General features: G+C 52.5%; 1 protein-coding gene across 1 annotated transcript; it reads left to right on the forward strand.

Moving 5' to 3' along the window:
- Positions 1–24,347: 24,347 nt before the first annotated feature.
- Positions 24,348–56,457, forward strand: WSCD1 (WSC domain containing 1). The gene is made up of 9 exons (XM_041000593.1): positions 24,348–24,481; positions 33,114–33,826; positions 38,649–38,763; positions 39,171–39,355; positions 40,699–40,820; positions 51,098–51,242; positions 51,873–52,037; positions 54,496–54,696; positions 55,585–56,457. Exons 2-9 carry the CDS (start codon positions 33,397–33,399, stop codon positions 55,935–55,937), a joined length of 1,716 nt encoding a protein of 571 aa, XP_040856527.1. The 5' UTR covers positions 24,348–24,481; positions 33,114–33,396; the 3' UTR covers positions 55,938–56,457.
- The last annotated feature ends 14,003 nt before the right edge of the window (positions 56,458–70,460 follow it).

Raw genomic sequence — 70,460 nt, forward strand, 5'->3', positions numbered from 1 at the left:
CCTCTCCTCTGACTTCTGCCTGCAGCCTGCACAACCCCACAGTCTGATGGGGCAAAGCATCTGACAGCAAATGGAGGCTGCCACCATTGGATCCAGCCCAGCGGCTCCTCAACTCCCTGCCTCATCAATCTCCAGGATGTCTCCCTTCGGGAATGGCACTGGAGCTTTGAAATTCCCTGACCACAGATTTCTTGTTCTTCCTGTCACAATCAGCCTCAAATGACAAAATAATCCCAAGTGAAATACCCCTATTCTCATTTCACTTTATCTTTTAGTGGTGTAAGAAGGCAATTCAGCAAATCCATCAGAAATGTGGGGTGTTCAACAGGAATATTAAGCAGTGCTGACAACCAGGAAAGAGGAACATCAATACCGAAGATGGAGGAGGAAGCTTGCAACTTTAGAGGGGCCACAGAGGAAGCCTCCATCAGACAGGCAGTGGCACCAAAGGAGGAAGTGAGGAAATGGTCAAGCGAATGCCAGGACTTGAAGGGGAACTGGCTGGGGGCCAGTGTGGCCAGAAGGGAGAGAACAAGGGGGAAAGCAGATAAAGCTAGATACATCAGGTAGAATGGACCCAACGAGTGCCGTCAGTCCCTGCAGGGCTGCACCTTTCACTGTCTCTGGTGGGAGCTGGTGGAGGGCTTGGAGCAGGAGAGGGACACAAGCCTCCTTGAGGGAGCTGTGTCCAGCGCCTCTGATTCCAAGGCTGCTGTCCGATGGGGAGGTTAGGAATGAGGCCACAGAGTCAGCTGACCTGGGATCTCAGCTCTCCACTACTTAGTAACTGTGGCTTTATGGAAACTCGGCTCTCTGCTGCTTAGCAACTGAGGCCTGTAAGCAAACAATTCTGTGACTCTGAATTTCAGTTTCCCCATCTTTAAAGTGGGGATAGTCTTAGTTCATGTTTTAAAGATTTATTTTTACTTCTTTGAGAGGCAGAGTGACAGAGACAGGGAAAGTCAGGGAGACTGGTGGCAGGGGTGGGACGGAGGGAGAGATCTTTCATCTTCTGGTCCCTCAGTGACAACAATAACTGGCACTGGGCTGAAGCTAGGCTCCAGGAGCTCCATCTGGGTCTCCCATGTGGGTGCATGGACCTACTTTCACAGGTGCATTAAGAGGAAGCTGGTTCGGAAGTTGGAAGAACAAGGACTCAATCTGGCGTTCTTTTGTGATGCTGGCTTAACGTGCTGTGCTACTGGGCCATCTCAATCCTAGTCCACTTGGTGCTGTTATAACAGAATATCTGAGACTGAATAATTTATAAAGAACAGACATTTTTTTTCCTCTGGTAGTTCTGGTCTTGTGTAGGCTTTCTTCATGTGTTTTCACATGGCAGAAACAGTGAACCCACGGCTGCTCCCAGATCTTTCCCCAGCAGCATCGATCCCTCTGCAAAGGTGAAGCCCTCATGACCTGCGCAGCTCCCACAGGCCCTTCCTCCTCACCCCATGGCATTGGGGATTAAGTTTCCAGTGCATGAATCTGGAAGGGGAGAGGGGAGGCTCATTCAGACCATGGGTGTAAGAGCCAGCTTTAGTCCCATAATAATAATAGCAATGATTATCAGAGTAGCATTGCATAGGTTGTCTGAATATACAGAAATATATAAGCAATATATGCTTAGTGCTGAGCTTAGCATATACTGATCCCTGATCAATACCAACAAAATTCAGGGCTAATAATGGATGTTCTTTAGGCAGATTCTCCAGGGGCCTGTGAGAAAGGAGGCCCAGCAGTGGTCCAGGTGAAGGTGGGAGATTGGCATGAACAGCTATTCTGGAGTGGGAAAAATGTAGGATGCACTACTGGGTGGCTGGCAAGGGTGGCATCTCAGGATGCAGCCCCATGCTCAACCCAGACCAGTTTTTGCATTCCCAACAGCTGTTCGTTTTCACAAGGACAACATCTCCCGGCATGGAAACTTCCCCACCATGGGTTTCGGGAGGCCTGACCTTTTAGTAGTATTTACAGTATCAACCAGCTAATGTTAGACACACAGGCCATGGGATAATAGGGGACGAAGCAGCCTCACGAGGGCTGCTCTGGCAAGGGTGCTCCCCAAGGTAGTGTCACTCATGAACAAAGCAGATGTTCACCCAATATCTGCCTGGGGCCCAGGGAGACCCCAAAGGTATGCATATAAATAACCTGACCTTTAGTTTTTTAAAAATATATATTTGGTTATACTCATCTACTTGAAAGACAGAGAGAGCAAGAGAGAGAGAGAAGAGGAGAAAGAGAAATAAGAAAAAGAAGAAAATTCTCTCATTCACTCCCCAAATATCCACAGTAGTTAGGGCTGGGCCAGGTCAACATTAGGAGCTGGAGGTAAATCCAGATCTTCCATGTGAATGGAAGAGGTCAAAACACTTGGACCATCAGTTGCTGCCCCCCAGGATGTGTTATCAGGAAGAAGGATTGGAAAACAGAGGAACTGGGACTCAAACCAGGACTGATACAGGATGGAAGCATACTAGGTAGTCACTTAATCTGCTATCCCAAGTGCATACCCGTAGGCTATCCTTCTGAAGCCCACAGAGAGAAAGGGCCCCTGAGAGGTGGTGACCCTCAGGTTTCTGGTGCAGACCCCCTTTCTGGCAGACATCTACTCTTCAGGTGACTGCCTCCTGCCTTCAGGATCTCTCTCTTTCCCCAGGGCACCCCAACCTTGGCCTCCACAGCCTCTTCTCTAGGGGGCCTCCTAAAGCTTACCAGGGATTGTCAGGGCGACTGAGAGCCTGGGGTGGCATCAGAGGGGTTCCCAGGCCAGACCCAGGTAGAGGGAGTGTCAGAACTCCAACATGAGCATCAGGAACCGGCTCCTGCTCTCACTGAGAAGGGGTGGCCCCTGGAAGAGCTACCTTGGCAACACCTGCCCACCTGTCCCCTGGGCACTGACTCCAAATTGGATGCCCCAGTCCAGTCCTGCCAGCTGGCTGTAAGCAGCACCCTGCTGTGTGGCGGCTGCTGTCTCTGAAGCTAGCCAGGGCCTCCTGTCTGAGCCTCCCTCTCTTCTCCCCTCCCTGACAGCCCAAGGACTCATTCACCTTATAGCAAAACAAATGCCCTTTGCACAAGCCCTGAATTGGCATGTCTGTCCTCTGGGCACAGTTGGTCCAAGGAGGAACCTCCAAAACTCAACATTGCCCTTGAAAGCAACAAGCTGGAGTTGGACAAACCGAGTCACCACTTTTGGCCTCTGACATTTCCTTCCCTTCCTGCAGCCTCCTCTGAAGGAGGTGGCTTTTAGCCTGAATTCTGACCAACCAGAAGGACTCCAAACGGAAAACGAAGGAAAGCTAGCACAGGACCGTTGGCTTCCCTCTTGGAGGCATGCAGAGTTTTGAGGCAGGTGTGAAGAAGCTGCCTTGAGCTGATTGGGGAGGGCATGAGGCCACCTAGCTGGTGAGGTCAGTTGGCCAGCAGAGTCACCTGACTGATGAGGTCACCTGGCTGACAGGGTAGACCAGCTGCTGGTATGGTTATCATTGTAATCCACAGCTTGAATGAACTTCCAGAGTCAGTTCTGCATTTGGAACTTGCAAGAGAAGCCTCAAGCAAATGGTGAGTGCGTTCATTTGGCCATTCACAGAGCATTGGGTAGGTGCCCAGCAGAACACTGAACTATCCTTTACAGTCAGGTCATGGGAGCAGGGTGCTCCAAGGCCTGCTTGCTGGGAGACTGGGGTGGCATTGAACTTCCCATTCTTTTATCTCTACTTGGGGTCCTATGGCTCGGCTGCAGAGCTAAACCTGGAAGCCTCTCACTTGCAAAGCATGCAGGTTCCTGCTCCCCATTGAGTTAGGCAGGACGGGGAACCTGGAGGAGATTCCCCAGCAGAGGACCTTGACTGCCCCAATTACATCCCCCAGGAGTAAGACAGAAGATCTGCCTTGGGAGCAGATTCTAGATTCTGTCCCATCAACTCCTGATTTGGGGAAGAATTCTTGAGACAGGGATCCTTCCTAATGTGCTCCCATTAGGACTCAGGGAATTTAGAAATGCCCAAAAGCTGGAAGAAGAGAGAACTTTCTGGTAAAGTGACAATCATCTTATGCACAAGGCAGTTGCCATGGTTACCCATGGTGAGTCTCCGGGGCGGGTTTTCAATTGGCAATAGTTGGTAGATGGTTTCTCAGGGTGAACGAAACTGACCACAATAGCTGGTAGGATACAGTCGACGCCTGGCCCAGGCGCCATACCCGCAAGGAGTGTCTGTCACTCTGGAAATAGCTTTCCTTGGCCATGGCCCTGAGGAGGCAGAGTAGTGTGAGGCCCACACCCAACAATAACCCAAGAAGACGGCTGTCATCTCTCAGCCTGGGCTTCAGCATCCTCCATGTCCTCCTCCCCAGAGAGCACGGATTGAATGCCTCCCAGTCTGCATCCTGTGCAGCCTCAGCTGCTTGCACACTGGTGTCTTCCAGTCGTAGTGGTCAGCTTCTCGTCTGCACGCAGCCAAATGGTTTGTTTCGGCTCACAGTTTTGGGCTTCAGAGTCTACGGCTGGACAGTCCCCTTGGTGCCTCCTTCTGGGACTGGCAGTTGGTCTTGCTGGTGGAGTCCTGAGGTAGCACAGGACCTCCTACAGTGTGAGACAAGGAGCACCTGCATTTGCTTCTTGTCTCTCCTTATAAACCACTGGAATGTGACCTGGGACTCAGGCCCAGCGACTCACCCCAGTCTGGTCATTTTCCAAGGCTTCTTTCTATGCCGATGAAGTCTCCACCATGTTAGCACCATGAACGGGAGACTCCTGGGAGGGTTCAAGGAGACTCACCATGTTGGAGCACACCCTAGCACCAGCAAACATGGGCTAGCTCTGCGACCACTGAAACAAGAGGCCATCCTTGCCTTCTCAGTGCTCACGGTGTGGAGCGAGAAAGACATAGGGGATTACCTGGTCCCTCATGGTTTATTGTGCAAAGCAGGGAAGTCCAAGGCACCCCGAGGCCCTGCATTAGATGTATCTGGCCCTTGAGGAGGAGCAAAGAAAAGTTCAGATGAGAGTGAGTATAGCAGGCCTGAAGCTGATGCCTGCAGAAAGGTCTAGCCATTGGGTGGATTCAGGGTACCTGGCTTGGGAAATGTACCCTCATTGGTTCAATGAAAGTGTTGTGCCTGAATTGTTAGTGCAATGTGTGTTATGTGAAATCCCTCTTTTGCTTAGGCGAGTCAGAAATTTTGAAACCGTGGTTGCCAAGCAAAGAGCACTTGTGGGACCTGCCCCACACTGAAACTGCTGAGCGTCCACTCCCAAGCCGGCCTCCTGTGCTGCAGCATTGAACACACACGGGGCTGCATTTCTGCTGCCGCAGAAAGAGCATGCTCAGTGTGTCCCGACCCCTGGGTGTCGCCAGTAGACAAACACAGGGAACTAGAGTGCCCAGGTTTCTCCTGAGACTATCTCATTTTTCTTTTGCCTTCTCAGATCTTACCGAGTGTCCTTCACTGCAGTAAACAGCCGCAAGGATCACTAATACGAAGTCGTGGAAACTGGCATTCAAAGAGGAGTTTACCCAAAAACTTCGTTAGACACATAAATAATGGAAATGGTGGAAATGGTATGTGCAGACTCTAAACAATCCTTGCACCCAAATCATCTTTAAATTCCATCATCCACAAACTTTTTGAAGTTGAGTCCCCTGAATGCTGATGAGGTAGTTTGACTTAAGAGCCAAGAGAAACTGTGTACTCAGACAATGTGAAGGTTTCTGTTCAAAAGATCACACTGATTGTGTGTTGGGTGAGTTGCCTGGGAGCAAACAGGAGGTGGGCAGGCCACCCAGGACCCTGAAGCCACAAGGATGTGACCTGAAGAACCAGGTGACCCCTGCCTCAACTTCCAGCAGTCTCTTTGTAGCCCTCCGTTTCCCTTCTCAGCCTCCTTATTGTCCAAGAATCTTACCGTTGGGCTATTGTGCCAGGTCCTGAATTCCAGACTTTTGTTCAACTCGTTTGATGGGGTCCATTGTCTGTTACTACTTATCTAGAGCCCCCCAAAAAATGGTCCAACCAAGTCACACTCTTTTGTCTATTTCTGAGCAGTGATCTCTATGCCATAGCCCAACGGGTTTCAGTGGGGAGCGACTTTGCCCTTGCATTGGTTGAATCCCCAGGGATAACCAGGGATGGTTGTAGTAGGGATAGTTTGTTACTGGCATCCAGTATGTAGGGACCAGAGATGCTGCTACAACAGCGTAGGGTAGTGGCCTCCCTACAACAGAGTGATCAGGCCCAATAGGCCAGTGCTGCTGATACTGAGAAAGCCTGTGTTAGATCAGCATCACCCCACAGAGTGGAGATGGAAATGTTGTACATTCTGTGTAAATGTAACCACTAAACCACAGGTGGCCATTGAGCCCTTGAAATGTGGCCAGTTGAGACTGAGGATCTAAAGTTTCAAGTTTATTTCCTTTTAATTAATTTACTTTTAATCTCAAGTAGCTGCATGTGGCTGGGCTAATGGCTATTGTGTTGTGAACTGCAGATCTGCCTTCCCAGCAGGCCACGAAGATTCAAAGATTCATCTTCAGTTCCCAGGGCCCGGGTGCTGAGTACACACACTCTCTTGGTTCCGGTGTTTTTCCCAGCACAGCCTCTGGGAAGAGGTGCTTAAGAAGAAGGCCACAGCCAGAGAGACCCACATCCAGGTTTGGAGGTGGAGCTCTGCCCAGCACTTTGCCCAAGGTGAGTTTTTCTTGGGGTTCCAGCAGATCTGATTCAGGGCGCATCCCTGACACTCAGAGAAGGGGCAGGATTTATCTTGGACACTTGGCTTTCCAAGAGGCCCCCTCATCTGCCAGCTCTCCTCCCGATCCCCCTTGGGTCCTGCCTTCTAAGACAGCAGGTCTGCTGCTGATACTGGCCACATTTGCATTATTAGGGTGTGTATGTGTGTGTGTGTATGGGGTAGATAGCGGGGGGAGATTCTTACCCATATTCTTCTCAGGAAGGCGAGGGGAAAACTTCTCCAAGATGACTCGGTGTCCCTGCATGAGGCAGAGAAGGTGTTGACAAACCCAATCCGCAGCTTCTCCAGCTTTAAAAAAAGAGAAATAAATAAAAACTAAGGAAATCAAGTTCTGTCAAGCCAGACACAGACCTTCAATGGGAAGAGCAGATAAGGCTCGGGTACAAACCCAGGCAGTGGCATGGAACACATGCTTGCTGAAGATGAGAATGGCTCAGGGACAGGGGCCGGGTCTGTTGATGAGAGCATCCTGTGGTTTATAAAGTGCGTCTGTTACCGAAGTAGGAAACATGAGGCTCACAACAAGAACTCAGTAGAAGCGGCATGGAGGCCAAGGCCACCAGGTTCAGATGGACACACTCTGTACCCCATACCCAGAGAGGGGAGGCACAGGCACACTGGACATGCAGGAGTCAGAGAGAAGCTCCCAAGGTCACTTGAACAAGGAGGACTCCCAGATTTTCTGGGGGCCATGGTAGGCCAGGATTGGGATGTGGCACCACAGCACCCCCCAGATGCCCACAGAAGGGCTGAGTCGGAGATGCTGTCTGTTCTGCTTGGGAAGGCAGCCGTGCCTCTAATTGGCTTCAGGGATAAAGATGCAGCTCGGGGTGATTATTTACTTCACAGTGGGAAGCGTGCATTTTGATTTCCTTGATCGCAGTCCCGGCTGGTGTGCTAGGGAGAGCTGGGGCCGAAGAGGCAGGAAGCCAACAGGGAAAGGCGTTCAGCTGGGATGACTGGGGAACTGCTCAGCTTTGAACTGCTCACTCCTAATGAAAGGACAGGCCCACAGAGGAGTCAGTTGAGTAATATTTAGCAATTGGAACTCAGGCTGCTGCAAATCTGCATGCTGGAAGTTAATCCGTTTTCTGGCTATCAAGTGATGTGTGTGTGTGTGTTTTCTTAGCTGAGGATGGCTTTGCCACTATTATCCAATTGGAGTTCCCAGAGTTAAAATGCATGTCCTGGGGCAAGGATGGCAAATATGTGGCTAGCATCTGCCAGCACCTATCCCTCACCCATGGCAGACATCACTAATTGATCAAAGTACTAGTTCTCCTCCCTCATCCCTGCCCTCTCGCCCGCAGAAGCTTTTAGATTGCTTCTAGAACAGGACTCCAGGCACCCACCACCAATTGAAACAAAAAAAAAATAATCAGTTGGCCACTCTGGCATACAAGGTCAGGTTGTTGTAGTCTCTTAGCCCTGTCGTAGCACAGGTAGATCTTGCTTAAAATAAACTCATGAGAGCAAAGCCACTGCCTTTAAAACATGTACCATGCCATGGTAGACCCAAGGCAAGAGGGAGGAAGCTTACAGCCAGGGCGTGTTTTGGTCACTTCTCCCTGGCCCACTCCAGAGATGGGGAGCTCAGCACCCCATGTTGCAGCTTGCGTCTATTTGGATTAGTTCTAGCAGTACAGGTTATGCAATCCACTGTTCCCGGGTTTGCTCCTGGCTGGTCCTGTTTTAATGGAAATTTGGAGCAGGCCACCTCATCTCTCCAGTGTGAAGTGTGGGAAATCAGACCTGCTTCCGGGAGGTGTGAAATGTAACCGAATGTGTGTTAAACAACTTGCAGAATGTCTCACACACGGCTGCCTCTCGGAGCGCGTAGGCTCTCATTTATAAATGGTGCCAAAATCCTCCGTACCGAATCTTCCTTCTCTGGTTCCTCTGGGACCCCAGACTATGCCTGCTTCCTCCTCGCCATGACAACCTGGCAGATGTTTAAAGACATATTTGAAGGCAGAGTGTCATATCTTTGCCAGTTCTTTCAACAGCTACAGAACTCATCTGTGTCATCCTCACCTCTTCTGTACTTCCTCTTAACTCGTGAGTCCAGCTCTCAGCCGGCTCTTGCCACACCTGGACGGGCAGGACTCTCCCCTAGGTCATGGTTGTGTCCTAGACTCTCATCATTCGCTCATTCATTTATTCACACGTTCATACTTGAGGCAGGCTCTTCTCTGAGCCTCAGCTGGGTGCCAGGCACTTGAATAACACAGAAGACGAGTGCACACATACAGCCATACACCCAATCCCGGTTGGGAAACAGCCCTCTCATTGATTCATTCATGAGTCGCTCCATTGATTCATTGATCAACAGATACTGTATGTGTCAGTCATACTGACAGAAGTTGTGGATGTAGCAGAAAACAAGGCCGGTATGGTGTCCACCACAATTCATTCGTTCAATCACGTAACAGTTACTACTAATCTGCTGAGCTTCTAACGTGTGTGAGCCAAGCCCGAAGCTAGACACACAAGAAGGAACAAAGATGGGCCGAGCGCGATAGTCTAGTGGCTAACGTCCTTGCCTTGAACGTGATGGGATCCCATATGGGTGTCGGTTCTAATCCCAGCTGCTCCACTTCCCATCCAGCTCCCTGCTTGTGGCCTGGGAAAGCAGTCGAGGATGGCCCAAAGCCTTCCAGGGAGACCTGGAAGAAGCTCTTGGTTCCTGGCTTTGGATTGGCTTAACATCCAGCCATTACAGCCATTTGGGGAGTGAGTCAGGGGATGGAAGATCTTCCTTTGTCTCTCCTCCTCTCTGTATATCTGGTTTTCCAATAAAAAAAAATAAATCTTTAAAAATAATAATAAAAAGGAACAAAGACCTGCAGCTTTTGTGAGAGTCCACAGCAAGTTCCTGCCCTGCTCTGTTACTTAATTTCCATCCTGCTTTTTGTATATATGTAGATATTTCATGAGATTCACCACTCTTTTCATTTTAAGTCTACAGTTTAGCATTATTCATTGTGCTCACAATATTCTGACAATTTCCAAAACTTTTTCATCAACTCTAAAAGAAAATGTTCTCATCAGATAGAAACTTCCCACCCCCAGCGCCCTGTGGCTTCTAATCTACACTCCATCTTTGTGAGTTTGTCTATTCTGGGTATCTCAAGTGAGTGGGATGATACAATCTATCCTTTGGCATCTGCCTCTGTCACACAGCATGATGATTTCAAGTTGTAGCCTGTACCAGGATTTCCTCTTATGGGTGAAAATTACTCTGTCCTTGACCAGGTCCCTTGAGTTTATCCATTCACTCATTAATGAACACTTGGCTCATTGCTATGATGAACATCTGTGCTACAAGTATCACCTTAGTCCTTGTTTTCAAATCTTTGGGGTATATATGAGCCTTATGATTTTACTGCTTAGCTGCAGATGCACAGAATTATGTGAAGCACAATTCTTAGCTCATAGGGTGAATTGTTGCACACTCCCACTGTCCCCCACCCTCAGAACCCTAACCTCCGACGTGACTATAAGCGGAGATGGAGTCTTGAAGGAGGTAGTGAGACTTGAACAAGGACCTAAGGGTGTGGCCTTAGTCCAAGGTCCTTGGAAGAAGAGGAAGAAATGTGAGTTCAAGGACATGGGGCCAAGTGTGCCGAATAAGGACATCTACAAGCCAGGAAGAGAGCTCTCACCATCAGCCAACCCTCCTGGGCCTCATTCGTGGCCTTTCACCCTCCAAGGAAGGTGAGAAAATGAACTTGTGCTGTTGAAACCACCCAACTTCTGATAGTCTGTTTTGTTAGCCTGCGTAGATGAATGAAGTTCATAATATACTATCCTCTTCGGTCCAAGTACAACCCAACTTTAGAATTAATGATCAATTACTTACAGTAAATTTTCATTGTAGTTCTTTATATATTCTTGTTACTGAGCCTTATGTGGGTTATAGCTTCTTTCATTTGTAACCTGTCTTGTTGAATATGGTTTGAGGTATAGGCACCAAGGTGCATAATTATTCCTGTGGAGATAGCCAACTGAGACAAGGCCATTTATTTAAATTAAATAACACTTCCAGACTCTTGCATCATTCCATTGGTTTTTTTTTTTTTTTGAAAGATTTATTTATTCTTATTGGAAAGTCAGAGATATACAGAGAGGAGGAGAGACAGAGAGGAAGATCTCCTGTCTGATGATTCACTCTCCAGGCAGCCACAACGGCTAGAGCTGTGCCAATTCAAGGCCAGGAACCAGGAATCTCTTCCTGGTCTCCCACGCAGGTGCAGGGTTCCAAGGCTGTGGGAACTTCTTCCTTGACATCTTTCTCAGGCCACAAGCAGGGAGCTGGCTGGGAAGCAGGGCTGCCTGGGATTAGAACTGCCTATATGGGATCCTAGCACGTGCAAGGCAAAGACTTTAACCACTAGACTACCGCACTGGGCCCTCATTCTGTTGTCTTAATGTATAAGTCTGTTGTCGGTGCTGGCAGTGTAGCCCAGTAGGTTAAGCCACTACCTATACTGTGGGCCAAAGGAGTGCTGCTGGTTGGAGACCCAACCGTTCCACTTTCAATCCCTGTGATGTGTCTGTGAAAGCATCAGAAGATGGCCCAAGTGCCTGGACTGCTGCATCCACACGGGATGCCCACAAGGAGTGCTAGGCTACTCGCATGGGTCTGCTGTGACCCATTTTGGAAAGAGAACTTAGGAAAGAAAAAAAAAATCTCTCTCTCTCTGATTCTGCCTTTCAAATGAAGCTTTTTTAAAAAAGATTTATTTGTTTTTTTTTTTTATTACAAAGGCAGATATACAGAGAGGAACTGAGACAGAGAGGAAGATCTTCCATTCGATGATTCACTCCCCAAGTGAGTGCAACGGCCAGTGCTGCACCAATCCAAAGCCAGGAGCCAGGAGCCTCTTCCAGGTCTCCCACACAGGTGCAGGTCCCAAAGCTTTGGGCTGTCCTCAACCGCTTTCCCAGGCCACAAGCAGAGAGCTGGATGGGAAGTGGAGCTGCCAGGACTAGAACCGGTGCTCATATGGGATCCCAGCGCATCCAAGGCGAGGACTTTAGCTGCTAGGCCATGGCTGGGCCCAAATGAATCTTTAAAGAACAAATCTATCATATATGCCCATCTCTCTTTTTGAACACATACCACGTCTCCCACCTGGTTTGTAGCAACAATAACCGCTCATATTTTGGCCAATAGTTTCCATGTTTATTTCACAGCATGTGCAAAACCTGAGAGGGGCTGTGAGATGGAAAAACGCAAGTGGAATTCAGCAAGCCCAGTCAGTACAGGGATAGCTTTTGTGACTATGACTCTGGATTATTTATTTATTTATTGTCTTGGTAATGGATTTCTAGAACCTTGGATGAGGCTGTGTAGATTTTTTTTTTTTTTTTGTAGTTGTCTGGTTGTCTTTCGATAGTTCCGGTGTGGCCTTGGAGGTTATGTCATAATCCAAGTGTTATGTTGACTGGGGGCTTTGGATCTGTGCAGTAGAAATTGGGATCTCAAGGTGGACATTTGGTCCAGCAGTTGAGGCATCTGCATCTCCTATTGAAGGACCTGGGTTCAGTACCCAGCTCCAGCTCCTGAATTCAGCTTCCTGCTACTGCAGCCCCTGGAAGGCAGCAATAATGGCCAGGTGATGATTATTCCTGCCACCCAGGTGGGAATCCCAGATCGCGTTTCCAGCTCCTCATGATAGCTTGGGCCAGCCTTGGCTGTTGGCAAGCATTTAGGGAGTGAAGTGAAAGTACTCTGTCTTGCTTTCTCTCACTCTCAAACGCACAGCTAAATGGTGAAGTCCCCGAGTCCTGCCATAAACAGCACCCCCATTCCTCACTTGGGGTTTGAACAAGTTGAGCGAAGAATACCAACGCACAGCCACACGTTTTCCACTTCTGCCTAGAACTATGCTAAAGCACTTGATCCAGGTCTGCTTCCTGGACCAAGGCAGGTGGTTCCCCACGGGGGTCGAGCCGCCCAATGCCAATCCTTGTAGCTGCCTCTAGAGAGGAAGAACAAAGAAGGAATAGTGCTCCCCTCGTGTATAAACCGGGGAGAAGGGGCAAATACTCCCTGCTCATGCCACTTTGGGGGCTGAGAACTCAGGCATGGAGTACTGCTCCGGAATCCTTGAAGCCTGCCAGTTCTTAAGACTGTGAAAACTCTTAAGTCCAGCAATCCATATACAAGGGGTCTTGAAAAAAAAAATTTGATGGAAATGTTGCATTGTGGAAAAAACTATGCATGGCCTTCATCTATTTTTGTGTTTTAAAAAGTTATTTATTTATCCCATTTTTCCAAGAATATTTTGAAGTCCCCTTGCATGGAGTTTGCTTGGTCTGAACAATCCTGACCACACACTGCCTTTTCTCTCATGGCCATTCTCACTTAGTCCCTCCCTGCTCTGGGAGAGAGATAGCAGTGCCAAGGAAGGGTCAGTTGGTGCCTGTTATGTGCCCATCTTTGGACCCGAGGCTCTCTGCCCACCAACAGCAGGTCTTGAACACAGGTTGGAGTGGTAGGGGGACCTCCACTGTGGAACAAGTCCCCCATCGCTCACTTTGGTGTGGGAACCCAGGTAAGTGATTCGGCAGCTTTTCTGCCCCTCCAGTGTCTTCAGCTACCACTATTAGCTGGGGTTCTGCTGGGACTGCCTGGTTTACAGCATTCCCTGACCTGTGACCCTGGTGAATTTAATTCTTCTCCTTTAATAATTTCCAGGAGTGTAGATTCTGTTGAGTGAGCAGGTTCCCTCCTGCAGAAATCTACTTAGCTCCCGAAGCTGCCGTTACATATTCAGGAAGCTGGAGCTCTGGTTCGTTTGGAGGGGCAAGCAGGAGAGGGGAGCTGGGGCTGCTTTGGATGCAGACCGAGGAGCCAAGCAGAGACCTGTCTGGAGGTGGGGAGCCTGGGGAATCCGGGTTCTAGGCGAGGCTCATTCACGGGATTCCTGCAGGGAACAAAACGGCTCTAAGGCTGTTTGGTATTCCAGGATGCAACGCAGGCGCCTTCTCTGTAGCTTACTGCTTCCTTCAGGATGCAATCAGCTAGATGGCAAGCAATGGACTGGGCTCCAGAGGAGGCAAAGATAGGAAAGGAGTGGCCCAGTAGGGGAAGAGAGAGAGCAGCGGACTAGATGGGTGGGACTGAGTCGGACAAGAGTGGAAGGTCAGCTGGACTCCCTGGGTGAATAGCTGAGGCTGAAGTGGCTGTGTGGCCCTCTGTAGGGCATCGTGGCTGAGTCTGGAATGATACAACCCTCTCCAGTGGCTGAAATCCTAGGGGGACATGAAAAGGCTGAGGAAGAGAGAGAGGGTTGTCAGGATACAGGCCCAACGTGATGATCTCAAGTTCCCAGCAGTCTTCATGGAAAAGTCGCATTATGTAAAATCCAGATATGGATTTTAACAACAAAAGCACTTACACACGAGTAGACTTGTTTTAATCCCAATGTGCATGAACTGCTTGACGTTCCCTTGTTTGAAATCACAGTCATGAAGAAGTAACCACAGTGTCCAAGGCCGTTAACAGCATGGCACTCTGACAAGTGCCCTGTGAAGGACCCTCAGCTGGTCTCTGCGGCAGCTCAGGAAGTAGGGGGAACGAGGACCCCACTTTTCAGATGGGAGATCTAAGGTTCTGAGACACTATAATCACGTCGGTCAGCAGTGGGAGAGCAGAGGTAAGCACTGTGGCCTCGGCCATTGTCCACGCATTGGGCTGTCCTACCTCTCCTAAAGGGACCAGGGACAGGAAGGCCTTGTGCAGAGGAAGATGCAGCGAGGAGGGGACCACGATGACCCTGGACATGCTTGGCTACTTTGTGTGTAGGGCTTGGTGCAAAATGAGAAGGGGGTCTCTTACTCATAAATGAAGAAGAATGCCAGGTGGCAGGCCACAGCAGGGCCCCAAGCCAGGAGCAGGCCTCTCTGGCAGCTGGAGCCTGCGAGCCTGCCTGCACGGGACCCCACACAGACAGATAGGAGTTGGGGGCCTTCACCACGGCTACCTCCCACGTGGGGCTCAGGAGAAAGCCCAGAGGATGTTTAGTCCAAGGCAAGGGCAGGGTGGGCCTTGGAAAACTTAATGCTGGGGCGATACTGAGATGTTTTGAGAAACCAGTGGTCTTAAGATTGCGTTAATAACTTGTTTGCTTATCAATTTTATTTATTTGAAAGAGGAGCTCAGAGAGGTCTCTGGGAGCTGTTTCACAGCAAAGGTGGCCTAGGCAGAAGCCGAGAGGTGGAAATTCAGTCTCAATTTCCTAGGTCAGTGACGGGGGTTCCACAACTAGGGCCATCACATGCTGTCTCCCAGGGTGCACATTAGCAGGAAGCTGGAATGGGAAGTGGAGCCAGAGCTCATACTGCAGCACTTGGATGTAGGATGCAGATATCCCAACAGGTGCCTCAGCTACTCAAACACCTGCCCCATGTGGGACTCGGTAGGTGCCTCCCTGTACAAGGTCACGTAGAAGCCAAGATGGGGGACAAGTGGGTGACTGTGTCATTATTCTCTAGGGAATTTGGGACCTCTTTACCCCTTGGAGAGGATCTGACCAAGAAAGTTCAGAGGCTGCCATGGGAAAATACTCATTTAGGGGATGTCAAATCCATTAACACGGTGTAAAAAAAAATTCCCCAGCTGGAAGAAAATATTTAAATAGAAGTCATTAGCAAGCATCTTTTTGACGCTGACAGTGGTTAATAAGTCAAAATTGCTCTCCCTGCAAATGAACCCCGTGAAGGCTTGTGCCCCACCCCCTCCCACTTTCCGAAATGCTCAATTAGGGTGGAAAAAAAAAAACCCATAGCTCTCCCTGGATGGAAACTATTGAAAGGCAAGAGTGCTTTCTGGTTAGGCACCGTCCATCCACCACAATCCAGATCAGCCCTTTAGGATAATTTATGTCTCAGAGAGGAGTTCGGAAATGGGTCCGCTTGGAGCTAAAAGCATCGTAAATAAGCTGGCGTGGGCGACTGCACCAGCTGCAGCAGGGAGTGATGGCACAGTGGTCCAGCTGCCCCCACCAGAGGCCTGGGCCTGTGTCCTCCTGAGCAACAGGGCCGAAAGAGGACAGGGTGCCGCACCCTGCCAGTGCACACTCCTTGTTCCTCACAGGAGGCTGAGCCTCTGAGAGGGGCTGGGCCCAGGTACGGTCCTGTGCCTTGTTCCCAGCCGATGACTGCACTTCTCCCTGAGCACTGGGGCCAGCCACTCGCTGAGGGCCACAAGAAGGACCAGGAGATTCAGGAACACTGTGGTGAGCACAGAGCATCAGGGCCATGATGAAAATAAGCAAATACTTAAATGTGTATGTGTGTGGGGGGTGGCTGCACACAGGTACATGTGTGTGAGTGTGCATGTCAATGCTTGTGTGTGTGTGTGATCTTCAGCCTCTGAAGAATTGCAACATGGATGTGTGCGTTGTTTATGTGTACATGTATGTACTGCGTACTTGCTCATGTATGTGTGTGTGTGTATACGTGTGTCTGTGATTGAATGCAGGCTCCTAGCTCAGTTTGGGAAATCCAGGAACTGAGGCTAAAGCCACAGGTCAGGCAGATGCAACATGGCAGGTGAGTTTGGCTGGGCCGAGAAGGCTCTGGTCCCAGTGTCCACCCCTGAGGGTGTGGGGTCGTGAACAATGCTGAGAAGGGGAGTGACTTGGCTTTACACATGCTTTAGATACTGTGAATGCCCACCTGCAGGTGAAATCTATTTTTTCCTATTTGTCTCTCAAGAGAGAAATCCTTCCCTGCCTGCTGGGCAGCAAACGGGCATCATCTAGATTGTTTCCTAAATCCGTGCCATTTGGAGAAGGACAGGGCAGCCAGAGGACCCCCTCGGATCTGTCAGCGGAGACAGAAAAACCATCTGCCTGCAGTGGGAGTCGTTAATTCTTCCTGGGAGCCTGACCCCGTCATTCCTGTGTAAGTGAGCATGCTCTAAGAGGTTATCTCAAAGAGAGCCTTTGATCTGGGTAGATGGTCGGCCATGGAGATGGGATGGAGCAGGGATCCCTGGGGTGTGAGCGGGAGTGGTCTGGGGCCCTAGAGGTCAAGGGTAGACTTGGGGTGTGGCTTATGCTGCTCTCACGTGGGTTCTGCAGGGACCAGGGATCCCTGAGGTGCCAGGATCACTTGGAGCTGGCTCTGTCTCCCTGGAAATCGAGGTGACACTAGCTCAGTGACTCCTGACACTTGCTGTCACTTCTCATTTCCCTGCTGCTTGCAGCTTGCTGGGAACTGGCTGATGTACACCAAAGCCCTGTCACCTGCCAGGAGGTACTGGTCCCACAGCCTGGGGCCAGGAGTGGGGAGTGGGCGATGGGTCAAGTGCTTCCTCACCCAGGGCCCTGAAGGGGATGGGTAGCCCCAGCTATCTGTCCCAAACTCAGCCCATGTTTCTAAGGTCCAAATTTATTCCTAAGCCACGAGACCCTTCTTCCTGTGCCTACCACTGGCTGTTATGGCAATAGGTTGGCAAGTCCCTAAGTGATGTCCAGGATCCTCCCCTCTGCCTCCTGGCTCATAAGGCAGTTTCCAGCCACTGGTAAGAAACTTCCAGCAAACTCAGCATCTTGCTCCAGGACAGGTACTGGATACCTTAGGGTTTGCCAATGCAGTTCTACCTCCATCAACCCAGAGAATTCCTCACCTTGGCCTGGGTATCCAGGTAGCTTTGCTGTGCCAAGCCACACCATTCCCTTCCCAGTCTAGAATATTCTTCCCCATCCATTCGGACTCCTGCTGCTCTCAAATGGTTTCCTGGTCTTCTGAGCTGCCTGGTTGGATACAAACAGGGTTGGCAGGGCCTGAGGTAGACAGACACCCTCCACAGGGCCCCCGTCTGCTCCAGTCTTCTCCTACACCCTCACCCTCCAATTCTCCACCCCAGCAGGTCCCACAACTCCCAGATGTGGGAATAGGTCATTGCCTCCCATACAACCCAGTTCAGAAAGTTAGCCAACAAGTAGAGGGAGAAGGGAGCTTCCAGGAACATGCATGGAACATGTCCTTGCTGAACCCTATCCACTGCAGACCCTCAGTGACCTTGAAACACTCAATCTACAGATCAAACACCTGAAGCAAGAAAGTGTGGTGGGGTCATGCAGGCAGCATGTGATACACAGTCCTGCAGACCCTCAGATCTCCCTGCAGTCCCAGGAGCTCCATTTTGCAGATATAGAAGTTGACGCTGACAAGGGACAGAGTTGGCCTGGTCTGCAGAGCTTGCAGTGGGCAGCGAGTTTCTGGATCCATTGTGTATTTGTCCCCTTCCTAGCACCTGCTACCTCTAGGGAAAACCATAGAAGGCAAAAGGTGGAACTGGGAGGGACATTTGGCTTATCGAGGAGACTTGTTCCTCTCTTCTAGTTTATGTCTTTCTGAGGAGCAGCTTCTTCCTGCCTACATGCCCACCAACCCCAGGGTCTTCACACTGGGCAAATGCCAAGCAGGGCCTTGAATTTCTTTCTTCTATGACTTCTCCTCCCCCACCCCCGCTTTCTCCAGAGGCTCCCTGCTCAAGGACCTCCAAGAGAGCAGCATCCCTGCCTCCCTCCCCTGGTCCCCTGGGCTCTGACAGGGACATTGACCAAGTCCTCTCTTCCTGATGACTCAGCAAGTGCCCTTCCTATGAATTTCCATCTTCATCTAGGAGATGGGAGTTGCCTGAGTGTTGAGGATGAACTGCTGTGCAGGAGCGGAAGCAGAGGGTACACCCATGGGGTGGGATGTGGGTGTGGGTAGGTGGGTGGGGCTGGTGACTGGGGTAGTGCTCACGGGGTCGGGTCCTTTGAAGACCCATCCACCTGAGCTCCAACTCCTGCTTTTCTGCTCACTGGCCGTGCGGCCTGGGTTCAGTGGCTGAGCCGTCAGTGTTCATAATGGGACTGAAATAGGACATTTCACAAGGTCATGAGAGGCATCCAGCCTAGTCCTTTCCAGTCATAATGACATCTGCCTTCCTCAGCTGGGGGCAGGTGAGGGACGTTAGCTCTTTCAGGGACAGGAAGGATCTGAAAAGATCCACAGCTCGCACACTCACCCTTATCTGCTGCTTTGACACCTGTGCTTCTCTACCTTGGCCTTGTGTGTGCACCCAGCAAAAGCCATCGAAAGACTGGCGGGGAGGCAGAGATTCAAATTCAGGTGTGGAATCTGGGAAGGCTTCAGGGAGAAGGTGGCATTTGCACAGGGTCCTGGAAAGTGGAAATCTTGGAAACAGAGGTAGCACAGAGAGGGTATTCTCAGCAGAAGGAAGGAAACAGGCAAACTCCAGGCATAGGACATCTCAGGCCCAGTGGAGGGGGTGACAGGGAATGCAGGACAACCTCAGGGGGCGCTGGTGGAGGGCGGGCTGAGCTCCAGAGCTGCAGCTGTCTCTGCAGATCATGGGACCCTCACAGAGGGTACAGACTTTGGGTCAGGATGCAGTCGTATCCTCAGGGCAGGGCAGGCAGAACAGGGGGAGAGGCTGCTCCACACAAGGGGTGGTAGGGATGGAACAGAGGGAGTTGATGAGAGAGGAGCCCAGTGTGTGTGAGTGTGTGTGTGTGTGTGTGTGTGTGTGTGTGTGTGTGTGTGTGTGTAATGGGATGGCAGGTCACAGCCCCCAGGAGGCTGCAGAGGCAGGAGAGGGAGCTATGCTGTCGGGTAGGGGACAGAATGTGTTCAGAGCATCCCATGGGGAGGTGCAGGGCAGGCAGCAGGGACACAGGGTGGGTGGAGAGCAAAGCAGTGACCAGGCAGATGGAGAGGGGAAGAACCAGCAGAATGGGAGCCTTGTGAGGCTGAAGTGGCACGATGGTATAACGACAGATGGAGACGGAGCCCCTGCATTTAGCTGCCACTGGGGGTGAGCCATGTGGGTCAGTGTAGCCTGAGCGACAATGGTGCAGGGAACAGGGTAGCCCAGCAGGATTCACAGTGGGGCTAAAAGTTAGGGATCAGAGCAGAAAGCTCAAAGAAGGATGCTTCTGACACATGCTTGCCCCTGTTGGCACAGGTGTGCTGTCTCCTGCCAGCTGTTGGAGTGCAGAAGTCTGTGCAGGTTAGGGAGAAGGTGCAGAGCTGGAAACAGAGCCTCAGGGGAGCTCCCTGTGCCACCAGGATGCCCGGGATGAGAAGGCCATAGGTGAGGAGTAAGTGAGTCTAGCACACAAGGTTTGCCTCCATGAACCTGATGCCATGCTTTCTCCAAGACTGCTCTTTGGCCAGCCCTGGTCCTGCTAGCATCTCCCCTGTGGCAGCTCCTGGCCCTGCCTTTTCCCACAACACTGACCAACTCTGCTTTCCTCCTGGAGTGTGGCCCATATCCCTACACCCAGGGAGGCAGCATCTGTCATCCCATGATGCCTCTGCCTTCCAAACCCATGGATTTAGAGACATTTGAAGGCTGGAAATGGGACCCCCCCTTCTGGCCCTGGCCAGTGTCAGGGTCACAACAGGTAAGGGGAGAAGGAGAAACAACCACACAGACAAGAAAGGACCAAGATACCTGACACCTCAGCTCAAGGTACCTGGTGTGACATCCTCAGATGTTAGCAGGGAAATATGGTACAAGCTGTCGAGCAGCCAGTGTGAGCTTTGGCAAAAGTACCCTGTTCCCTTGGCAATTTGTCTGTAAATTCAAAGTTATTCCAAAATCAAAAGTTGATTAAACTGAATCCATCTCTTCTTTCATCATTTTTAAAGCTTAAGGTGTTCCAGAAGCTAGCTAACCAGCTCCCTTGCTTCCTTGCTTGCTTTCAAGGCAGAAAAACAGTGAGATAGACAGGCAGAAAAAAGCATTCATCAGTTGGTTCATTCCCCAGATGCCTGCTGGGCCAAGGCCTAAGCTGGAAACTTGGAACTTTATCCAGGTCTTCCACTTGTTTGGCAGGAAGCCCCTTGCCCTGGCTTGAGCATCACCACTGCCTCACAGGGTCAGGGGCCAGAGGCAGATATCAAATCCAGACCCCTCGTGGGTCTCATCCTGTGACTCAGCCACTGAGCCAAACACCTGCCCCTGCACCCACCTCTACCATGCAGGTTTGCTTAGAAGATGACCTAGGAGTTCATAAGTGCCTTGTAAGAAAATTCATCAACTGGGACAAAGACGAGGCATTTCTCCTACTAAGCACCTATGTCTATGGGCAGGTACACACCAGGAAGGCAGGAGAAAGATCCCTACCCACCAGGTGACACTTCCTGGTCATCACTGCTTGTGCCCCCAGCTCCTGCCCTTGAGTCCATGATGGGTGTCCAGGGAAGCAGGCAATGAGGAACCCCAGTCTAACAACTCTAATCTCAGTGCCAGCCATGTGAGAGCTAGGTGAATCATCGTGGCTGTCCCTTACCGAATACACACCTATGCACTAGAAATGAAACATTGTTCCCATTGCACAGATTCATCAAAAACTAATATACAGAAGAAATGACGGAACATATACGAGAGAAGCAGAGCTGGTCCCTGTGCATGGCCTCCTCGTCCCTCTGCTTTCTCTCAGCAGCTTGTAACTCGAAAGCTGGCTCGTTTCACCATGGGGACAGGCAACGAGGGACTTGGATGGGTAAGTACTGTCTGAGGCCACACAGACTGCTTAGGTCTGGCTGGAAAAGAAACACACACACACACTTCCTTAATTCCTAAACCTTTCTGGGTACTTTTCGCCCACACCTAGAAGAACAGCCATTCCCAGATGGACCCAAAATTCAGGGAGATCCCCTCCCACCTCGGACAGGTACAGCTCCACTGTCCTACTCACCGCCCCCCTCACCACTGTGTCTGCAGGCACTGCTCACTCAGCAGGGGGTGCAATTACCATCTGTGCCTCTGGCATCCTTACAGAGGCACAGTTAAGTCGCTGCGGCACTGACAGGAGAAGGCACGGAAATACACAGCCCAGCAAAGGGCTGGATGCAGCCTCAGGTCCAAGTGCACAGAGGGAACCAAAGAGTTCACAGCACTACAGAATGGGGGAGAAACCGCCATGCTCTCCTGGATGGGCCCCGGGTGACACAGTGCTCCACAGGCCACCATCAGAGGCCGCTCTGATACTGGCAAGCCCAGGTCCTCCTGCAGGATGGTACTTGGAGGAGCGGGAGAATGATGCTCAGATGCAGATACCTTGCAAGTCGGTGGTGTGCCCGCCTCCTTCTCCCACTGCGGGTTCCTAGAAAAGGGACTGTAGCGCAGCAAGCCATTGCACTCTTCCTCCAGGTCTCCCTTGTGGCCAGCAGACTCTGAGATGATCAGCTACAAACAGGGAATAACTCTGCTGCCAGAGCGAGGGTGAGATGGAGCATTGGGAACCACGTGAGTTCATTAAGCATATGTAGTGCTCAAGACTTGGCATCTGAAAAATCAATTATTTATTTAAGAAACGTGCAGTGAGCATGTGTGTGTGCCAAGCTCGAAGCCTGGCACTGTGCAGCCTGTTCCCAATAAGCCAGGATGTTCCCTGGGTCTGCAGGGGGCATTCCATTCCAGCTATGAGGGCCCTGAGGGTTGAGAAGGAGATAGCAGATGAGTCAGTCCTCAGTGTGCCGAAAGCAGTGGCGACCAGCTCTCCAGGGAACTAGGAAGTGGACAGATGGTGGAACGGTAGCTGGAGGGTCAGGGCAGGCCTCTCTGGGGAGGTGGCATCTGAAGGACAAGAAGATGTGGCCAGCCTGGGTGACCAGAAGAACATGGCAGGTGCAGCGTTGTTGGGCTTTAGCAAAGTCTGCAGGAAAAAAAAGTCTTTCATTGTGATATTGACTAAAACGTGTTATGTGCTTATACTGCAATGGATGCCATAGTATTTGTGCACCACACGCACACATTTCATTTGATTTTATGAGCACTTCACAATGGGTGGTTTTTTTTTTTTAAGTTGCAGATAGAGGTGCTGAGGCTCACACTAAGAGCTTCTTGCTCAGAGCTGGAGCCCCATGCCCCACCCCCAGCCCCGTGGCTCGTCATCGTCCTACCCTTGGCCACTTGGGCTGCTTAGGTTAACATGGTGCAGAAATGCAGTGCTGATGACCAGGCAGTCACTGAAGGCCTGCCGCTCAAGGCTGGGGACGGCTCGGTGAGTGCTCTGCGAAGGGCATCACTGCCATAGTGGCCTTGGTCACTAGTGTCAGTGATCTGAACGTGAGCACAAGGCCCCTGGCCTTGCTCCAGCCCTGGCCATTTCTGCACCACACTTGGACTTCACACATCCCTGCCTTTCACAGGATGCTCTCAACCCTTGTCTGCAGTAACCCCTGCTCCTGGTGACTCAGATGACGCCTATTTCTTTTCCAAGAGTCAGCCTAAGTGGCACCTCCTCCGGGAAGCCTCCCCTGAATTCCTTCTGGCTAATGTTGCAAAGCCCTTTAGCCTCCAAATGCACAGTGTCTCTAGGCAGCACACACAGCTGGTTGCCTTCATGGGGCCTATCAATGGGACCAGGGGTGGGGGATAGTTTTGCTTTCTCTATGGGAAGGCAGACTCCTGTCTTTGGACATTACCACTTAGGGAGTCACACGTAATGCTTACAACAAGGGGTGCACAGAAGGGCAGAGAGGTCACACCTGGCCCCTGATATCATGGAGCTGCTGCATCCTCTAACCTGGGAGCTGCCCACCTGTAGGCATCGCTGGGAGCGGCAGGAACTAGAAGTGTGGGGCATTCCTGTGGGAGCACCTGCGAAGCCCCTGGGATGACAGGCTCTCCTTTCACGGTTGCCTTGGAGGTATGCACATAGGTGATAAGCAAATGGTTACCCAACAGTCCCAGCTCTCTGGAGGGATGGGGCAGAGGGCTGTGGGGCACAGCTTGGGTCTGGAGTTGGCAGTGACTCTGTTATCAGACCCAGTTCAGTGTCTCCTTGCACCCTCTTATCTGTCACCACTGCCGGTTGCGGCGGGAGGCTGGGGGGGGGGGGCGGAAGGGTCTGAGGGTTGCAAGTGGACAGGTTTCCTCCCAATGCTGATTCGTTCCTGGCCCCTTTGCCGCCCAAGCTGCCCTGTACATCCTCCTCTGCGTCCTGGGCCTCAGCATCTCCCCCTGGTGTCGCAGGTGCGCACAGCGGTGTCTCCACGGCGAGGCCAGGTGCAGCTCCCCAAGGGCTTGCGGGGCAGGTGGGATGTGCACAGAGGGCATAGAGGGCACAGAGACCCTGCAACCTCTTTCTGTCTTCTTTAAGCCACTCTCTAGTGGCCGCCAGGTCAGCTCCTCTTCCCACAAGCTACAGGACCATGCCCAGCTTCCCTGAGGAACTGGTCTCCAGTCCCTTGGGACCCTTCCTGCTGTGAACCCAGGGCAGTGGCCCGCTTGGGGCCTCAAGGGCTTCCGTTGTGAAGGGGACACATTTTGGTGCCTGCGGGGTCACCATGAGTTATAAGCCAGACAGTTGGGTTGCTTCACTTTCTGCAAAGGATGTGAGTGCACAGGGTGGTGCTTTTCCGGCAAGCCTGGAATGTGGGTGGGGTGCCCAGCGCTGCAGAACAGTCAGCTTTTATGGCTAGGCACTGGGGAGGCCTCAGGGACCCTCCTCTCGCCCCAGGTGCCCATAGCTGAGCTGCACTAAGCTGAGCTCTCCCAGGCTCGCAGACGAACCTTTCTTTCACAGCCGCCCTGCACCTGTTGAAAGCCTCCTCCAAGCCTGGCCAAGCAGCTCTGCCCCTAGCGGGAGTCAGAGGCATGGAACTCCCTCGCATGAAGACGGGCAGAGAGCCACAGCCACCTGCTCCACTTCGGGAGTGGCTCGCTGACCCTGGGTAAGGACCAGGCCCATGGGTGCACCTGGCAGACAGGATGGGTGCTGAGACCTGGGTGATGCCCAGTGTGTGTGCGTGTGTGGGTGTGAGGGGAGATCTTCAAGGTTGGATCCAGCCTTTGTTTAAGGAGGTTGTGTATAGACCCATGTGACAGCTTGCTCAGTATCTCTCCACCTGTGTGTGTGTGTGCGTGTGTGTGTGTGTGTGTGAGAGAGAGAGAGAGAGAAAGAGAGAGAGAGCCTTGAGTAAATGCCTAGCATGTCCCTCCCTGCAAGAACGTGTCCTTCAATGGACTCTGGCGCGTGCGATGCCGATGGGGGCTATGGTGCCTAAGGCAGGCAGCAGAACAAGCTCGTGGCAGAGCCCCAAGTGAGCACGGAGGTGGTTCCCCGGGCGTTGGTTTGGACGGCTGCGATTCTGTGTCGGACAGCCGCAGGGTGCTTGTGCATCTGTGCGAAACCATGGCTGGCCGGGTCTCGCCCCGCATGGGACGGCAATCTAGTGCGTATCTGGCACTGTGTGTTTGTCCCTAATCCCTACAAACTACGCAGCCATGCATGCGCGCCTGTGTGCCGGGGCCGGGGTCCCAGTTTGTTGATGAGAGTGAAGCCAAACTGGCACGGTGTGTGAATCGATGTCAGTGAAGCGGGGTCGGGCGTGCGTTTGTGTCACGCCGGCGTCCATCTCTGTGCGCGCCCTGGGGGCACCGCGGTGGCGGCGGCGGCGTCCGGTGCGTTTCTGCGTCCGTGGGTCGAGTGTGAGCGCCCTGGCGTGTGCGTTAAGGGCTGCAAGGCTCTGGCGCCGCGGGTGCACGTGTGCACCAGGGTGGGCGCCACGACTGGCTCTCCGGCGGCGGCGGCGGTCCGTCCGGGTGTTGGTCTCTGGAGCGCACCGGCCGGTTTCGGGGGCCCCAGCTCTCCCGCCTGGCCGAGACCCCTCCCTCGAGCGGCCAGGCGTGCGCGGCGACGCCGCTAGGACCCGGAGGCGGCCGGCCGCTGCGCCCGGGCCGCGCGAGTGAGCATGTGCAGAGCCGGGCGCCCGCTCGCTCGCCCGCCCGCCCGCCTGCCCGCCTGCCGGCTCCGCGCCCGCCCGCTCGCGCTGCCGCCGCGGCTCAAGCCCGGACGCCCGCAGCCCAGCCAACCGGGGAGAGGCGCCGTGTGCCCGGCGCGTCCGTCCGTCCGCTCGCCGCAGGCGCCGGGGGGTGTGCGGGCGCCGGGCGCGTTTCAGCACCGGGCAGTGCGGGGCTGCGGGCTCGGCGCCCCGGGAAGCGGACGCGTGGCTGCTGATTCAGACGCCCCAACCCACGGCGATCTTGGGGTGAGTCCTGTCTCCCGGGGGACTCCCGCCAGGACCCCCCCGTGCGGGCTGCGAGCTGGGTTCTCCTCATCCACCCTTCGCTGCCACGGCCAGACAAGTTTGTAAAGACGCAGCGGGGAGCGCGGCGGGGCTGCACCTGCTCTGGCTTCGGGGTGGGCTCTCGGGGGGAGGGGGTGCGCCTTCCCTTCGACTGGGGCGGCTTGGCAGGGGGAAAAGGGGGGAGGTTCGCTTGGCAACAGTCGGGGTGCGGCGGGGACACGGAGGGCAGGTGCTCACGCCGTGTCCTCTCCGGGAGCCGCACTAGCCCGTTGAATTTCCGGGGCGGTGGAGGCGGCGCCGCAGCCGGGGCCCGGGGAAGGGGCAAGGGTGGGATTTGGGGCGCTCTGCCTCCCTCCGCGGCAGTCCCTGTCATTCTGCCACCGAGCCAGGCTTCCGGTGCGTGGACCGTGCTCTCCAGTCTCGCGGAGAACTTGAGCTGGGGCAGAGGCGAAAGAGAAACGTTCTGGATTTTGTCCGGAAAATTACCCAGAGTGGAGCTTTGCCTCTTTCCTGGGGCGGAGTGGTGTGTGTGTGTGTGTGTGTTGGAGGGGCGGGTAGGGAGGCAGCTGCTCGGCAGCATTCATGGCCGGGTCTCCTGCGTCGGGGCAGCCTTACCAACGCAGCACCGAGCTTTACAGGGCATCCAGCCTCGCGCGTGGTACCTGTTCAGGTCTGCCTCCGCACGGGGAGGAGAGGGGACCCTCCATTCTAGTGCTTTCTCGAGCAGGGGTTCCATCCCTTTCCCCCAAGCCCTGTTCTGGGACCCCACCACTGCAGCTGTCAGAATGGACCTCCTACCTCCTACCTCCCTGTACTTTACATTTTCAAGCCTGTAACAGCTGGAGCCGCACATGCCAGCTCATGGAGGCGCTGGGGTTGGTGGATGTTGAGAGCCCCTAGCTGGGGGTCAGGAGTGGGGTGACTTATCAAGTGCTGGAGCCCAGGTGGCAAGGCCGGATGGAGGTCAGCACTTTGCCCTGGGTGGAGTGTGGCTGCTGCCAGCTTGCCGGCTACAGGTGCTAGAGCTTTGCTTGGGATACGGGTTTTCTCTGGGTTATGCCCTGATTCTGTCCATACACTTAGCGGGCCTGCCTGAAGTCCCTTGGAAAAATGGGACCTCCTCTCCACCTGACTTCCCGTCCCCTTGAGACTGGAGAACCCTGGGGTTGTGAGCCGCCTTGGCACAAGATCCACCGTGTCCAGGGTGTGTTGGGTCAGCTCCGGTAGTATGAGTCCCTATGCGAGGGACAGGCATAGCCCAAAGGAGGACCAGGCTAACCCCAGTTGTGTCCTTGACTCACTTGCTCAGTGTTACCCAGTCCGCTCAGTTGACTTTAGACACCTGTTTACCTGCCAAACTCTGAGGAGAGTCTCAGACAGCCCTGGGGCGGAGGTCCACCACGAAGCAGAGGAAGCACCCCAGTAGATGAACACAATGGGTCACTTTAAAAACAACGCCAAAAGTGGCCTGGGCTCCAGACCAACAGACTCGATCAGGAAAACGCCAGCCCCTGTGCTTGTGCCCTGGCTCTGCAGCGCCAGCTCCTGACTTGGTGCTGGGGGCTGAGCAGGGGAGGCCGTGTGGGCTAGCACGCATACCGTGCACTTGGCATCGGAGAACTTGAGTTCCGTCTGCCTTCGTAGTGTCCTGCGTCTGCATGGGGAATGAGGTAATGCGTGACCTCACGCGTTTGAGGGTAGCCCATGCCTTCATCCGTTCATCCAGCTGCTTGTTCACACACTGTGATCATCCATGTTGTGTATGATAATTTGTTCTTATTTCTATGAATGGGGGGGGTTGGTTCTCAGGGGGCTTTCTTGTCATTGCAGTGAATTGAGTTTAGACCTCACTCTGTGTATGAACCCCTTAAAGGAATAATTTTCTAAGGATTTTATTTCATCTTTCCTCTAAAGTTGAGAAGAGTCAGAAATCAGTGCCTCCCACCCCCTGCCCCCAGACCATGATGGGCCAACCCACGGGTCCAGACATTTTGTGTTTAATGGGTTCTGGGCTTGCTTGAGCATCAGGGAGTAGCCAGGAGCACTCAGCTCCTGGGACCTGCCCTGTGCCCCCACCCAGAGGTGGGCAGAGGTGTGGGGACATTAGCAGGCACAGTATGCAACAGCATTCATTCTAGGATCAGGGAGGCTTCTGGGGGGGAGGGGCGGAGGTGGCAGGAGAGCAGAGCCTTGCTGGCTAGGAGGCTCTTGAGAGTCCTGCTGGATGGGGGCCGGGTGGGAGGGAGGCAGGCAGATAGCAATCTCTGCCACTGCAGTAGCTTGAGCTGCCCTGGGGCACTCAGCTTAGGGCTCACGGCTCTAAACAGAATATTCAGAGGTAGGGGCCGGGAGGACTAACCCAAGAAGGGTCCCTGCTGGGACCTGCAAGACAGGTGCTGAGCTTGAGTGAACATGGGGCTGGTGGAGGGGGAGGGTTGGAGGGGTTGAGTCACCGAGCTCGGCTGGAGGTTCCCCTGTGTATCTTTGATGAGGTTCCCGAAGCACAGGCTCTGGGCCGCTGGCACCTGGGGACCCCTCTCCTGCCCATCTGGAGAGCGACACTCTGATTCTGTCCCCTGAGCTTTGTGGCTCTTGCCCTGCTGGTAGCATGTGGCTCTGCGTCCCCAGGGTGTCACGGCCTTGGCTGCAGTGACCACAGGCCCTTCTGAGCATGTGTAAAGTCATCCTCCCCTCAGCTGACACTGCCTGTCCCCTCGAGCTAGGGTGGGGAAGTGAGATAGAAAAGTCACATGACTGTACCCCAGCCTAGGCTGGCTCCAGGCCTTGCCCTCATCCCACTGTCCCCTGCTTCTCATCCTCACCCCCTGACTACGACTATCGCTTGCTCTCGGCACCCCCAACCTTGCAGAGCAGCTGCCTCCTCACCCCCTCCTGACCTCAGGTGACTGCTGCCTCTCTGGGGCTTGGGTGCCATCACCGCAACAGGCACGAGCTCAGGTTTGCTGAGTCCACCTGCTTTAGGTTCCTGCCCTGCTCTGCCTGAGGCTTCCAGGAGTGTCCTGCTCTGTAGCCCCCAGATGACCCCACCTGGCAGGGCTTAGTGTGTGCCCCCATCCTGACAAGGCGGAACCTTGGGCTGGGATTACAAAGCCTAGCCAGTCTCCTCCTGAAGCACTCTGGGGTTTCAGGATAGGGGGTGCCACCAGGTCGCATATCTCCAGGGAGGGGGTAGTGGAGGGAAAGGAAAATATCATGGATCCAAAGGTGGGGAGGGACCCTGAGGCTGCCTCGCAGCCAGTGCCAGGAGGCCGGAACCATCCACACGTGGCAGAGTCTGGGAGGTTTGGCTCAGGAGGATGCCATGTGTTAGCATCGTCTCCAGGAGCTTTGGCCTGGCAGGCTTTCAAAAGGCGCTGACGGAGGCACACTCTACTCCTTTCAAGAATAAATCTTGCCTTGTGCGAAGCCAGAGCTGGTGTGGGAAGAGAGGCAGGAAGTTTGGTGGTCCAGGGTGGGCTCTCCAGGAACAGGTGTCCTGGGTCAGAATCCTGGTCCTGGATGATCTGACCTCAGCCATGAGCTTGTAACTGCTGAGCCTTGGTGACTTCAGCTCTTATTCAGCAAGAGGCTCGTGTGGTGTCAGGGAGGGGTGCAAGCAAGGGTACAGCTCTGTAGGGCCTGTTTGTTAAAGCTGCAAGGGCTTAGGAGAGGGTGGCACTGGAGAGAACAGGCCGTAGCCAATGACTGTCCTGGCAGTGATCACCTTCAAGCAGATGCGGGGCTAACCCCACTGAGCAGGGGGTTAAGAGGTTGTCTTAAGGGCAGGGGATGGGAGAGGTTTGGCCCTGATGTCACCTGTGGCACAGCTCTTGAAGGCCTTGTCCTTGCTGGTCTCTTGTGCTAGCTTACCCAGTGCAGGCCAAAGGCTGTAGGTGATAGGGGTGTCCTGTTCACTGCCCGGTCCTGTCCCAGGCCAGTGCTGACTGGAACAGATGAGGAACCTCAGGCCCTGCCCCTTGCCATGATCTATACCGACCTGCTGCAGGGCCTGTTGGCTTCAGGGTGCTGTAGCACCGCGGGCGGCTTGGTGCAGACGGGCAGCAGCTAAATGCCTGCCGGGTGCTGGCTGCTGCCGCTGTCTGCCTTACCTTGTGGCTTGGCTGCAGGCCCTTGCACGGATGCGCCAAGTCTCCTGGCCTTACCCGCAGACCTCCTCGGGGTTCAGTCACTCAGCAAACATTCATTGTCAAGGCCTTGCTAAGCTGTGTGCTGTCAGCCTCAAGCAGGGAGAGCAAATGGGGAAGAGGAAGCCTGGGGAAGGGGACAGCTTCCAGATTCCCTCCCTCTTGCCCAGCCCACCTTGGTGAGTATTCTGTGTGGGGAGGCAGTTGTCTGATTTTATAAGTTTGCAGCGATGGCTCTGCAGGAAACCTGCAGGTGGCTGTCCCCTGTGTGGACACCACAAGACCAAGGAAGTAAGTGCTTCCCTAACTCTGAGCAGAGAGGACTTTGGGGAGCCAGAAACAGAATGAGTCCTGATCGAGTAGCCCCATGAGCCCATGGTCGGCTGTTGTCAGATACCCAAAGATGGGCTACAAAATAGATTTGTTCATACCACACATACCCGGCTGTGAAAAACAAACGGGGCTCATCAGAAACTTTTGTTCTCATGGCAGGTGCCACCATTCCCCTTCTGTGTGGCTTCTTAGGCTTCCTTGCTGTGACAATCCCAGTAGTGGAACTGGAGCCCTTCTGTGAACAGAAGAGATCCTTGTGCTAAAGGGGAAGAGCCCCTGCCAGAGTCGGACGCTCTTGCTAGCTCTGCAAGGCCCAGCTGGGCGGCCCGAGTGCCATGCCTTGCCCCCTTTCACCTGTGTGTCCAGCTCTGTCCACAGAGCGACGAGGAGATGTTGCTGCCTTGAGGGAGCAGGTTTCTGAGTTCAGAGCTTGCCTGTCTGTCCTCTTGGGTATTTACAGAAATATCTTCAGAATAGAGAGCACTGGGTATCCCAGGCAGACTGGGCTTCAAACGGAGGGGGGCCTGGAGTGACAAGAGTGAATCTGGTTTGGCCCCTGCCCTCGAGCCTGTCGCAGGTCTTCTAGATGGATTGACACGGAAGTGGACAATTCTAGTTGTCTCAGGATAGAAGTTGTTGGTGCGTGGGGCTGGCACAAGGTGTGGGAGCAGTGAGAGATCTAGGCCAGTGGGTGGTGGTAGTCAGGGAAGGCTTCCTGGGGAGGTGATGTGTGAGCTGAACCTTGGAGGATATGTGGAGCTTTGCCAGGTGCAGGAGGGAGAGACTTGAGGGCATCCTGCTGACAGGTGGTTCTACTGCTGTAGGGCGGGGGTCGGGGGAGGCGAGAAGGATGTTGAGTATGAGGTGGGGGGGAAACTTGAGGAAGAGTCTGGCAGAAGATGAGGCCAGACAGGCCAGATCGTGCAAGGGAGGGACCGTGTGTGTCAGGCTAAGGTGCTTGGAGCTGATCCCTAAAGCCACAGGAGCTATTGAAAGGGGTTTTAAGTGGGGAGCGCCATGATGCGATTTGAGCATTGGAAGCTCGCCCTTGGCAGCCCGTGGAAGCCGGATCGGAGGGGCCGGAGCTGAAGGCGGAAGGGATCAGTCAGGATTCCGTGGGATTTTCTCTGTGGTTGTACAAATCAGACAAGGCTGTCTGGGGAGGGCCGGGCACATGCATGCGTACCTGCACGCACACAGTGCACACATGTGCTCACACACATGAAGACACGCATACACGGCAGGCGCATCAGCTTAGGCAATATCAGCTCAAGGCCCTTGTGAATCCACTTCCTGCCTTGGAGGCTAACTGCCATTATTTACCTGCCATCCCCAACCCCTGCCCTAGTTGATGGGATGGGCCTGGTGCCCCGTGCCCCATGTCTATGGTCCTGCCCTCCGTGGAGGCCTAGAACCTGGGGCCCCCTTTAGGCCTTCAGCCTCTGCTGTGGGGTGGGAGCCTGGAATGCTGGCCCCCAGAGCCTAAACATTGTCTTTGCTGTCACACGGGCCATCTGTCCCCGTGCACAGAGCAGCCATTGAGCAGCTGCAGGGCCCAGCAGGGGTCCTGGCCCCATTAGTTACGGGGCAGTGGCTTAGTCACGCTTCTGCGAGCCTTTCTTCTGGGACAAGGCTGCCCTTGTGCTGGGGCTGCCTCGCACAGCAGCCCGGCTCGTCGCAGCTGCAGGCACCTGTGCCAAACCCAACAGCACACTTCAGAGATGCCATGTGGGAGCTGCAGCCAGAGTCCCAGCAGCTGCTCAGAGACCCTGCCACCTTCGGCTGCACCTTTGGCTGGTGGTAGAAGAGGCAGAGACTTAACTCACTCCCTCTCCGGCAACTAGCCTCTGCAAAACGTCTTTCTAAAGCACAGCTCATGTCCCAGGACCGTCTGAGAGACTGCTGGTTATATACATGTCGAGACACCTGCTGTATGCCCCTGCCTGGACCAGGTGCACTTCCATGTGATGGTGTCTCATGTTGCGAGCACAGGCTCAGACTGGTGCAGTAGCATAGTGCATTAAGCCACTGCTTGGCATCCCATATGGGCACTGATTCAGATCCCAGCTGCTCCACTCCTGACCCAGCTCCCTGCTAGTGTACCTGGGAGAACAGTAGAAGTTGGGACACATGTTTAGGCCCCAGGAGTCACTTGGGAGACCCCGGATGAAGCTTCTGGCTTCAGCCTGATCCAGCCCAGGCTAATCACAGCCATTTGGAGGAATAAACCACCAGAAAGAAGACATCCCTTTCTATAACTCTGCTTTGCAAATACATACGTGTGGATTTTTTTTTTTTTTAGAAGAGCACAGGCTCTGTTCCCAAGTGTGGGACTCTATTTACCAGCTGTGTAACTTTGGGGGAAATTTGCCTTGCCGGCTTTGGCTGCAGTCTCCTCACCCACGAAAATGGGAATAATAATCACTAAAGCCTCCTCCTTGGATCGGTGTGGTGGGTAAATAGGCTATGTGTAAAGTGGCTAGCAGATGCCCGGCACACAGGAAGCATGGTGTGGGCCTACTGCCGACCTGCCGCCTTCCCATTGCTGCTACTGTCACCACCAGCTCTCCACTGTCACTCAAGGGGCTGGGGTACGTTTCCCAGATGAGCTGCCGGACCTGGTGGGGTGAAGTCTCTTGCTCTGTGGCACACAGCTGGGACATCTAGCTCTGCCCGGTGTTCTTGCCTGTTGATAAGATGGGGTGGCCGGGGGCCTGTGTGGGACGGTCCTACCAGGGAGTGGCGTGGTCCAGGAGACCCTCCCATTATGTCTAAGTTGGTCTCTCTTCATTTTGCAGGTTTCCAAGCCAGATGAAGTTTGATAGAACTCGAGGATGGGGCTGTTGGTGACACGAGGACAGAAGCAGCAGCTGCAGAATCCAGTGGTCCTCCGGGGATAAACCATGGTGCCCTGGAAACAGCTGCTGGCACCAGGGCCAGAACAGTGACCGCAGGACAGCACTGGCGGATTCCAGGAGCCAACATGCAAGGATGACACCCCTAGAGGCCCTGGCCTCCCTCCTGTCCACACGCTAGGAGCCATCCCTGGGCTCTAGCTGGCAGCCCTGCCACCCAGGGGGCATGGCCAAACCTTTCTTCCGACTCCAGAAGATTCTCCGTCGAACACAGTTCCTGCTCTTCTTCCTCACGGCCGCCTACTTGATGACAGGCAGCCTGCTGCTCCTGCAGCGGATCCGAGTGGCCCTCCCTCAGGGGCCCCGGGCCCCCGCACCCCTCCAGACCTTGCCTGTGGCTGCCGTGGCCCTAGGCGTGGGCCTTTTGGACAGCAGGGCCCTGCACGACCCCCGCGTCAGCCCCAACCTGCTGCTCGACATGGACATGCTGCGGAGCCCCCTGGCCCGGCCACCGCCTGGACTCCGCTGGCCGCCCAGAAACCGCAACTCGGAGCTACGTCAGCTGCGGCGCCGCTGGTTCCACCGCTTCCTGAGTGACCCCCAGAGGCCACCCATGCTGGGCCCTGAGGACCCCAGGCCAGCTGCCCGCAGCCAAGGTAGATACATGTGGGGACAGGATAGCCATTTGCACAGCAGAGGTGAAGGGGCAGGGTCCCAGGCCTGTAGCCATGGCAGCATCATCAGGGAGTTTGTTCCAAGAGGCAGTTCCTGGTCCCTCCCAGAATGACCAAGGCAGGAGCTCCAGGACTGAAGCCAGCAATGTGGGGACTGACATTGTCTCCAGGAGACACTGGTACAGGCTTCAGCCACTGGCCAGGAGGACCCAAAGGACCTCGCAGCTGTGACTGTGCAGAGGAAGTAGCCAGCACCTTGGCATTAGCCTTGCCCCTGTCAGTCAGCATCTCCCAGCTGGTCCGTCTCCACCAAGAAGCTCAGGAAATGGCCAAGGTTGTTCTCAGCCTACGGGTCCCCTAGAAACAAGCCCAGATGCCAGGATCTGTTTCGGATGCCATTCCAGGAAGCATCAGTAGGGGAGAGGGAGTGAGAGCAGAAAGGCTGGGTGATAGAGTGGTTACCACTGGGCAAGCAGAGGGCCTCAGCACCAGAGTAGAAGGCCTGAGCTAGGATGCACTCAGGAGATTGTGGGCCTGGGTGACACAAGAACAGGGCAGGGGCATGAGGGAAGGGTAGGACATGGGCAGCTCCACTGCTGGGATTCCTGGTTGAGGATTTCTTGGACTTCAGGTTGAGCCTTTTATTTATTTTTTTTTTTTACCTTATTCATGAATTTGAAAGGTATAGGAAGAATGGAAGGGAGAGGGGGATCTTATGTCCATGGATTCACTCCCCAAGTGGCCACAGCAGCCACAGCTGGGCCAGGCCAACACCAGAAGCCAGGAACTCCATCCAGGTCTCCCACATGGGTGTCAGGAACCCAAGCACTTGAACCATCATCAGCTGCCTTCCCCAGGTGCTTTGGCAGGAAGCCGGTTTGGAAGTAGAGCAGCTGGGAGTTGAACCGGCACTCCAGTGTGAGACGCCAGTGTTGCAAGTGGTGGGTTCACTCACTGTGCCACAGCACCAGGCCCTGAGTGAGTTTTTGGTCTCCATTTGGGGCAGACTGTGCAAGGCAGTAGATGTCGCCACTGTTGGGTGGTGGCTGGCCCGGTCATCACCTTGGTGGATCCCTGTCACCACTTCCCACATATTCTTGTGCCCTCTCAGACATTCCTAGCAGCCCTTCCAGCTGTATGCAGGCAGATGGGAGCACAGGGTGCTGAATGGCAGAGTGAGGCAATAGGCACATCTTGAACCTGTGTTATGGGAGGGTCCTGAGGATCAGCCAGGCCTAGGAGTGGGGTTTTATGGAAGGATGAATAGCGAGAAGGCAGCAGGGGAGAGAGGGTGGCTCAAGAAGCGAGGGAAAGGAAGATTCTTCAGCACACTTGCTGGGGAACTGCTCAGTCACACATGTGCACTCTTGTGGCAGGAATTCCTCAACCACACAGGCGTGCAGGAGACGAGGCACCAAGAAGGATGTGGCTCCATGGTCACAGGTGTAAGTCTGTTATGTCTTCAACGCCCCAGTGCAGCTAATTCAGACTAGAGTGTAAAGGACTTCTAGACCTGCAGTGTCCCAGGTTCTAAATGCAGACTTGGGGTCTTTGCCTCTTGATATTGCCCCTCCCTGGCCAAATGGGCCCTGATCCTTCAGTGACATCACCCAGTCCATTGTTGTGTCTTGATGTGCTGCCTCTGTGCCTCTGAGAAATCAGTGCACTTACGGAATCGGGCAGATGATGCTTGTCATGGCTGGGCTGTGACGTGTAGTCTCCTGAAACCCAAGTGGCCTTGTGAGTGACCAGCCAAGGGACGGGCTCAGGGTGAGCCTGCAGTGACCCCGGTTTGGAGCATGTCTATGTCCAGGAGAGCAAGTGAGTCCCCCTTCCACCTTCAGCTTCCTTCCATGACTTAAAGGGGAAGGGGACCTCAGTAGGAGTTGGAGAAATTGTGGTTGGAGAGAAGGAACACCCAGCTTCCCCTGTGGCACGAGCAACCCCACACGCTGACAGTTCGGGCACAAATAGACTCGCCTCCAGTCATCAGAGATGAGACTGCCTACTCAGGCTTTCTCTTCTAGTGACCCTCCTCCTTGGCTTTCCGGTTGCCCAGCAAGGAAGGGGTTAACCCGCAGGCCAGCAGGAGGAGTCCAGCAGCCTCCTCCAGGGCTAAAAGGCCAGGATTCTGACCCAGAATTTAAGGTGGAATGTGCTTAACACCCACAAAGTGAGTCTGAGGGGAGAGGCACTGTGTGGTCACGTGGCTGGATGGCAAGCATTCGTCTCCGGTGGGAAGTAGCCCCCGAGTTCAGCTGCCGGGGTAACAGACAAAGCGGGTGTCTCTCAGCCCTGGGCAACCCGCCATCCTCCTGAAAGGGGATCTTAGAGGCCGTGGAAGCAACCGGAGGCCCCATCCATCACAGGGCATTTCATTATCCATTGGACAACATCCATAATGGAATAAAACATCAGTTAAGTTTACTAGGGGGAAAACAGTAACTTCTCCATGGCCAGTTTTTTTTTTTTAATTGATAGTAATTTGCAAAGACATCCCAGTATCTCTGAAACCATCGGTAATAGCCTGGCCGCAAATCCACTGTGAAGTGCAAATGAACGGATGCAGGTCTTAGACAACAGACCATCCTGCCTCACCTGCAAACCAGCCCCGAGACCACCTCCTTGCTCAGACCCTGTTGCTTGCAGAGACAGCCTTGTCCCTTGGGAGGCCACCAAGTGCCCTGCAGGTGACATCCCGGAGGCTTCAGGAGTGTTGGCAGATGTCCCCAGGGGGAGTGTCTCTGAGCTGCTCTCCTGGGAGTGCGTTCCCAGCTCCTGGACCTCATGTTTTACAAATCCCCAGTCAGACGCCACTGTGCAAGTGACACTGACACACCCAGCCTGTGTTGGTGTGTGCTCTGGGCTTCTCTATGCATCTCTGGGGAGTGTTTCCTACCCTCATGGTGTTGAAGGGGAGGATAGGTAGGAGGGACAGGGCAGTGGGTGACAGACTGCCAATAGCACTACTCTGTGGGTGGTTAGGGATGCAGGTCCTCGAGCCGTCACTCCTGCCTGCCATGGTGTGCATTAGCAGGAGGCTGGAATCAAGAGCAGAGCTGGGACTGGAACCCAGACCCTCTGCTGTAGGATGCTAGTATCCACAGCCAGACACCTGCCCCGGTTTTTTTTTTGTTTGTTTGTTTTTTTGTTTTTTTTTTTTTCCTCAGTAGTAGCTGTCCCCATCTGAGAGGTCTCTTTTCTGTTGACTGTGACCAGACTTTCCTTCACCAGAGAGGCAGGGCCTACCTCTCAGGACTGCTTGGAAGACCCATCAGCCTAGGAAAGGCAGGAGTGGGGAGGCAGGGTCAGGGCCCACAGAGGTGAGGTGAGATGAGGTGAGGTGAGTTAAGGTGAGGTGAGGTGAGGTGAGGTGAGGTGAGTTAAGGTGAGGTGAGGTGGGGTGGGGTGAGGTGAGGTGAGGTGAGGTGAGGTGAGGTGAGGTGGGGTGGGGTGAGGTGAGGTGAGGTGAGATGAGGTGGGAACCATGAAAGAGGGCATCACCAGGCTCCTGGCAGTGTTGTGGAGTGTGAGAGGGGTCACACCCAGACAAGGGTGTATTAAGGAGTCTTTATTTACCAAGCTCAGCGATAACAGGGCCCACTAGAAATTAGCCAATGACAAGTCCAGTGGCAATCCAGTCTGAATTAAAACCATAAGAGGAACAAATGGTTATTACCCTGAAGTCCATCTGTTAAACTAAAAACCTATGACCTAACTTCCGCAACAGTATAAATTATTCTTAGAGACATGCAGCAAGCAATCTGGACACACAAAGCTGCAGACATTCACCTTTTTCTGGCTTCTCGGCCCACATTCCATTACTGCTGGGCCTCACCTCTCCTGGAACTCGTGAAAATACACAAATTAGAACTACAAAGCATCTTAGCATTTGCATCTTCACTGTCTGTCGCCCAAGCAGTGAACAGAGGGTAAGGACTACAGACATGGGGGCCGTGCTCAAGCTGCCTGTCCTCGGAGTCTATAAGCAGGAAGCCAGAGAGCAAGTAGGTCCTGAGAAGGCCAAGCGTTGGAGTGCCAGAGTGACAGAATCTTAGGACCAAGAGTGAGCCCCTCCCTGTCATGGGCCTTTATGGGGGCTTGTGAGAGGAGTGGTTATGCAACAATGCAGTACCACCCCCTCTTAGGTTCCTGATGATGATAGGTGAGCGTCACAGGTGGGCAGAGGAATCGCGTAGGTCGGGGGAGGTGTGACTTTCAAGTTCGTAATCCTGAACTCATTGCGAAGGACAATAACAGCAGGGCTGTCCGTGTAGACGCAGGCTGTTAACCAAGACAGGCGGCTGGAGACCAACACGGGGGAGCTGTCATCTGTAAAATGCACAGCCGATGGCCATGCGCTGCTGTCATTCTGTGCCATAGTGCATGGGCACTCAGTGCCGTGTGTGGTGGCTGGTGTCTTCCAGGGCTGCAAACGTAAAGTCTTGCTAAACAGATGATAGGTGCCCTACCCTGATTCCAACGCAAATTCCATTGGTTGCCATCATATCCATTCATTGAAACATTGCAACAGTCCCTGCATGTTAACCAGAAAATTTCCTGAAAACCTTACGGGAGATGGAAACTGCTGATCACCATGATCAAGGGATCATACTCGGCCCCTAAAACAGGTGCAAGTGTAATAATACAAAGTGGCAGAAATGATGGAAACTTCCAGATGCCTACTTGGCTCCTGTAACAAGGGGAAGTACAGGCTCAGGGTCTGTGGTTCCCCCTGAGGATAAACCCTCCATCAGGGCCCCTGTCATCTCCCTCTAACCTCAGTGCCACTTCCTCCCGGCAGGTGTCTACATTGGATGCTTCCGCGATGAGGGCCAAGAGAGAACGCTGAAGGGGGTGGTGTTCTATGACTTGCGAAAGATGACTGTGGCCCATTGCCAAGACGCGTGTGCCGAACGGTGAGTGCTGGGGTGCCCACAGTGGACTCTGATGGGAGGGAAGGCAGGAGACAGAGCCTCCACGAGGGGCTCCTTTGGCTGTTGGAGATGAGGTAGTGTACTTAGATTTCGAATGATCATATCCCAGTGTCCAGAGGGAAGGATCTGTGTGGGTGCATGGTACAGGTGCCAGACTGCTGTCAGAAGATCTGGCCTCTAGTTTGGCAGAACCCGGGACTTGCTGTGTAATTCTGATAAACTCTTTCCTTTCCCTGGGCTGCAACTGTAAGAACTGGACCAGACAAAAGCCGGGCACCAGGAACTACATCTGGGTCTCCCATGTGTGTGCAAATGCCCAAGCCCTTGGATCCAGCTGCCAATACCTGGTGCAGGCCTTCTTAACTCAGCCAGGCCCTGTGTCCCTGCAGGTCTTACCTCTATGCTGGCCTGGAGGCAGGTGCCGAATGCTACTGCGGGAACCGCCTCCCGGTGATGCGCGTCGGCCTGGACGAGTGCAACCAGGAGTGCAAAGGGGAGAAGGGCACCGCATGTGGGGCTGTGGGCCGGCTCTCCGTGTACCGCGTGGAGGATCTGCAGCCTGGTTCCCGGAAGCGTGAGTGTGCCAACCTCTTGCAGCACAGCTGATCCCAAGGGCTCTGACCTGCAGCCAGTCGCCTAAATCCCAGCAACAGAGTCCATGCCCTGCCTTCCCCGTTGTCCTCCCGCAGGATGGGGGTCGGGTCAGGTCCCATCAAAGACAATTGCTTAAGTTTGTGACCTACCTTTTCCTGTCCCTTGCCAGAAAGAGAGAGAGAGAGAGAGAGAGAGAGAGAGAGAGAGAGAGAGAAACCTGATTGGGAATCCTGTGGCTCAAACTCTATAAAGGATAAAGGAGAATTTGAATTTCACTGAAGTAACCCCTCAGTGAAAGTTTATGTAAACAAAGAAAAAAAAAGTAAAAAGCAATTTAGGGAAGAAGCAAAGAAAACTTTGTGTGACTTGAACTTCAGCTGAAACCAAGTTTTTCGTAACTTGGGCCTGCATTTGTGTGCATTTTGGAGTTCAAGTTTAGACTGCCCAGCCCCCAAAAGCTCCAATATAGAACTTGGCCCCACAGCAGATGCCTGGGAGAGGTTCCCACAGGTCAACTTTAGCTGAAAATTGAGGTTACACTTAAAGTTCTAGAACTAAGGTGGGAATCACCAACACAGAGGATGAAGAAGCTGGTTCCTTCACCTGCAAGATGGGGGCTCCCACGAGCTGCAGCTCACAGCACAATCATGCAGAGGTGACAGCTGGAGGGACCCCAGCCATGATGAAGCATAAGCCCCGGGACCCCCTGACACTGGCTACAAAAGGCCTCCTTATGAGCATATAGGGCTACACACGTTTGCCTACCCTTTCCTGTGACTGGGGGCAGCCATTGGAGAGGAAGTCAAAGCACGGAGGACACGTCCCCCACCCAGAGCAAGGGTGGGGTGGTAGATGAGCAAGCAGGGCCCTGTGCCCAGGCACAGGGACGTGTGGACACGACCAACTGGGATGCAGAGTATGGGTCAAGGCTACAGCTGCAAGGGGTGAAGGGCACTCTGAGAGGACTCTCCCAGTGACAAGCATGTTTTCCAAGTGGTGCAGCAGCCTGGAGAACCAGTGTGAGCCAGCCATGTGCAGTGTGCACAGGGCAGCGCATAGGGAGTGTGGCTGTGGCCTGGTCCCAGTGCCCCGAGCTGTGCTGCCGTTCCTAGCATTGAAATGGGATGTGTATCTGAGAGCCAGACAGTGTGTCTAAACCACACCCCAGCTGGGACAGTCTGCTCCCAGGTTTGGGATCCACACCTCTGCCATGGATGTACTCTGGTCTTGGGAGTTTCTTTCTGTGATGGGCAACAGCAGCTGTGAGCACCACAGCTTACCTGCAACCCCGTTTTCTTCCCCCATCCCTTCCACCCTGCCCAGGGCGGACGGCCACCTACAGAGGGTGCTTCCGACTGCCCAACAACATCACCGACGCCTTCCCCAGCTCGCTGGTGCAGACCAACATGACCCTGGAGACGTGCTCAGGATTCTGTTCCCAGAAAGTAAGACCTGCTATAATTTCACAAGCCTTTCCCTGGAACCAGCCCAGAAGTGGAAGGGAGGAAGTGTTGGGGTTTCCCAGACAGGGTGCAGACAGCTACTGTGGCAGCCCAGGTAGGAGCCGGGCCTTGGGGGTCAGTGGAAGGCTTCAAGCTGATGATTGAGGCTGGGTGGGGAGTTGTCAGCGGAGGCTGTGTATTTGAAAAGAGCATGCTTTCACCACCAAGCTCTTGGCACACATGTCGGATGTTAAATGAATGTGAGTTGGAAGCAGGAAGGTGCTGGCTCGGGCCTCGGGGAGAGCTGGGGGCTTCAGCTGTTTGGACTGACGATGTTGGGCCATGGCACTAACTATGGGGACCATCACTGGTACACCTGCTACTTTGCTTCAGCCTGCGCTGAGGAGCGGAGTGTGCGGCTGCCCATGGGTCAAGCCCAGAGACCACTCACTGTCTCTGTCGCGCATGCTAGCTCTGGGAATGGGGACTATTGGCCAAGCACAGACTGGACTCGCAAAAAAGCCATGCCAGGAGTGGGAGTCCCTGCAGTCTGTCCAGAGAGCATGCTGCTCTTGAGCTGGGATCCAGCTACCTGCATGTGGGAGTGGAAGGCTGTGGCTCTAGAAATGACAATGGGTGACATTGGAGCTGGGGTTCAGTAGGCTGGATGTGAGCATGACCATTGTCGGTAGAGCAGAGCAGGGCTGTATGGAGCAGGGCCTTGCTGCTGTTGCTGCTACTGGCAATGAGGAGGAGGATGAGAAAGGTCAGCAGACCCTAACCTTTGTAGATTGCTTATCCCATGCCAGATACTATTTTCAGTGCTTCACCTGTGTCAGCTCTTGTCATCCTCATAGCATAGGACAAAGGTGGTATCTACTTTGGGGGACAGGAGCCTGAGGCAGAGTCCTCAAGCAGTCTGTCCCTGGGGTCATACTGGGTAGGTACTGGAGCTAGGACTTGAACTCTTCTAGCTGCAGAACCTGCTGGTGGGGGCCAGGGTAAGGGGTGGAGAGTGGCAGGGAGTGTCAGTGAAGTTGATGTAGGACCCTACCCACCCAGGAGCTACTCTTCTGCTTCCTGTGTCCTGCAGCCCTCCCAAGACACTTCCCAGCAAAGGGTGCAGGAAACAAAGGGTTTCCGCCTCGCTTTTCCCCTTGGCCAAGCACATCCTTTGATGTGTGTTGCCTGCGTCACCAGCGTTTCCGGAGCCACTGCCAAGGATGTTGTGGGCATCAAGGCTCACAGGACACAATGCAGGGAGCTTGCCAATACACAGACACCTTGGCCCCAGGACCCCTCCTTCCCCTCTGGTCCTCGTGGGGAGCTACAGTAAGGAAAGAGGTGGCAGAGACACCCACTGAGCTGCTGGCCCCTGTTTGTGCCACCCCCTCAGGGCTCTCATGGTACCTACCATTCAGAACAGCTCTCCAGAGAGACCCATCCCCTCTCCACTGGGATCAGAGGTGCCAGACTACAGCCGGGCATTCCTTGGCTGGGCCACCTTAAAGGGCCATACTGTATGCCAGGTGCTAGGCTCAGGGCCTTGTTATGGGCTGAGTCTCCCTGCATGTCTCTGCCAGGGGTGCACTGGTGATAGAAGCGGTGCCAATCTAGAAGGGTGTGAAGCGTTCATGAGCAGGCACCGTGAGTGATTTCACAGCCTCGCTCTGACACCGCAGCCGATGTTGCATGCACTGTGGCCACTCTGTGTGCTGGGGCCAGCAGGAGATGAGAACAATCAAGAGGACAGAGTACATGCAGCCGCCTTCCCAGGTGTCTGCTCTGGGTGTTTCGATCAGTTTCATTTGTTTGTTTCAAGGAAGAGAGGCCAGGCTGTTTCATTCCCCTCAAGTGCAGCCAAGAGTTGGGCCACACTGAAACTGGGAGGCCAGAACTGCATCCAAGTCTCCCACATTTGAGTCATCTCCTGCCACCTCCCAGGGGTACACCAGTAGCTGGACACTAGATCCAAACCAAGGGAGCCAAGACTGGAACTGGACACTCCAGGATGGCCCAAGGGCATCCTGAGTGGTACCAGATGCCTGCCCCTCAGATTAGTTTGCACTGGGCAAGATGTTCATGTAGATGTTCATGAAGTCTGCACTACAGACCCACTGTGGTCACTGCCCTTTCCCTCCTGCCGTGTGGCAGCTGATGGTCCTGGAGACCCTCGTCATCGGAGCACTGGCTCCCAGCCTGTGCTGCTCACCTCACTGTGGCATGACGGTATGCGTGGGAAATGTTCTGTGTCAGGACAGAAAGTGCTGCCTCGTTTCGCCCCATGCCACAGATGTCCTGTGACTTGTTTAACCAGTCCCCTTCTGTGATGTGTGTAGGTTGCTTTCAGTCTTTTGTTCTAACAGACAATACTACCGAGCCTATCCTGAGGCTGTTTGGTTGAGTCTGTTAAAAACCAAACCAAAACGAGACACTCTGAGAAGAGCCAAGGTGGCAGGATGCCAGTTCAGCAGCCATATTCCTTTGTGTTGCATTTTTTGGAAAGAGTGGGTTTCCAGCAGTGTCCTAAGCAGATGTCCCAGGATTTTCGGGGTGCTTCTCCTGGAGCTGCCTGTCAGGGCTTTAGAGAGCTCTGTGTTGTGGCTATAAGCCAGAAGGTAAAGACTTACAATTGCAGGGCTGATGCTGTGGTGCAAACAGGTAAAACCCACTGCCTTCAACACCAGAATCCCATATGGTGCCAGCTCGAATCCTGGCCGCTCTGCTTCCAATCCTGCTCCCTGCTAATGCACCTGGAAGAGCAACAGAAGATGACCCAAGTGCTTGGGGCCACTGTATCTACATAGGAGGTCTGGAGGAGGCTCCTGGCTCCTGGCTTCAGCCTGGCTCAGTCCTGGCCTTTGCACCCATTTGTTGAGTGAACCAGTGGATGGAAGATCTTTCTTTTCCTCTGTCTCTCTGTCTCTGTCTCTTTGCCTCTCCCTGCAATTCTGCATTTCAAATAAGTGAAATAAATGTTTTTTTTTTTTTTAAAAAAAAGAGTTGAAAATTTTTAACTTCTATTCTCAGCCTGTCTTGGTATTTACTAGTGCAAACCCAGATTGCTGCATCAATCTTCATGGTGGAACCAGTGCCAAGAGAGAACCCTGCCCCTGCCCAGCTCTTGCAGGAGGAGGGTGGAGTGATGCCCAGGCTAGTGTGCATGCAAGTCAGACAGAGCAAGCTGCTGCATGCCAGGCTGCCCACCTCTCTCTGACCCTTGAGGCTGGTTTAACTGGCACCAACACCCCTCAGGTATCAGCTTGTTGAGACCCTGATCCTTTTCTGGAATGGGGTTTCCCAGCTTGCAAAGTGCCGACACTGCAGGTTGCAGGGAACCTTGTTGTATGGTCTGAAGCTGAGTATGCCTGGAACCCAGGTGTCCAGAGGCCGAGGAGTGCCAAATGCTTCCTCCCGGGAGAGACTGGGTGATGAGGCACAGGGCCGTGCCAGTGGCAGCATCATTTCAGCCTGATTTGGCTGTAAAATGCACGAAGGCGCCCAGTGGTGATGTGAAGCCACCGTGGTGTCCAGTGGCCTGTAATACGGCCATTGAAAATGTTTTCAAAGACTTTGATGATGGAGAATGCTCATAGTAGAATGCCCAATGGGGCAGAACAAAGCCTGGGGATGGCAGCTGGAGGCTTCATGGAGGCTGGCTCAAGCAATAGGACACCCCCACCCTACCCTGTACCAAACAGCTGCTGTGACACGTGGGCCTTAGGGACAGGGAAAAAGGAGACATTCTCACTCATGGTGCCCTTGCTTATACGCACCACATGAAGCGTCTGTCTCTGACTTCAGATAAAAAGCACTGTTGTGTTCCACTAGTTTGTGAAAATAGATTCGGGGAGCTCCAGGAGTGTCGTTTGCTGGGGACAGAATGTTTCAGGGGGCCATATCAGCATCTTAATGATGTGATGTCTGTGCAGCCAGAAGGCCCGGCCCCGTGTCACCCACTAAGATGATCTTGTTCTATTTCCCCACCTCTGCATCCCTGCAAACAAAAGTATTGGAGATGGCAGGAAGAATGTTCCCCTCTGCTAGCCCTCTAGATCCTGGTGCCTGCTTCGTCGAGTTACAGCATGGTCCTCAGCAAAGGGGAGCTTGCAGGCTTGCGTTGTTGCTGATTTGGTTTGGGGTCATTCATTTTGAAGTGTGATCCTTGCATGCAAGTGGCAAGACCGTTTGTGGAAAGTGGCATCCTGCCATGAGGTTGATGAGTAACATCCCCTGCTGTCTTCCAGTAGGTTCCTTGTGGGCGAGGCCTTCCACCTGTCCTCCATCCTCCGGATGCTGTGCCTGGACTAGTCTGATTTTGGTTCTGGCAGCAGCCTCTTGCAGGTCTGCTGGTATGGGAACTCGGGGAGAGGAGGAAGAGAAACGTCTCGGTTTCTCTTGGCCCTTGTTGAGTCTCTTTGGGGTGCCTGTGTTCTGCCTACAGAGTGTTCATCACCTAGCTCTCTTCCATGGACATTTCTTCTGAGGTTCTTTCCTTAGGTCATTTTGTGGCACCTCTAACCTAAACCTCTCTGAAATGAGGTCTCTGCTGCTCTGCTGGGGAGCTGCCTTAATCTATGCAGATCCCAACAGACAAGGTCAATCGTAAGGGGACCCACGGGGACCAGGGGCCACTGAATTACGTCTCAGCCAGGTGGAGAGGCAAGTTCTGTAGGAGTCTAGGTCAAATGAATGTCAGCATTGATATGTAGGGTTTTCCCTTGGCCAAAATACTGGGCAGTCCTTGCAACAGATGGTAGAATGCCACCTTGGGTTTTTTAGAGATGTCAGTAGCACACCTGTTGCACATTGGACTCTGTGTATGTGCACACGTGTTTTATTTATTTATTTTTGTCTTTGTCACAAAGGTGTGGTGCATATCTATTTTAGAAAATCTGGAAAGTTTTGGAAATGTAGACATAAAAATCTTCACTTTCCACCTTGCCACTTCAGAGAAGACAAGCGACAATGTCTCCTTTTGGTGCTTTTATGCTAGGTGTGTGCATATGGAATTCATTTTGTAAACATTGAATCTTTCCATCCTATTCATGCTCTCTTGTTTATTGTGGACATTTGCTTTTGTGCACTGTGCCATTTTATGGCTGTGAGACATTTTGTCCTGTACTGATGAGCATGGGAGCCATTTCTGGTTTCCTTGTTTTTCTTTTCTTTTTCTTTCTTTTTTTTTTTTCCTATTATAAGCATCACTGGCATAGACATCCTTGAGCTTAAACCCCTGAGCATTTTCTTAATCATTCCCTTGGACTGTCTTGTCAGATATGAATCACTGGTGCCAAGAACGTACACGTCTTACATGAGTCTCTTAGCCTTATAGCAAGTCTCCAAGCCTCATTCTCAGGTTGATAGACAAAGTTTGGACTCAGCGGCAATCTGGGTTCATGTCCCTCCCTGCTCAGCCCCCGTCTTCATTTTGTGATCCTGGACAGGTGATGTAATCCTGAGTCTGAGTTTTCATACCTGCTGAGTGGGATTGATAGAGATCAGACTGTCTCACTAGGTTTTGTGATGAGGGCTCAATGACTGAGCTGTGTCTTTGGATAACTCCTTGAGCTGCACTGTCATGTGTCTCTTGGGTAGTAGATGTTCTCTTCAGTGACTGTCATGACCGTTCTCATTTCACTTCCCTGGCTGCTTGGCAGTTTAGTGGATGTTTGAGAAATAGTAAAGAGGAGGACTAGGTCAATGTCCCCAGTTGGTGGAAATCCTGGGACCCCAGTGGTTTTGTGTTTTCACATCATTCCACCTTGGGACACCTTGTGTTGGATGGATGTTTGGCCTTCATTGGGAGAGTATGTTTAATAGGTCAACTTCCTGGGACCCAGGATTTCAGAGAGCCATCTGCCCCAGGAGACATTGCCCAGTGACCTAGAGACATTCACCATTCACATTTTCTCCCCAAACACCCTTGCCTGCCCCTCCTCTGAATCCACAGGATGGATATTCCAGTGTATGTGCTATACCTTCTGGTACCTTGGGCCAGAGACATTGAAGGAGAATGATGAGTTTGCCCTTTACATGGGTAAGCAGAGGTGGCAGGCAATGAAGGGACAAGCCTCCTGCATTTAGCCTCCTCTGCACTCAGCCCATCCATAGTACTGAGTGTCCGCTTTGTGAAAGGCCCTGGGAAGCACTGCAGTCTCCAACGGATGGAGATATCAAGACTCAGTCCAGACTGACTTAACCACACACCTGTGGATGTCAGAGCCTTAAGCGCTAAGCCCTGCCCGTTTTGCAGATAAAGGCAAGACTCAGACAGTCCGGGATAAGGCCCATACTGTGTTTGCCTCCCAGCAGCTACCTCTGCAAACCCCACCATTACCACCACTGTCCTGGGCCACAGTTCTGCTCGTCTCAGCGTTTCCCTTGGAAGCAGAAGTCTTTACCTTCGTACCTCAATTTTGCAGTTCCCTAGCTGGGCACCTGCCTTACTCTTCCTACCTTGAGTGTCCAGATCTGCCTTGGTGTGAAGGTGGGAGCCTGGCAGAGCTGGTCCCATGCTGGTAGCTTACAGATTTCATGGGAAATCCATTTTCCCACTCATGTGTCTGTTTTCCCTGGGCTTGGGGTCCAGAAGGATGGCTTCTGTTTGCCTGGCTTGGACCTCAGTTGCCTCTGTGGTGAGCCTGTCCCTGTTCATTCAGCTACAGGCTGAATCCCACTGACTCATCAGGCCTGGGCAGAGGCTGAGCCCTGTCCGCTTCCACCTGCACAGCTTCCCTCCCAACCCCCAGCCTCAGGCTGCAGGTGCAGCACCAGGATGAGGAAGTGCCTCCTCCCTGCCTTTGGCACGGCTGCCCCTTCTCTCAGCCCTTCATCTTTCTGGATGACCCCACCCCACATCTGTGTTCATGCTCTTTCTACTTCATTTTCTCTGCTCCTCTGCTTTTCTTTCCATCTTACTGAAGCTTGGAGTGCAGATGAGGGAAGCAGAGAAGTTGGCAGAGAGATAAGATTCATCAATATTTAATTTTTATGGAAATAGTGTCCTAGAAATCCCCCAGGGGCTGGAAATTGTTCTGTGTTTTCAGAATCCAGTGATGTTGCCGAAGCGGTTATGTTGTAAATAAAACCACATTACTGTCGGCAGCTCTCCCGTCGCTCGGCAAACACCCGCAAACTTGACAGTTTAATCCACTCAAGGAAGCAAAGAGGCCCGGGTCATGGGTGGGGGCAGCGTGTTCTCCAACCCCGGGATATGGGACAGGGAGGCATCAGCATCAACAGAGCTGCAGCCATAGAGGGGGAGACAGAGCCAGCGAATGCAATCCAGGTGACATTTCCTTCCCAGGACCTCAGAGCCCCACCGGGTCAGGGGCCAGAGTGGGGGCAGTCCTGGCAGTGGGGAGGACTTACTCTGAGCTATAGGGCTTTCTGCCCTTCCCTCCTCATGCCCAGGGTGCAAATGAGGTGACCCAATGACCAGCAGAAGGAACATACCCAAGACTGTCGCTTGCAGCTCTGGTGATGGCATTTGGAAAGGCCCTGTTCATTCCTTTGTCCATCCATCAAGTGTTTATATTGTGCACCTGACACCTGCTCAATAGCACAGTATTTCTGAGGATGCAACAGCACACAAAACCCAAACACATAAAAGTCCCTGCTCATGTTCTCCAGCGCAGACATAGACAATAAGGTAGCTAACTCAGTGAAATACAGAACACAAGGGTACTTCATGGAAAAGTGGAATTTAAAAATAAGTCTTAGAGCTGGTGCGATCATGCAGCCACTTAAGCCACAGCCTGCAACTCTGGCATGCCATATCAGGATATCAGTTGCAGGCCTCGCTGCTCCATTTCCGATCCAGCTCCCTGCTAATGCACCTGGGAAAGTGGCAGAGGATTGCCCGAGCACTTGGGTCCCTGAACCCATGTGGGAGACCAGGACGAAATTCCTGTCTCCTGACTTTGATCTGGCCCAACCCAAACTACTACAACCTTTTCAGGAGTGAATCAGTAAATGAAAGATCTGGCTGTCTTTCCTCCCTTGTCACTCTGACTTTCAAATAAGTAAGGCAAATTTTTTTTTTTTTAATTGTGTGTGCGCACTGATGTGACAATAAGTTTGGCCATTCATGCAGGTTTTTATGTATTTTTCATGGCCTTTTTGAAGGCTCCTCCTATGCATAGATTTCAACACTATTTCTACCCTAAAATGAACTCATGTTTTATGTCCCTATTTCCACGTCTTTTGAAGCCACCTCATGTCTGTGGCCACGATTCCCCTTCTCAGGAGGACACTCATCACTGTGGGTCAGGACACATCCTAGTGACCTCACTGTCCCTTACAACCCTCCTTGAAGACCCTTCCTTGGAGGCAGGTCATGTTTGAGGTTCTGAGCTGAGGACGTCAGCATGGGAGTTTGGGGGATGCAGTTCCATCCATCACAGCCACTGTGGACTGAAGTGTGGGGAACACAAGTAAGGCCCTGTGTCCCCTTTCACACCAGAGCTGCTGACCTCTCGGTTCTGTGGCTCCCTGAGTTGAAGAAGCTGATGTGGGGATAACTTAGTTTTGCTTTTGAATTTTTAAAACCAACAGAGATCTGACATCTTCTGGTTCATCTCCAAATGCCTGTAACAGTGGGGCTGGTGAGAAGCAAGAGCAGGAGCTTCCCTCTGGGTGACAGGGAACTTATCACTTGAGCCGTGGCTGCTGCCTCCCCAGAGTGTGCATCAGCAGGGAGCTGGAGTCAGACACAAAGCTGGGGACTTCGCTGCAGGCCCTGGGACGTAGCGTTAGCTTAACTGTCAGGCCAAGACCCGTGCCAGGAAAAAAAAAAAAGGTTTTGTGAAAGGAGATGGAGACAGAGTGGAGTGACTGCAAGCTGTACTTCCTGCTATGCCCAGGCCAGCCCTGTCCCAATGGAGGGTCAAGCCATGGACCCTGATTCCTGTTGAGAAGGGCGTGAAGGCCTGGGTACATGGACTGTGGCTGGAGCTACTCTCTGCGGTTCACTCCCTACAGGTGCAAGACCCCCAAGACAAGATGGGATGGGGAGGCCCACAGGGAGGCCGCTGTGCCTTGAGGGGAGGGTCCGGCCTGTGCGTGAAGGAATGGCAGGACTCTGAGGGTCTGTGCAATAGGCAGCAGCATTTCCCGCTGTCACCCTCTGGGTCTGCATTGGGCTCCGACAGCTGGGACAGTGCTGTCTTACATGAGTTCCTAGAGTCAGCTTTTCTAGGCCACACTTGCAAATTGGGATTGATTTTCCTTTATTTATTTATGAGGTCTTTTTTTTTTTTTACCTGTAGGCAAAAAGTAAAAAGGTTTGTGGAGCATATGCCTTAGCATGAAGCAAGTTTCTACACCTGCTGGCTCCCTCACACACATGTGGAGTCTACTTCTCATTTCCTGGTCTCCCGGAGGCTTGACATTGTGCATGTACAGGAATACAGGGAGGGGTGGAGGTGAAATGGGACTAATTACCCCCCTTGGTGCTGGCACACAGGAGATGCTCAGAAGGTATATATGTAAGAGGCACATTTCTGTTATCAAGCAAAAGTCTCTCTTTTCTTAATCATCAAATTATTTCCACTTGCCTGGAGAAGCAGACAGAGAGATAGACAGAGATCTTCATCTGCAGATTCACCTTCCAAACACCCACAGCAGCCAAGGCTGGGCCAAGCCAGCGTCAGGAGCCAGGAGCTCCCTCTGGGTCTCCTGCATTGAGTGGCCATCGTTGCTGCCTCGCGGGGTGTGCATTGGCAGGAAGCTGGATGGAAAGCGGGGCTGGGCCTCACACTGAGGCTCTCCGTCTGGGATGCGGCTGTCCCAAGTGATGTGTCAAACACTTGCTCTTAGTGGGTGTGATTTTGAATGAGCCGCAGTGGGTGTCCGAAGGGATGAGGAGGCTGAAGATGGCACCTTCCTTTACTTTACGCAGCCTCCTATCTTGTACCAGGCCCACATCATAAATGTGGGAGGTAGGTTTTGTTATATTTCTTCTGTGGTGAAATTCAGAAAGCTTAAGCATTGGAATTCATCATCGCATCCTCAGGCTGCCAGCACCCAGCTTGCTGCCACACTGGTGCAGCTGACTTGTTGCCAAGCAGCCATGAGCCCACAGAGGGCTGAGGTTGTGTCCTGCTAGGCTTTTTGTCCCCCAGGACTAGACAGAGAGGTAGTAATGGAAGGGTGACCGTCAGCCCAGCTGACCCCCATAGCCAACAGTCTCCCCTGGCCCCCGCCCATGGTGGTCCACCCAGGAAGTGGGATTTTGCATCCACTCAAGCATTTCTCTCCCTCTACCTCCCTGGCAGGAGTTCCCCTTGGCCATCCTCAGGGGCTTGGAGTGCTATTGTGCCTACCCCACCCCCCAGTTCAACCTGCGGGAGGCAGTGGACAGCTCACGGTGTGGACAGAGGCAGGCAGAGTACTGCGAGGTCTACCAGACACCTGTGCAAGGTGAGCTCTGGCTGTGAACTTAGATTTTAGGGGTATCCAGGGGCTTGAAGATGCCAGCAAACAAGGGCAGGAAGATCCCTGTCATCTTGGAGGCGGAGGGGTGGGGATAGCAGGAGAAGTGAGGCTCCACTTTGTTCAGAGACTGAAAGCCAGACATGGCCAGACCTGTCCATCCCTCAGCATCTCTCAGGGTGATGGGAAGACAGAGAGGCAGGGCCTGGTGGGAGAACAAATACAGGGAGAGGAGGAATGGACCAGGGGCTGTGGGGTCTCATGTCCCTCCGGGCCCTGGTATTCTCCTTGGGATCGTGCTGCGTCTACCCCAGCATCCTTAGGGACAGAGAAAGAGCAGGAGAGGGGAGAATGTTCCCATCACTGTCATGTACCTGCTACGGCCCCACATGTTCTGAGTGCTCAGGGCCTCTCCCCTGGGGATTCCAGCCCCAAGAGGAGATGAGATGCAGAGAGTCAGCCACCTGAGATGAGCCCAGCTTGGACTGTAGTCAGCTGTGCTCAGTCCAGCAATCCCCCGTTTGTTAAATGGGAATTAGGGAGTCCCGGCCTCAGTCTGCAGGGGGGTGGATCTGACAGTGAAGATGAGTAACGCTGTGATGCCTTCTGGATTTGCAGACACTCGATGCACAGATAGGCGATTCCTGCCCACCAAATCCAAGGTGTTCGTGGCTTTGTCAAGCTTCCCCGGGGCTGGGAACACATGGGCGCGGCACCTCATTGAGCATGCCACCGGCTTCTACACAGGGAGCTACTACTTCGACGGAGCCCTCTACAACAAAGGTGAGACCTGGGCTGACCTCCTCCTTGAACGTTGCAAAAGAACCTCTTGAAGAGCTTGTTAGAATGCTGATTCCTGGGCCGCACCTCCCTCTCTCCCTCCCTACTACCCACCCTACCTCCCCCAGGCTCAAATTGTATTATTCCCAGTTGGGGCCTGGGGAATTTGCATTTCTGACTGCCAAAGAATGCTGGTGCAGCCAGGCCTGGGCCCACACTGGGAGTGCCTATACTGATTTCTAAGGGAATGGCTGCCTACTCAAATGTCCCCTTTATCAATTTTTGTTTGTTTGTTTTTTAATTTACCTTAATTTTAGGTGTGTGTGTGGTGGGGGGGGGGGTCTTAGCAATTAGGGTGAAGCCAACTTAATTTGCTCAGGCTTGTTTGAAACTGAGATCTCTAACTACAATTAAAAAAATAGTCCCCCAAAGAGTTTTGTGATTTTTTTCATCCCCATGTGGAAATAAGAGACCTGGTTCTGTGTATATTAATGTCAATAGCTCAAGTCTAATGCTTGTGAAGAAAGAAGAGGTTTACGTGTGTCAAGCGGCATCTGAATTTGGCTGAATATATTGTCAAATACAAGGTCCACTCTCCATCTCCTAATGGGAGTTTGTTTTAGGAAAAGATGAGGGTGTTGGTGACATCCTAAAGAGGTACTCCCTGAGCCTGGCAGCAGCTCCTGGAACAGCCAGTGGCTAGCTTGGTCTGGATTGGAAGAAGCTAGCTGTGTAACTCACCCCTTACCCACCGACCCCCGACTGCCTTGGGGGTCTTGATTGAGGTAGGAAATGACTTAATGACCTGTGGTCCTGTCCCTTGTCCCGCCACCCTCTGTGCCCAGGCTGCCGTTGCCTGCTTGGCTACCTTGTGCAGGCCCCTGGGTTTTGTCCTTATAGGACTGAGAAACCCAGTGAGTATCCACAGCCAGCCCTGAAAGCTGGGGTGACATCACTGCAGTGCTGCTTTAGGGCACCCCAGTGTGTCTTGGAGCCTTATCAGATTGCTCTGATGCAGCCACAGGCCTCAAAGCGTGGATGGAGTGATGACGTGCAGGTCAAGTTCACAAGACAATCTCAATGCCAGAAGCACCATCCTGGCCCCAGGGGGGAACCTGAGCTGCAAGGCAGTCTGTTGTTGGACGAAGCAGGGATGGTACTGGTGACACCATGGCTCTCGGGCTTGTCACATTTCCCAGCCTGTGGTGGGACACTGCCCTTCATGACAGAATGCATCAAAGCTGAGGCTTTGGGGGCTGGGCCCAGGGCAAAACTGAATTTGAAACACACATTACGTTTTGATGGTTCTAAACCTGGACTTGTTTATTCAAAAAGGATTGGTGTTGTCCAGGCACAGAGAAGCCCTCATTACTCACTGTAGGTATACCCCTCCCCTTTGGTCCTCTGCAGCAGGCAAGAAGAGGGGTGAAGGGCAGGCCTGGCTTTGTGTCCAACAGCCCAAGCTCATGGGCGTTTGCAATGCTTGGCCTCAGAGCTGAGGGCCAAGCTGCAGTTAGAGCCTGGGGTCAGTTGTCTTTTTCCAGGAAACCACTGTGCTGTGTTCCCATAAGTTCTTGGGCCCCATGTGCAAGCCATCTGATACCGGATCACAAGCATAATGATGGGATTCCAGTCTCACCCTTTATCACCAGCTCCCAAGACCACCCCAGTTCATGCATGGAAGCCTTTGTGGGTCAGGTGTGACCCTTTGGCTGTGTCTGCTAGGTGTAGGCTCTGCCATCAGTCATCACTCGGGTTTGGAGTGCACCACATGGTCCAGGGAAGAGGCAGACCCGGAGAGGATGGTCCATGGGAGCCAAGGCTCCATCTACAGAACGAGACTCTGAGTTCCTCAGGACCAGGGTCAAACACAGTGGATTAGTCCTTGACCGGACTTGCTTTGTGGCCCAAGGGACAAGAGCCAGAGCCTGTTCTGGACCACTGTGTGGGTGTAGCTGCTTGCAGCTGTTGATCCCCCACCCCCACTTGCTCCCTGCTGCGAATCCCGTCCCTGTTAGGAGGAGGTGGATGGAGCCTAGGGGCCCCACAGAGCCCTGTGGAGAAAACTTATGGTGCACTCAGGGGTCTGTGACCCTGGGCAAACCCACAGCCATTCTGGGTCTCAGGCTCTTCCTGTAGCTGCACCTGCAGCTATGGTTCACAGGATATCACCCACATGAACATCTCCCAAGGGAACGTATGTCTCTCCAGCATCTGTCTGCCCAAATAGCGTGGGCTGCTGAGCCATGGAGGCCTGCGGAGGCGCTGTTTTCATTTCCCCTGTAGACACCGTCTCCAGCTCTCTGTCACTTCCTGTTCTCACTTGCCCCAGAGCAGAGTCACTCCCACCAGGGCCACTCCAATCTTGCATCCACAGTCCCCGTCTTACCCTTGGCGCCAGCCTTCCCATCAGCCTCATCACTGCTTCCTCCACACTGGCTCTCTTGTCTGTCTGGAGCAGGGTTCAAGGGTGAGAAGGACCACTGGCGGAGCCGGCGCACTATCTGCGTGAAGACGCATGAGAGCGGCAAGAGGGAGATTGAAATGTTTGACTCCGCCATCTTGCTCATCCGGAACCCATACAGGTCCCTGGTGGCCGAGTTCAACAGGAAGTGTGCTGGACACCTGGGCTACGCACCTGACCGCAACTGGAAGGGCAAAGGTAAGCAAGTGTTGGAGCTGGTCGGTGCAGGCATGGTCCTGGAACAGGACCACATGGTCCTTGTAGGGACGTGGGAGGCTGCTGTGCCTGAGCTGAGCATGGCTCTTCCCCATTCACCACTGCCTGCTCACATTCCTCCTCCAGCCCCCTGCTGTAGGGGAGTTGGGTCATCTACACCCCGTTTCCTACCCCTGCTTGTGCCCAGGGGTTCGCATAGGGCAGGGAGCAGAGCTCTGTGTGGGATGCAAGCAAGCCTGGACTGCACATTATCTCCAGGACCCAGATTCCTCCCTGGTACAGCGAGGCCATCATGTGCATGTGGTGAGGCATGCGGGAACAAGTGTGATGCTAAGCCATATGCCCAGAGTGGGACCAGAGCACAGTGGCTCATTCCCCTCCCAGGCTAACACCCACCACTCCTCATGGGGTCCCAGGAGGGCATCACCTCCAGCCCCACCTTCCAGTGGTGCCCCAGGAACGTGCAGGTGGCAGTGCTGGGGTTCATGCCCCATGTGTAACCTTGGGTGCTGTAAAAACACCAGAGACTGGGTGTTGTTTAAAATCCATTTATTTTCATTTTGTATGAGAGGGAGAGACAGCGATCTTCCATCTACTGGTTCGCTTACCAAATGCCAACAACAAGCAGCCACTTCTGAGCCAGGCTGCAGCCAGGAGCCCAACACTTAGTCTGAGTACTTAGCACTTCCAAGTACTTAAGTTATGCCCTGCTGCCTCTCAGGGTGTGCATTAGCAGGAAATTAAAAATTGAAAGTGGAACTGGCCTTGAACTCAGCTATGCCAATATAGGACACGCCTTCCTCCCAGGGGCTGGCCGTGGACAGGAAGGGCCCCCTGACCACCCCATGCTCTTTCTCTCCCCTGACCCAGAGTGGCCAGACTTCGTGAACAGCTACGCATCGTGGTGGTCCTCACACGTGCTGGACTGGCTCAAGTATGGGAAGCGGCTGCTCGTGGTACACTACGAGGAGCTGCGCCACAGCCTGGTACCCACACTACGGGAGATGGTGGCCTTCCTCAACGTGTCGGTGAGCGAGGAGCGCCTGCTCTGTGTGGAGAACAACAAGGAGGGCAGTTTCCGGCGCCGTGGCCGGCGCCCGCATGACCCCGAGCCCTTCACCCCTGAGATGAAGGACCTGATTAACGGCTACATCCGGACAGTGGACAAGGCCCTGCGTGATCACAACTGGGCGGGGCTGCCCAGGGAGTATGTGCCCAGATGATAGGCCCGACCCGCACTGCCCATCCTGCTGAGAGACACTTGCACGCTGCAGGACCTTGCAACTGCGGGTACCTGGGCCTGCAGCCTCCCTGGGACATAGGACGGCTCATGCAAGGGCAGATGGCACAGGTGTACGGTCAACAGGGGGGCCACGCACACAGGTAGAGTGGACACAAAGCCTGCAGGACACAGATGGACACACATGCCTAGCCGGATACCCATACGTTTTCAGACATTCCTAGATGCCGCTCCATGCTCATGTGCCTGTTTTGGCACACCCAAGCCACTACTCAAGGTGTGCCAGACACTCCCAGCCTTGTAAACCCAGCCAGCCAGAGACCCAGACCCTTGGAGATATCTGAGTGCTCCAGAGGGTGCTGTCTTGTGCCCTCCAAGGTTGGGGAATGTCCTGTGTGCAGCCTTGGCATTGACTTGTCCATCAGGGGCTTAAGATGGGCAGATGCTGGACTGGGTGGCATCCATGCTCTGGGCATCAGGGGTAGAGGCAACCCTGACCGTGTGTCCAGTGTCCCATAAATGTGTGTGCCTTGCAGCCAGGCACCACATACCCTGCAGCCCTGCCTCTCTCTCCTCTGTGGTTGAGCTGGTGGCACAGGAAATAGGGGGCGGGGAGACCTCTCTCTACCCCTTGAAGACCCCAGGATCACCCTCCCACCCTTTCCCCACGGCTTCCATCTCATGTGCTCCTCAGGCTGGGCTGCCTGGTCTGGCTTCCTCTTCCCACTGTCCAGGGGTTCTACCATGCCTGGAAGCAGAGATGAGGGTGAGGCCAGGCTTTGTGTGGAGCCTGACACCCAAGGATCCATAGGCCAGCAAGTAGGGTTCCAGAGAAAGCTGCAAGAGACTGCCAGTGGGCATGCCCTGACCCCAGAGGGCACACTCTGACACCCCAGTTGGCATGGCCTGACCCTAGTGGGTGTGTCCTGACCACAATGGCCATGCCCTGACCCCAATGGTCATGCATCGGAGATCCCTGGGACCTGTTGCATCTGCCCCCCCACTCTGCAGGGGGCAGGAGAAAGAGGTGTATCAGTGGCTCCTCCAGGTGACCCTGGGGTGTAGCCCCTGTTTCTGCCTCGTCCCCTTTCTCTTTCCTTCTCACTCCCATGCCACTTCCTGTTGCTTTTGTCCCTGTCTGCAAGATTCACATTGTTGCCATGTGTTCCTCCATCTCCCCAGCTGGTTATGGACACCCTGGCCCAAGGCTGCTGGGAAGGAAGAAGATGGACAAGGCCCCCTCCCCTCCTCTCCTGCAAGCCACCAGCCTCGGATCTCCAGACATGTGTCACAGTGGCTCGCTCTGCCATGGTTCTAAGGAATCGAAGGAGAGGAGGCTGGTGGCCAAGGCAGAGGGGACAGCGTGTAAGAGGCCCAGAGGTGTGCTTGACCCAGGTGATAGTTTGAGGGTAGAGCAGTGTCTCTGGGACCGGGGAGGTGAGGACAGGGAAAGGAACTGTCCTGCCAGTGGCTCCATGCTCTGCCCTCTCCCCCAGCTGTGCCCTGCTGTTGTGGGATGAGGAGAGGAGCCAATGCTCAGGCCCTTACTGGGTCAGCCTCTGCTTGACCAGTGCTCAGAAATGAGGCTTCAGGAACCAGGGGAGCCCAGCATAGGTGGCAGCCGAGGTGCAAGCCAGGAACGAGCTCATGGCAGCCAAGGTGCAGAAAGGCCTTAGGGGTCAGGTGGCACCCTTATGGGCTTCTCTGGGCCTGGGGTAATCCTGGCTGGGCCCTTTGGTCTTGTCCTGGGACAGCCATCGGGGAGGCCTCTCTCAGCACAGCCAAGCTGCACCAGAAGGAGAAAACACAGAAAGGGGTTTGGAAGACTTGAGTACAGGAAGGCCCTGTATCTGTACTCTGGTCCAGACATGGCAACCTCCAAACGAGCATAGGGCCCAGGGCAGCTGCCCCTGGGGAAGGCCTCCCAGCTGTGCAGCAGACTTGGCATCTGTATCACTCATGGCCCAAGCCCTTGCTGGGTTCCCCTTAAACCCACCCTGAAGTCAGGCTCTTCCTGCCCCCCACTACCCGGACCCTGCAGCATTCCACCAGCAGTCAGCCTGGGAAAGCTCCTGAGGGCATTTGTTTTGAGCCACATGGGGCAACAGGACCCATCCAGTAGTGTCCACGCTGCCTTGGAAGGCCAGGGCAAGTAAACCTAGCATCTTGGCAGGAAGGCAAGAGGTGTGACCATGAAGCAGCTGGAAAATAGAAGGGCCACACCCCCAAGTTGGGCCTCCAGGCTCTGGGGCCACAGAACAGTCCTCAGGGCAGGAGACCAGACACTCTGCGGATAGGCCTGCCTGGAACCCCACCCCACGGACGAGCTTCCTTCCCACCTCCCAGAGTCTGGGGGGAACAGCAGCCCCAACTTACTCCTTGTGGTGATATGAGCACATTCACTACCTCCAGGTGCCCTGAGACCACCTCCATTTCCACGTGGACTGCTCACACAGCCTTTGTAGTTCACTGTAGAGCTTACCTGGGAGCACAGGTGAGCAGGGTGATGGGTTCTGGCTCCACTGGGTTGGATGACTCCACATAGCAAGGCGCCTGGCACTGGCAGGAGCTCCTTGGATGAGCCAGGAGGTGCAATGGCCCTGAGATCGCTGCTGGTCCTCAGTAGCCTTTTTCCGGGCCTGCCTCTGTAGACAGTCTCATCAGAAACACAAAGAGGGATCCATCTGTCTTTTAGGGGATGTTTGTTTGTCTCTCTCCAAGTTAGGCCTCATCAGCAGCTTCCAGCTCCTCAGTAAGGAAGAGCCAAGGAGGAAGGCTAGCCTTTAGGCAGGGCAACAATGTGGCAAATGTGTCAGGAACCAATTAATCTGGAACAGAAACTCAGCCTGCCTGTGGCTTCCAACTCTCCCTAGCAAAGGAGTTGTGCAGACCCGTGTTGCAACATGCATTGTGCCTGCATTTCATCTCCCATTGTGGATCAATTTGGAAAAACCAAAATATATCATTTTTTAAAACTAAAACACATCTTGATAATCCCAGTGATGTGTAAATGAGAGAAAAGAATAGATGGGCTTCCAAACCCTGGGAAGAAAACTGCTTAATTACATGAGCATCTTAGTAGAAAGCCTTTCACAGCTAAAGTTAGCATTGGGGTGCATGAATATGCGATCATGCTTGCACATCAGTGTGCAGCCGCCCCTCCCTCCCCTTCAGAGCACGTGGTTCTTAGGGGAGGAAAGGATGTGCTGAAGTCCTTCCCTGTGGGAAATGGGTTTGTTTACTTCTGACCTGGCGCTTCATTGGAAGTATTCTGAACCTGATGCCTCCCACATGGACCTTTGAGGCTTAGGGAGGAGTTGGTAGGGCTGACCTCATTTTGACCACTACTCCTGAGTCCTGGGAGTAAAATGCAGTGGAAATGACAGTGTCTTCTGATGGACAGGCTGAGATGTGCTCCCACTTATGCTGCCCTGCCCCCTGGACCTGACCTTTTCCATCTCTGGCTATGGGTTCCACCAGACCAGGGGCATGCAGAGCGGTGGTTGCCTTCCCAAGATCTGGGAGCCCGATTCCTTCCTGGCAGTCCCACATTTCTGCTCAAAGGGTCACAGGGTCTAGCAGAGTTGATGCCTGCCACCTGCATGGAGGGACCCTTGACCTGACTGGAGCTGGCCAGGCTGTATCCTGAAGGCCATTGTGGTTACATTAGGTATGATCCTGAGAAGCAAGAGGATGCACCACAGGGAGTTCCAGGATGTGCTCTGGGAATGTGGGACAAAAATGCTTTTCCTGCCCTTACTGGCCACAACAGTGTGCACAGGTACTTCTGAGCCTTGGTGGTGGCCCTCGGGAGATCATGCCAGGGTTCACTCTGAACGGGAAAGAGACAAAGAGGAATGAGACCCTCAGTGGCCCTCTCCCTGGACCTTTTCTATCACATGAGCAATAGGTTCTCTTTAGGGCCCCAGTGGGTTTCTGTGATGGGATACTCCACTTCCAGAACACCGCACAGAGAACTTGGCTGGCAAGGCCCTGGACTTTGTTCTCAGCACTGCAGCTGTTGAAGATGAGGCCGGAAACCCAATAGCACAAGGTGAAAGATTGGGTGGGCACTATTCCCAGATGCTGGGACTGGAGCTGGGTGTGGAATATTCTCTGGGAAGCTGTGCTAAGTCACAGAGATAGGTTTTGCTAAGTGCATGGTAAGGAGCACTCCCTTCGCTGCAGACAGCCGTGTTCACACACCAGCCACCCACATGAATAGCCAGGGCCTGGTGCTCTAGGATTGGGCATCAGTTCACATGGTCAGCACTCCTTCTCACGGTCAAAGCTGGCATATCAAGATGGTGACTAATCCTTTCCCATGCTGGAAGGAGGGCAACACCCTAAGTTATGTGTCTGGGAGGAAGCCCTGAACAACAGAGGCCTAGTGACAAACACAGATACTTGCCCCAGTCTTAAGCAAATTTCTGAAAAGATCCATTTCATTTATTTGAAAGTCAGATTGACAGAGAGGGAGAGGCAGGGGTGCTGGGTGGTGGCGGATGGAGCAATGAACCTGGCTTCCACCTGTTAGTGCACTTTCCAAAGTGCCACAGCAGAGAGGGTTGAGCCAGTTCAAAATCAGGAGCCAGGAACTGCATTTGGGTCTCCCACATGGATGGCAGGGATCCAAACTTTTGGCCCATCTTCTGCTTTTCTGAGATGAATTATCAGGGATCTGGATTAGAAGCTGTGCAACCAGGGCTCCAAACAGTATTCTGATACAGGAGGCAGCATTACAGGCAGAGTCTTAATCAACTGACCCCAGCCACCCGTTTATACCACGAGATACTGAGCTGAATCCATACCTGACCAGAATCACCTGTGGGAAGATGCTTCAGTTTATAGAAAATGAAACTGGAAGATAAGTTTATGTCAGTGTGGGAAAAAAAAAAAGAAACCACACATGTATAGTCTTCAGAAATGTCATAGAAAATTCTCCCAGTTATGCTCCAGCCTTCAGCATCTCCATCTGGGCCCCTGCTGAGCCACCCAGGCTGGCTGGGCTCCTGCCCACCTTGGCAGTGGAAGGTGACAACTAGCTTCCTGCAGTAGTCTTCCTATGGCTACAGCTCTAGTTTCTTTACACCCAGGAAAACACACTGATCCCCACCCTCAGCCTAACGGGATCAGCGAGCCAGAGCAAGTCTGCCCAGATATCCCAGTGGGGTGGCACAGTCCGTGGTTTTACCCACGACATCTGTTCTTAGCATAATCCATCATGCCCCGTTAGGTCCAGGCTCCCCTGGCCCCATGCCGCATTAGCCTCCACCAGGTAATTAAAGGTTTGGCTTACCACGAGAGACCTTCAGCTTCACCTTTCTGCCACCCAGGAAGCCTCTGAATGACACAGACGCTAATGAGATGTTCAAATATAGAAAATTCCACGACTCCTTGCCTGCGTGGTGACATTTATTCAGCCGGAGTGATGGGGTTCCACCACTACATTACTTACAATTTCTACCTGACCTTGGGTGGCGGAGTGTAATCTTTAAGGAAACTATCCATTTAATCTCCCTCGCCTTATTAGCCTTTAATTACTATGACAAATTTCCACATGTACAAAGAATGTTAGGATTATAATTCAATTTTCCCCTCAAACAGTCCAGTAGCCAAGGGCAGAGGGGCCGTCTCTGACAGAGTCAAATTCTGCCCGGGAAAACGTCCTAAATCTGATGAAGTCTCCTGCTCCCCTCAGCACTGGGCAGGGCTTAGCTAGGCCTTAGCTCCCAGGTACTATTAGGGCCCCTGGCAGGTCATACATTCATGCATTCATGCCCTTAAGCTGTTGGGCTGTCTCTCTCTCTCTCTCTCCCTGAGATCAAGGTCAGGCAAGAGCATAGGCTAGAAAGAGGATATTTTACTCACAGGATGTCTGTAGACTCAAGAGCTTCACTGACTTGTATCATGAGCCACTGCTTCATGCAGATGTTCAGTTGCCAAAAGACAATGAATGGAAAGAAGCCAGAGTTACTCTCCTATTTTCCCATAGAAATGTCCTCCTCTGAATAGCTCTTGCTGGACCTCATCCCATCAATTATGGAACAAGGCTTTCTGAGGGCCAGCAGTGCTTAGATGTGGGAATTAATGCAACAACGAGGAGAGCAAAGATGCCCAGGCCTGAAGTCTAGGAGGTGGGGTTCTGGAAACTGACCCCACCACTCTTCATCCAATGAACCTGTCAAAGACTCTGCCAGGCACCCTGAGGGCTGTCACCAAGCCGGGCAAGGGAGCTGGGGCCTGGGCTTGACCTCGTACTCTTGTCCTCTGGATTAGGGCTCATTGGATCCTTGGGGTCCTCTGACCTGAAGAGAGGCAGTCAGACACACTTCTGGTCAGTTGGACTTGGGCCAGGGGAGCAGCAGTTGCAGATGGCGGGAATGTGCCCACGGAACGTGGATGTGGGGGTGTGGAGAGCTCTGCAGAGACCAACGAACCCTGGTGTTGTGCTGGGATGGGAAGAACCAAGAAGTCAGTCGCCTGGAGTGACAGAGGATCTGTGGATAGCAATATCAGTGCGACCAACAAACCCTCGGACAGAAATCGCCTACTTCACCTGGTGAGTTCTTCCACGTGTCCCTTCTGGTGCTGATTTACTGTGTAGTTACTTGAACAGCATAACTGATCAACTTCTACTCTTTTCACTTGTGTCGCATCATGAATGTGTTGCCAGTTTTCTATAGTCTGGTTTATTTCTTATCACTTCCTCTCGTTTTTCTATTTTTCTGTCCTACCCAAGGACACGGGGATTAAAAGTGACAACCTGGTATTATCCACTCACACTGCTCTCCATGCTCATAAAAAATGCTAAAGCAGGTGATTAATGGGTGTGTCTCTGCCCATATCTGAATGTATAGATGAAAAAATTGGAGAAATGATTATTTGTTTTTGCCAAAAAAAATGTGATCAGCCAATGTTCCAAAGACATGTATAATTTTAGTTTAAACACACACACACACACACACATATATATATATATTTGCTTGTTTGAGAAAGCAAGAGAGAGAATTTGCCATCCACTGAGTCACTCTCTATAGAGCCACAATGTCCAAAGATGGTCAAAACCTTGAACTTCATCCGGGTCTCCCATGTGTTTGACAGGAACATAAGCACTTGGGCCATCTTCCGTTGCTTTTCCCAGGCACCTTCACAAAGGGCTGAATTGGAAGAGGAGCATCAGCACTTGAACATGGGATGCCAGAGTCTCATGGGGCAGCTTAGCCTGCACTACCACAGTGCCCATCCTGGAGTTAACATTTTAATGGGTGTTGGTTGGCTGCTCTAAAATGGCCATAGCAATTCATTTTCCCACCATCAATGCATGAGAAGCTATTTCTCTGCAATTTTGTAAAATTCTCAAGTTTCTTCTCTTTTCAATTTTTATCAATCCAATGGGAGGTTTAAACCGTGGCATCCAGTTGGAGAGTGTTTTGTTAAGGGCACCATCACATGTAAGTCGGGGCATTGGATGAGATGATCTCCAAGATCCTGCTGGCTCAAGTGTCCATCTTTCTGTGACCACCTGTTCCCAGGGCTGCATCCTCTTACCTTTCATTATCCCTAGAGATGTCTCTGGAGAGGTTGCCAGAAACCAACACACCAAGGACTGGGAAGAAAGAAAGTTGAATGAGATCCAGGAGATCATTCTGCCAATCCCATTCAGCTTGTAAAACCCATCTAGGCCAAATCCCTGTGATTTGATCCAGAACAAATAACAAAGAACACTGTGTCGTATTTCTGGGATGAACATATTCATAGTAAATATTTTAAGATCAATGACTGCACAAAATGCATTTTCCTTGGTGGTTGACTTTTCAAATGGCTTTGTATTAAAAGCGCTATTTCAATAAATATTCATGGAGAGATTCATTGAGGTGTTATACCATTTCTAGCTAAACTTTCAAAGGTCCTAGAAAAAAAAGAGATGTGTGATGCCTATATCACCCTCGGAAGAAAAGTAGTGAAAAATACATGCTGTGCTTTGGTTTTGTTAGTTCTAAACCCTCCAAGGCAGGCCCTCCACATTATCTTCTCACTGCTTTCTGGCTGAGCCCAGAGTGGCCCATCCCTAGCAAGGAGGACAAAGGAAGAGGAGAGGAGAGATTAGGCTGGTCTATGTGTGGAGCTGTTTTGAATTCTCCAGAGCTGCTCCCAACAGCCAGCTTGGAGGGGTGGGGGCTGACCCAGCACCTGGGCTTCAGCCAGAGGCAGACACACACAGACCAGCTAACTGCCCAGCGGGGTCCACCCAGTCTTCCTGATGCTCAGAAGTGTGGGCAAACCCTGGAGCTTCTGCTCTGCCTTCTCCTGACTGGCTCCATATGGGGATAATCCAGGAAATGTGGAGACACACAGACCCTCAGACACAACACACACACACACACACAGGTTCGTGTACTTACATGCTGACACGTCTCACACACAAATACATGCATGCACCTGCATTTGCATGGGCTTATGCAGTTTCTATTTCACATGTAAGCACACACACAGTGTCTCACATGTGTACATACATGCACAGGCACAATTTCTGTCACACACATGTGTGCAATCACACATACATGTACACATATACATACCTTTAGGTTGGGCAGTGCAGAAGTGACCCTGCCAAAGTCAAGCTGGCACTCCCATCCAGAAATGTTTGGAATGCTGCATCACACTAACCTTGTCTGTGCCAGAGTGTCAACACCCGCCATCATGAGTGCCCCATACTGCACATCACACACATGCACGAATTGAGGACCTGCCGCCTACTCCCATCCCCCGTGCCGAAGATGTATAAAAGCCCAGTGCTGTCTACTTTGGGTGGCCATTTTCCTCACGAGGTCACCCCACCATGTGGAAGTAATCCTGGGCTGTCTCCCACCAGGGAACAGTCTGTCAGACTCACTCTTTGCCTGTACTAAAAGCCACACTCTCAGACACCTCAAAACCTAAAACATACACACACTTTCTCATACGTAGAAACACACATCTCCTCCCATACACTGTCCATCTGTCACTGTCCCTCGTACTTAAAAGCACAGGAAGTGGATGGGTCTTGTTTCTGGAGAGAACCCAACGTGTCCTCCTGTCAGGGAGTTGGACTCTTCCCTCACATGGGCTGCCAATTAGCTCTTTCATCCCCGTTTCCTTTTATTTACTGGAGCGAGTATGTCATGACCAGGGGTCAGCCAGAGACCTCAGGCCAGAGGTGGAAGACCAAAGGAGCAAGGAAGGGGGGAGAGTGTGTTGCATGTGGAGGATTTCATTTCTAGTTAAGAAGCTTGGAGCAATTTTCTCAAGTGGTTTGGAAACACATGAAAGCATTTTCCCACTCTGAATTTGAGATGTGCCTCTGGAAGCTGTAGGGACCTCTTCCGGTAACCCAAGATCTATGGTCCACTTTCCAAGGGGTGCTGAGAGTCAGTGACCATAGCATCAGTAGTCTCTGCCAGGACCTGAAGGGAGAAAATGCACTTTAGGTTGGGCAGTGCAGAAGTGACCCTGCCAAAGTCAAGACGTCCTAACCAGTTCTATTGAACTTGAACCCACCTCTGCACATACCCAGCCATCCACCCAACCAAACACTCATTCTTGGGCATAGCATTGGGTGTCACCTGCTGTGTGGCTGCCTTTAGCCAGGGCTTCTGGCCCAGGTCCCCTGCAAGGTCTGCAGCCTCTTCTTGATTGTCCACGAAGAGCCTGAGCTGCTGGTCACCAAGACTCCCTTTTCCAATTCTAGCACGGATCAGAGGGATAAAGGTCCCTCCCAAGTGAACCAAGATTGAGAGCCAAACAGAAGCTGCTCCCTAGCCCAGGCCAGGATCTCAGGAAATGGACAGTGGCTCCCACCTAACGAGACACCTGCAGTGAACACCATGCTCCCATCTTTGAAAATCTTCCTTTTAGGTTTCAGATGGAAGAGAGGCTGACCAATTAGGCAAGAATCTTCCTGGCGACAGGTTTATGAGTTTAGTTTCAAGAAAAGCCAGCATATGCCTGTTAAGCATGGGGAGAATTATCAGCGAATGCTTCTAAATGCCCAATAAAAATGAAATTATCATTGTTCATTGTTTTTTATGGATCATAATGTGTTTTTTTTTCTTTCTGAAAATCTCCAACAAACTTCACTCCTAGATGCCAGCCGCTAATTACATAGTTAGCAAACAGCAATCCAGGCGAGCCAGTTCTCGCCTGTCCTAATTCATCTTCATAAATGTAATTGGCCCAATGAAAGACTACAAAATAATTCTGCAAAGAGGAGACAGACCCAATAAAAATGGGTTTTCCTCTTGTTTTGTGAGACTACAAGCATGAGGTGGGAGTTTAAAGAATAGGTCAGATTTTTTTTCTTCCAACTTGTTACTCAACTGTTTGCGAGAGTATTCTGAAAAGCTTGTGAAAATGATGTTAATGGAACAAATACTTCTTGGTGCAGAAGACTTCAACCTCTAGCCATAGCCTCAGACTGTACTCTGCTTCATGAACTGTCCAAGGAACCCTAATGAGCTTGGATCTCAAAACTTTTTTTGCATCAAAATAAACTAATAATCTTTGGATTCCATCTTCCATACTTTCTGAAATCCCTTCTGTATTGACTTACTGGGGATTTGCTCTGATCAAATCCTTGGCTAAATACTGGGGTAAATTAAAAAAAAAATAGAAACCAACTCCCTGTTGCAAAGAACTGGACATCAGATGAGCAGAAGAAGGCAGAAGGTAAACATGGATTGATGTTCCAGAAGAATCTGAGAACAAACTAAAATGAACTCAGAGGCAAAATAGTTGCATCTTGCTGGCGGATTTAGGAAGCCTTCCTGGAAGAAGTGGCTTTGAAGTTTTACCATGAATGACTCAGGGAGGGCATGACATGAAGCCCCAGGAGGGAAATGACTTTTGGGGAGATTCCAAGGTACAGGGATGGTTTTGTTCAGATTCACTTGTGAAATGATTTTAACAACAGCAGGCAGGCAAAGGGTCGGGGAGAGAGGGTGTGCAAAGGCAGGTTGAAGGTTGTTATGAAATAGGAAAAGTATATTGTAAATACTGTAGCTCCAGGCTGGACTTCACTCTTCTGTGTACATGCAATAAATCGTAGCCAGAAGTAATCAACACAGCACACGTTGAGGCATGAAGTCTGCCCTCCTCAGCAGCTCAGAAGAGAGGTGGCAATGAGGAGTCCATAAGACTGGCTGAACCTTGTACCTGTACTTATACTTGAAGCATGCAGTGTGGGGTGCTGTTTGTTCCCATCACCCAGCATCACAGGAGCCTCTGGCTGCTTCCAAGGCAAAAGATTCTTGGACCATTTGACTGCCCAGCACTCCCTCGCTCCAGCTCAGGAGTCAACAGTTTCCTTCTAGACAATCCAGATAGGCCTGGGAAAGGTTTGGGGATGATGTTCGGGGAGGTAAATGGGCGAGGGGGATGGGAATGTAAACAGAATCCCAGAGAGCTGGGAGTCACAGGGGGACGTGGTTTGCGCTGACACCGGTGGTAGCATTTTACTGGTCTGTGTCTATCACATTCAGCATGAAGAAGATCACCGATGCCTGGGCAAGAGGCAGGAGCAGAGGCAGCAGATCATGGGATAAGGAGAGTCTATCGACCCATTTTACACACTGTAATGAGATACCTGAGGCTGGGTCACCTTTAAAAAAAAAATAGGTGTATTTTGAGTTACAATTCTGGAAGCACAAGGTCTAGGGGCCATGTCTCAACCAATATCTTCATGATAATGCTGAAAGCCACAGCTTGTGGATGTGTGATTAAATTTGTTCTTTCTGAATTCCAGTGGTCTACCCTAAAAAGATTGTGTCACATAGAGTCTGTCATCTCAGGCTGAACCTCAGAAGAAACGTGTGTAGTGGATCCCAAGTTGGCTCTGGAGCCACACCCAGCTGAACTGAAGCCTCCAGCACGTGTACCCGACTGTGCCCAGCACGTATACCCAACTGTGCCCAGCCGTTCTCATGCTCTGATGGTGAGAACAAATGCAGATCACGTGAGCCACGGGGCACAGGGCTACTTTTACAGCATTCCTGCAGCCTCTGCTGACTGACACAACCTCTTCAAGTTCAATACCTTCATCTCTCACTCCTTTTAGTCTAGCTGCTGTAGACTGACTGTTAGACAACCTCAACCATCACTGTAACCAAGGAAGATTTACTCTTCGGGGATTTTCAGTAATTCTTCCAGAAGGGTTGTCCCTTCATCTATTCATTTGCTCACCCATTCAACAAATGACTACTTGTGCTAAGCCTTAGCAACAGCACTGGTGGCAAGGAAGGGATGGCTATGAGTTGGAATGAGGCATATTCCATCTCTTTAAGTGAGAGAAAAAGACATGCACACGAATAATTACATCCCAAGGTACCTGCCATATTTCTTATTCTCAAGCAAACCAAGGGAAGATAAAATCATCATTCTTGCAAATGCCCCTGTTTATACTTAAAAGGAATTATCTGTGGGTATGGGAAAAAATAAAATCTATAGTCATTACGAGCGTGCCTTTTTCTTCACCTATCACATGAGCCAGGAAAGAAGTGGAAGGCAAGAAAGTCTTACCATATGTCAATATCAGATACATTTCCCTTTAAAGTGTTCTGTGTGCGTCCTTCTGGAAGATGGGGAATGAAATGCACTTGTAAACAGGCAGAAATGATTCGCAGCTTTGTGATTGCTTTTTCATCAGCTGCATCAATTATCTTCAGCGACGGGACTGGGTGAACTACATTTACAACTTGCTAAAAAACACTCCTTGAAACAATTCAGTCCTTGTTAAGTCTTGGTGTGCCCAGCCAAGCATGGCTGAGCTGGCAGTTGGCAGGACTTGGGCTGAGCTGAGCAGAGCCAAAGAAAGAGACTCTCTTATCTCTCTCCCTATTGTTGGGAGTCACTGGAGAACAGGAAGTGAAGACTTTGACTAGCTTGTCGATAAAGACTCCAATCAATCATCAAGGCCATTAACCGTCCTAGACCAGGGGATGCCGATAAAGGGATACGAGTGAAATGATGAATATAGAATCCTTTCAGTAGTTGCTAACCCTCTCACGGGAGCTATAAATCAAAACACCCACCTCAACGTCTCTATCTGTTGACCATGGAAACTTAACCAAACAGTGTTTTTCTTCAAGTTCCTCATTCATAGCATTATATGAACGATAATACTTAGAGATGGGTGCTGGGCACGGTGGTAAAGATGTTGTTTGGGATGCCCAAAGTCCCGGCTCTGTCCCTGAGTCCAGCTTCCTGCGAACATACACCCTCAGAGATACTGGTGATAGCTCAAGTTGTTGGATCTCTGTCACTCACCTGGGAGACCTGGATTGAGTTCCCAGCTCTTGGCCGAGATCTGGCCCAGTCCCAGCTCTTGGTGAGCATTTGGAAAGGAAACCTTCGCCTCTCCCTCACCTTCACACTTCTGATCCTTCTCCTCCTCCTCTTAGGGTTCCTATTAGATTTTATTCATTAAGAACATGTACTTTGTCTAAGCAGTGGTTCTGAGGGTCCCCTTACCCAGTCCTTATACCTCTGAGAGCATGTCTGAGCTCTCTGTCCCAGCACCAAGGCGGGATCTATTGGTCTCCCATGGTATTCCTTGCCTTTCCCCATCCAACCCTTCACTGAATAGCCTTCTCACTCTGACAACCGGCTGACTTTTATGCATGTACCTCCGCTGCAGTGTACACCATGTCCTGGCTTATCCTGTGACCCGAGAACCCCCAGTCTCAGATCAAATTAAGAGCCTTCTAAGGACAAGGGCAGAATCTAATCTGCCACTACAAGTTTTCTATTTACTATTGTGTAAGCAATTACCCACCAAACCTTGGGGTTTACAAGCAGTTGTGTGGGTTGAGAAGGCAGCAAAGACTCAGCTGGGCAATGTCTTGCACAACTTAGAGTAGCACAGGGGCTAGGACTTCAGGTATGAGTTAGCTTAGCTGGGTTGCCCACCATGCTGCCCATTGTGACAGCAGCACTACCCACCATGTGTAGCCTGATTGTAGGAATGTTTTTTCGACTTTTCAGTGCCAAGCTCTTGGTCTTCTGTAAGACAGCAAGGAAGGAAAGCAGGTAGAATGCAGTCATCAGAGCAGGATTTCTATGGCGTGAGAGGGTGAGCACACATCCAGACATGAGCATGGACAACGAGCAACACTACCAGCTGAGAAGCTCCCCAAGACGAAGTGAGAAAGAGAACAACAGGTAGAGGGTACTCCCCAATCCAGGGGCCCCTTTCGTGGGTTAGGATGAGACACCCTGGTTAAATCCACAATGTAGGTGGGTTAAATGTGGGTTAGGATGAGACACCCTGGTTAAATCCACAATGTAGATGCCTTCTGGGACGGTGCCACGGTGTCACTGTGTACAGTTCAGTTCGCTTGGAATCATCGTAGCATCTTTTCCTCCGTGGTCTTGAAAGTGCATCCTGGGAAAGTGGATGTGCTAGATTGACATGTCAGGGTAGGCAGAGTTAAAGTGTAGGGCAGCAGGAGACAGGCTGGGGGCAGTTGTT

Source organism: Ochotona curzoniae, unplaced genomic scaffold (assembly GCF_017591425.1).
Source record: "Ochotona curzoniae isolate NIBS_2020 unplaced genomic scaffold, NIBS_Ocur_1.0 scaffold_2453, whole genome shotgun sequence".
NCBI lineage: Eukaryota > Metazoa > Chordata > Mammalia > Lagomorpha > Ochotonidae > Ochotona > Ochotona curzoniae.

What these genes read in the sequence shown, in the direction of transcription:
- WSCD1 (XM_041000593.1), top strand. Translation starts at nt 33,397, where the DNA reads ATGGCCAAACCTTTCTTCCGACTCCAGAAGATTCTCCGTCGAACACAG. An exon ending in CAGGATTCTGTTCCCAGAAA is followed by an intron (nt 40,821 to 51,097) that starts GTAAGACCTGCT and finishes CCTCCCTGGCAG; the next exon opens with GAGTTCCCCTTGGCCATCCT. An exon ending in CGGAGCCCTCTACAACAAAG is followed by an intron (nt 52,038 to 54,495) that starts GTGAGACCTGGG and finishes TGTCTGGAGCAG; the next exon opens with GGTTCAAGGGTGAGAAGGAC.